This window comes from Hydractinia symbiolongicarpus, chromosome 8 (genome assembly GCF_029227915.1).
Source record: "Hydractinia symbiolongicarpus strain clone_291-10 chromosome 8, HSymV2.1, whole genome shotgun sequence".
NCBI lineage: Eukaryota > Metazoa > Cnidaria > Hydrozoa > Anthoathecata > Hydractiniidae > Hydractinia > Hydractinia symbiolongicarpus.
The window spans coordinates 12,925,814-12,997,902 of NC_079882.1; the positions used below are offsets into that span (position 1 = coordinate 12,925,814).

The 72,089-nt window shown below is 33.8% G+C and overlaps 4 protein-coding genes across 6 annotated transcripts; 3 read left to right on the forward strand and 1 right to left on the reverse strand.

The window, feature by feature from the left end:
* The first annotated feature begins 405 nt into the window (after positions 1 to 405).
* Positions 406 to 4,979, forward strand: LOC130654061 (probable rhodanese domain-containing dual specificity protein phosphatase). The gene is made up of 2 exons (XM_057456580.1): positions 406 to 603; positions 2,034 to 4,979. Exons 1-2 carry the CDS (start codon positions 474 to 476, stop codon positions 3,014 to 3,016), a joined length of 1,113 nt encoding a protein of 370 aa, XP_057312563.1. The 5' UTR covers positions 406 to 473; the 3' UTR covers positions 3,017 to 4,979.
* A 1,578-nt stretch (positions 4,980 to 6,557) lies between these two features.
* Positions 6,558 to 24,836, forward strand: LOC130654059 (rho GTPase-activating protein 1-like). The gene is made up of 12 exons (XM_057456576.1): positions 6,558 to 6,741; positions 7,675 to 7,857; positions 9,308 to 9,395; positions 9,658 to 9,789; positions 10,168 to 10,254; positions 12,031 to 12,129; positions 12,534 to 12,638; positions 12,958 to 13,028; positions 13,112 to 13,189; positions 22,867 to 22,992; positions 23,251 to 23,357; positions 23,982 to 24,836. Exons 1-12 carry the CDS (start codon positions 6,627 to 6,629, stop codon positions 24,159 to 24,161), a joined length of 1,371 nt encoding a protein of 456 aa, XP_057312559.1. The 5' UTR covers positions 6,558 to 6,626; the 3' UTR covers positions 24,162 to 24,836.
* Positions 24,837 to 25,748: 912 nt separating this feature from the next.
* On the reverse strand, positions 25,749 to 30,007 carry LOC130654064 (zinc finger protein 593-like). Its single transcript, XM_057456583.1, has 3 exons — positions 29,501 to 30,007; positions 26,552 to 26,614; positions 25,749 to 26,470 (listed from the first exon to the last, which is right to left on the reverse strand). The coding sequence occupies exons 1-3, from the start codon at positions 29,695 to 29,697 to the stop codon at positions 26,269 to 26,271; spliced, it is 462 nt and encodes a 153-aa protein (XP_057312566.1). The 5' UTR covers positions 29,698 to 30,007; the 3' UTR covers positions 25,749 to 26,268.
* Positions 30,008 to 30,831: 824 nt separating this feature from the next.
* Positions 30,832 to 46,795, forward strand: LOC130654062 (KH domain-containing, RNA-binding, signal transduction-associated protein 2-like). 3 transcript variants are annotated; one of them, XM_057456582.1, is made up of 11 exons: positions 30,832 to 31,032; positions 32,808 to 33,007; positions 33,250 to 33,366; positions 33,450 to 33,596; positions 37,209 to 37,413; positions 37,497 to 37,579; positions 37,698 to 37,756; positions 37,894 to 37,940; positions 39,390 to 39,472; positions 42,093 to 42,128; positions 42,658 to 46,795. In XM_057456582.1, the coding sequence occupies exons 1-10, from the start codon at positions 30,942 to 30,944 to the stop codon at positions 42,093 to 42,095; spliced, it is 1,035 nt and encodes a 344-aa protein (XP_057312565.1). In that variant the 5' UTR covers positions 30,832 to 30,941; the 3' UTR covers positions 42,096 to 42,128; positions 42,658 to 46,795. The 3 variants fall into 3 exon arrangements, 2 of the variants coding, with proteins under 2 accessions (XP_057312565.1, XP_057312564.1); XR_008984335.1 differs by having other exon boundaries at positions 30,833 to 31,032; positions 39,390 to 41,237; XM_057456581.1 differs by lacking the exons at positions 42,093 to 42,128; positions 42,658 to 46,795 and having other exon boundaries at positions 38,257 to 39,431.
* The last annotated feature ends 25,294 nt before the right edge of the window (positions 46,796 to 72,089 follow it).

The following is a 72,089-nucleotide window of genomic DNA, read 5'->3' on the forward strand; positions in this document are numbered from 1 at the left end:
CACTAGACCATAAATTGAATATTAATCATGGCAGAGTTGCCCATGTGATGGTGATAAATCCTACAACACATTCTAAACAACCTTTTTCGTGTTTGCAAAAAATTGCTCATGCGAAATGCTACTTGCCTGCCTGCTCTTTATATGGTCGCATTTGCGTCAGCAATTGGTAAATGCTGATGTAAATAAGAAAGCTGTTATATGTCTTATAGATTTCATAGTGGCTGTAGTAGAAGTGACTAAAGTGTTGGATACATTGCATGCCTTATTTGTACATAACATAGGTTGGGATGTGCGTGTACAATTTCGAACAATTCGCAACCAAGGCTTATTACAAAATCAAATAACCTTATTTTTTAAGGATCCGGTGCTCAGCCCTCAGCTTTTTGGTTAATTTACGAAATGTGTCAGATTACAACAATCATGTTTTTTTTAGAACAAAAACTAAAGTAATGTTAACTAATTAGTTGAACTTCATGGGTATTGGTGGGTCAAAAGCTAGCTGTTTATCAATTTCACCTGATAGACATAAAGCACAGGCAAAAATTAACCATGGTGAAGAAGATCTAAGTCGTCATACTGTACAGAATCTGAGTGAAGAAAGACGTAAGTAAAATACTGTGATTGCATTAAATATATTTTTTACAAGCTCGTGAGCTTGTATTAAAACGCAAATGTGTCCTACAAGAATGGAAATTTTTTACTCTCTGAGCACCGACACGGGAGTAGTCGTGTGTTCGAATCTCATCTTGGTAACTATTTTTACTTTTTTTTATCTATCTCGCTGTGAGGATGTGTTTCCAACTCGTAACTAACTAACTAACGAAATGGTCAATTGCAACGTCACAGATTTAAACTTCGTACCTAAACTCTCTAAGTACTTAGAAGCCATCTAAATGATGTTTCAGGCCAAAATTGGTATTTGTTTTCGACACAGTTCGACACTGTATAAATATTTTTTGGGGGGGGGGGAGGGAGGAGGGGGGTTTACTGAATTACAGAATTTCGAAAATTTTAAGTGGAGCTTGTGGTCTTTCTTCTTCCTGTCAGTCAGTTTACTCCAGACTGATCTAACGAAAATTGAAATTTCGAGGAATTTTCTGTTCAAGAAGATCTCACAAATCAATTTTGAAAAATAACTGCGTCCTGCATAACAAATATTATTGCCTATTCGTATAGCAAAATATGTCGTGTCTAACTTCGTAACAGAAATTACAGCTTTTTGTAAACTTTATTCGCGAGGTTGTTTACGTATATCATACGTCTTGTTCAGATTATGTTAAACCTGATTTGCTAGTCCTGATTTTCTTAGGCTGTCCTAAAAAATGGGTTTATTTTCATCTGTGACCATGTGGGTGTATTTCCGTCTGCAAGCGCACAATGTTTATGTTTCACAAAATTGATTTGTGTATCAGTGTCCACAATGGTTGGTGTTGACAGATTTACAAGAAAATGTTTAGGCTAGACCTTTCCTAACAAAGTAGGAGAAATTTAATGCAAAATGTTCTACAGACATTAAATATTTTGTTAAAATAGAAAAATGTCATTTTTTCGAAAATTATTGGTTTGCCAAATGAAGTACACCAAAATAAAATATTATTCAGTTAAGGACAATTTACTTGTTTTAAAAAATAATGGCACAAATTGTATATTGTGCCAGAGCAGATCAACCAAACCTTTTATTCAACATTTTTGTCTGATGTTGCATGACAGCAGGTAAAAACATCATATAAATATAATCCAAATTAGAAATTTTAAATTATACATGCCAGACAAAAATATAAAAATACACTTGTATTTATACGTCCTTAGCTTAAAAATACATTAGTTTATGAAATTATGTGTATTAAACTATGAAAAAAAGGTTTAGAAACATTTTTGTCTTTTGTCTTAATGCAAGAATGTTTTTCAGTCTTTTTTAGTGATGTCAGGAAATCTTGGGAAACCAGGTTCCAGTTCCTTTCATTCAGTTTTAGCTTGTGGTTTTGTGCCATAAACTAATGCAGTCTGATTACATTTTTACGTTTTATCTCTAGTCAGTGTTAGCCAACCTTCATGTACATCATTGAGGAGAGCAAGCAAGTCATCAATAAAACCTGGTCAAAGATTAAGTTTACAAAGCAGTCATGGAAAGTTCAAAGAGCTAACTTCAATATTTGATCCAGACGACCTAATATCAATACATGATTTATATAACATGTTAAATGATGGATCAATGAAGCCATATATTCATGATCCTTTTAATCTCTTACTTGTTGACACTAGAGATTTGGATGCTTTTTCGACTAACCACGTCATTACTTCAAAGCATCATAACACTGTCATGGATACTTTCACAGGTAGATTGAATAATTATTCTATGATTATTATGTATGGATGCGAATTAAAAGAAGACGGAAATTCAAAAAGGATGTCAAGCTTGCGTGAAAATGTGATGCAATATGTCGCCTGTGATGTTTTAGTTTTAAAAGAGGGCTTTGAAGTATTTCAATCTGTGTATCCATTTTTATGCACAGAGAAAAATATTGAATCGATAGCAGATAGGAAATTGCTTGTTTCGTATCCATCAGCCGTACTAGAAAATATGTTGTATCAAGGTCGTGGAGACCAAGCCACAAATGAAGGTATTGTTAATGTGTTGAAAATCACACATATAGTTAACATAACAACAGAACATAGAAATGCCTTTCCAAGTAAAATAAAGTATCTAAAACTTGTTCTGGAAGATGTTAGCGAGACAAACCTTTTCAACCATTTTTACAATACATCCGACTTCATTAATAATGCCATATCAAAAAATGGTCGGGTGTTAGTCCATTGTAATCAAGGTGTTAGTCGAAGTTCAACAATCACAATAGCTTATTTGATGCGTTTTAAAAAATGGAACCTTCAACATGCATTTAGCATACTGAAAGCTAGAAGATCGTGCACATGCCCTAATCCTGGCTTTTTAAAGCAGTTATCTGACTGGGAGGAGGAGATTTTTGGCAAACGAGAGACAAATATAGACTCATTATAATCAGGTTAATGTGCTTGATTGGGATTTTTATAATGCTGTTTATAATTTGGTTTAAAGGTTAAACATCCATAAATTTTAGATTCTTGGTGAACCAAAATTGTTCTTGAAGAGACAAGCATACATATTTATTTTTATACTATTTTTAACTTATTATTTAAGCAATGTAAATTTTGATTCAAAAATCCTGTACATTATTTTTATTAAATACTTTGTTTTTGTCATAATAAAAGGTAAAGTAATAGCTAGTATATCATTGTGATTAAACTGGCTTTCATAAATAAATTCTTAGTACCTAAAATATGATTCTTTTAAGCATAATGTTTATAAGCATATACAGGCTCAGGATTAGTATAAAAATAGGCATATGGTAAGCATATCAAGCATAGCTTTTCCACAGTTAAACCCAATTGACCATCACTGTAATATTTAGGACTACTTTGACAATTTTTCAAAGCAGCTTATTGATTTGAAGTTTTATTGAAAAAATATTTATCATATTACTTTCGCTTTCTTTTATAAACCAAAATAGCATGCCCTGTTTGGAAAAACAAGTGCTGTGACCAATATCTACCCAGGTAATTTTTCTAAACAAACACGTAAAATCTTAGCCTTTTTGCAAATTAGGATTACGCATACACAAGCCTGATTTCAAAAATTATGTATGCTTATAATAAAAAAATGTATTTCGATGTCTGAAACTTTTAGGTTTTAATTTGGTCAATATTAGGTCAGAGCAGAAATCTTATTTAAATGTAACTAAATTTAAAAACAGAAATTTATGACATTTTACAGATAGAACATGATCCAGATTTAGCAGGAAGTGACTTTTTGGATTTCCTTACATAAACAGAATGTTTTTCTTTCCACAAGTTTCTGATATTGAAGTAAGTTAAGCTTTGAATAAAGAAACTTTACAATTTTCTTACTGGACACTTTGTTTTACGTAAAATCCTCTAGCATAGTACATAAAAATTCTCAATAAAAAGATAGTAACAGTTCAACTTTTGCTCCATGCTTTCAGGGCAATTTTTTTATCACATATTATAGCTTGATTGATGCACATGGACACATCAGTAAAAAAACAAACAATATTTTTATAAAGAAATTGCATCACTACTAAAATAGAGATTGTTCAACAGATGTATATATTTATATGCATTATTTCTAGTGATTTTATAACTTATGCATATATAATTTCTCACACTTTACTATTTACAAATTTTACTTTATGTAATTTATATCTTTGGTGTACTGTTTATTTACATAAAGGAAAAGATCAACTTATGCATCTCTTTAATTAGAGAATGTTTTAGTATTTGTTAAAAGCAGCTTGTAGGTTTTACATTGTGTGTCAGCAAGGCAGAATATTTAACTATGATTTTCTATGGAAATTTGTGATAATAATTGTCTTGAGACACATTTTGCCAAGCCTTTCGTGAGTCACAACAGAAGAGTCACAACAGAACTCCCAAGCATACCAGGTTTTTGAAATTTGATATTTTGCATCATTTTTTTAAATTTTGTAAATAAAAAGTTACTACAAAGAAACAGTTGACTTCTAAACTTTCTGACGCTGCTAAATGTCACTGAAGTCTAGTGAGTCCAGGAAATAAGCACAACTGATACTGATGGTATAAAGATCTTCTTGATACAAGACATCAGCATGGGCATTACGCTTATTATGTAACACTTCCAGAAGGATGAGAAAAACTTGTAAAAAAAAACAGACTGGCATTAGGTTGAAGTTTTTTTTAATTTTGTTACAGATTGACTTTTGTTAATATTTTATTGTTTTGCCAAGATTTGCTTTATATTCTATTCTTTAATGCTTTCCTAATTTTTTAAAGTATTCACGACAACTAGTGATTTATCCTTTTATAATAACTTAGCATTCAATGCAGTCTGCTGTATTCTTAGAATATTGTATGAAAACCTGTGCAATTTTATATCAGCTTGTGCACTATGTGGGTGCTGTTTTCTATTGTTAAAAAAAGTTATAAGTGTGTGTGTGTGTGTGCCTGATATTAACATAATCTCCAACTTAATGCTTGGTAATACCTGAAATAATAATGTGACTCAAGACACGCCCCAGCATGTTTTATTAAAAATATTACAGCTAATTATGGTTTGAATAGTTTGTATGCAGCATCAACCAGCAGCAACTCTGGAAAAGTGGCAGCATGCTGAGAAAAGGTCACTTGTCAGAAAATTGGCATGGGACACTTTGAGTATTTATGTTATCTCATACAGGACATGTCCCTCCTTAATTCTATTTCTTTTTATAATCTCAAAAACATTGAGAACTTTAACCAGACTTCAAGAACTTTACAGAAACCATGAACCTTTATCCTTCTTATATCAACTAACTTATTTTTTAAAACATGTTGTGATTATTATTTACGTTTTATGACTTCTGGTGAGCATAAGTTCTGTGGACCTAAATAATATTAGCAAGCAGAATCTCTCAGCAGAATCACTCTAAAAGCTCATCAAATATTGCATAAACGTTTTTTTACAACTTCAATTCTAATCTTTTTAATTCTAACCCCTGAAAAACACTGTCATATTGTCATTGACTGGAATGGCAACTTGTCTACTGTGTTAGTACAGGTTTACGGTTTGCTTATTTTTCATACTTTTTGAAGTACCACACTTTTTACTTTTTAAATATTTTTTTCTACTTGTCCAATCTGATCTAAGTTTTGTATTGACATGTTTTTTTTGAACATGATTTTTGAAGTGTACAAACAATTTTAATCAAAAACAAAAATGTATAGTTGACTATAGTGTTGTTGTCACTTTTGTTTTGCTTCGATACAAAATTTGACGTCTACTGATATGTATAATTATGCTGTTAATGTTTCTTTCCTTTTAAATATTTGCCAAATCCAGTTAGGCAGTATGTATTCTTTATCATACAATATTAGAATATTTCGCTTATATATTAATATTTTGACCATATGAAAAAATTCAGTTTTATAATTTTAAGTCTTTTATACAAAGAAAGTTTCAAAGGGAAAATATTATTGCATGTGTTAAGTCTTCATTTTGTAAACAATCCTAAAGTGGATTCAAACTAAAAAATCGGCAAAAGTTTAAAACCTGGTATAAACATATTCCAATTCTTATTTTATATATTCTGTTTGAAAAAGCAAAGGTTCCTCATTGATTCTTAGTAAAGTATCACGGTAACATATAATAATATGTTTTGATACTTTCTTTTTTTCCTGTTTTCAATCTTAATTTTATCTGTGTAATGTTTCATTCATTGTAATGGTATATCCATGCTGCTGCAACGTTATTCTAGTTATTTGATAGCTGAACCTTTTAGCTAATGTGTTTATCTTTATTGGCTTGATATTTAGGTTTGCTTTTGTTTTTATTTATAAATACCTACAAAAATGCTTTTTGTGTATCTTTCTAATGTGTTATACATCAGATGGTATTTAAACACAGAATAGTCATTTATAAAGTTTGAACTGATTTAGTCAAAATGATGATTATTTCTAAATTTTAAAATTCTGCTTAAAATTTTTGTGTCATTCAAATTTTCAAAAATAGATATCTATAAATATACATACACAAACTAAAAAATCGGGAAAGCAAGAAAATGGATTATAGAGATGGTGATAATAGAAGAAGTGGTATGATTTTGAATGAAGATTTTAATGTCTTTGAAGACCAAAAAGATGCTGATGATGAATTAACAAGGGTTGCTTTAGCAGGTAAGACATATATATTAAGTTTTGGATGTCAGGGGAAAGTTTTCCACTAGACTGAGATAGTTGTTTCTGAAATCATTTTGTATTTAACTTAATGGGCATCACACCAAAATTACTACTTTTTTTCTTCACATTCTAATTGTGTTTACAGGAACTAAAAATCTACTTTTGAAGACGTCATCATTTTAGAAAAAAGAATAATAATTTAGGTTTTTGTGTTAAAAACTATTTAAAATGACATTGTAATGCTTTTTTTTGGGTAAAAAACTATTTAAAATGACATTGTAATGATTTTTTGTGTTTAAAAAAGGTTTTCTGAATAAACGTAAAAATAAAGTTATAATAATAATGATTCAAGTAATTCTATATTTGAAAACCATGTTTCAGAAGTTTTGTAAGCCACTTAGAAAGAGTAGTCAGATATTTTAACAGCTACACAGTCGTGTCTCCGTTGTAAGGAGGACAATTATTGATATATAAATACAAAAGCAAGGGTAAGTTTTGCATGTAAGTAGCTACTTCTTGTTAATAACAAATAAAAAGATAACTGTTAGATAACTGTGTTATAATATTTACTTTTTAAAATATATTATAAGTTTGTTGTGTGCTTTTTTAAAGTATATATGTTTATGATATTTAAACAGTAGGTAGAACTGTGAATTTAATTATGACAAAGAAGAGTTTAAACAAAATAATAGATCACAAATGATAACACATATGTCTGGTAAGGGTTTTCTTTGTAACCAAGTTTCTTTTATGTTTACTGTAACAAGTGAAAGATTTGGCAGTTTTGTTTTCTGTCCATATTTTTAAAGTTGATTTTCTATCAACTTTTAACTTTCACAACCCTTTGTGACTAAGTATCGCATATAACAGTCATTTTGGAGATACTTTGGTTAAAGATCACAATTGGCACTTTATGTCTGTCTTGTTTAGAAATAGAAAGTGACACTCCTAAGTCACCTCCTCCAAGACCTCCACCACCACGTCCAGTAATCCCACCAAGAACTAGTAGCCGCCAACATTCAGAGGAGCCTCCTGTAAACGGACCACTTACCATGGAGCAGTTGCGGCAAGCATATGAAGATATTGCAAAATATAAGATTTTTCAGCTTGCAGGTAAGGTACATTTTTTGTAAGTGCTTCCCTTCAGGGAAGCACAAACGAGTGAACAAGATAAAAATGAAAATTGTATTGTAGCTCATTTTTTCCCTTATAATCCCTTAGCTAGCTAAACCTGTACATGATAATTAAACAAAAGGTGTCAAACTTAGCATTTTATGTCTCTGGTTTCGTCATGTTAGTGTCTCTTGATGTACGCAACAATATTTTTATTTGATGTTTGTGACTAAAAAGCTTCTAGCAAATAAAAATGATTTATAATTAATCTCAATTTGATATGTAAGTTTCTTCCATGGAATGCAATTTTATGATTTATACAATAAATGTTAATATCTAGAGTTTATTTTCAATGCTTGTATTTTGGTGATATCTTTCTCTAATTTCTTAAATTAATGGCACATTCCGCACTGTTTTTACGATTATTATACATACTTCCTTTTACACGAAATTTTAAGAGCTTTACACTTCCACAAACCCACTTGCGATATGCATTGTAGACTAAATCTACCTGCCCTTTAACAATGGAAGTAGGGATTCACAAATGTAGCATTTACATACACTTGTGTTTAATCAATGCATTACAGTATACGAATTAAATTGCTTGAAAAATGTCCCTGGGAATCAATCAAGATGTTTAAATACATATTTTCACGCTGTTTTATTGTTCCTACTGAGCTTATACATGTTTTTTATTGTTCTTCACTCATGGCATAACCTTTTTAATCTCAAATCTCCTCAATTTTTTATAAAAATACTTATAAAAAAGTTAAAAATTCTCATCAAAATTCCTTAAATTTCCTCAGATACTGAATTGGTCAGAAGAATTTTTTTAAAAATTTTTTTGCCGGTACTTTATCATTTGGACCTTAATACCCTGGTCAAGAAAATGCATAGGATCATGTACTACTATCATGTGGACCTAAATACCCTTATCAAAGAAATGTTTAGATCATGTACTTTTATAATGTGGACCTCAATACCCTGTTCAAAATGTATAGGACCGTCTGCCTTTGATGAACAGTTAAAGAGATATTGATTGAAGGTTTTTTTGATGACGTAATCAACACATCTATTCAAAATGGGTTGGTTGACCTAACTTTACGAAATTGGACTCATTTTTGTTCCTAGTGACTTGTGCAGAAGATCACATCAGTTGTTTCCATCTGTTATTTGGCCTCAAAAATATAAAGCGCTGCGATGCTTATTTAAAACTAGATTTCAGCCTAATATAACAGATGACATCTTACTTTTGTTTGCAAAGTGGTTTTTTAATACTCATTTATTTCTTCAGTTAAAAACAAAGCCCTGTGTACTGATGTTATTAACATATCTCCAGTACGATACAAATCTCCACAGAGATATGTCTTTACAACCATGGAGGTTTTATGGACTGTATAAAATGACATTTGCTAATATTAGGTCGTTTCTATACTTCAATTTTGTTAAGGGGATGATTTAACTGGACGCCCTGTCATAGCTTTCAGTGCGTGTCGTCTTCCTGTCAGAAGTCTTATAGACCATCAAGAGCTGCTAAGGTATTAGTTTAAATTGGTGATATCCTCTATGCTTTCAGTTGCTTTTCTTAGGCGTGTGTGTGTGAAATTGAATAAGTAATGTGTAACTATTTGTGTTTAACTAAAGCCTTCTTTGAAACTTTCTCAGGCTGCGGTATTAAATATTTTATATGGCTATAAGTTATAAAAGGAAAAGTCACTGCTATACAATGTTCGGAGAAAGTCTAAAGCATTTATGGCTGAACTTTACAATTATTTACTAATATTTTGTATTACTTTTTAGTTTTTTGAAAGAAATGTTGGAACAGTATGTGGAAAGTGACTACACTTTAGTATATTTCCATTATGGATTGAATAGCCAAAATAAGCCATCTTTAAAATGGCTTCTACAGATTTATCGCGAACTAGATAGAAAGTAAGTTTCTTTTTACTTCTGGTTGATTTAACCTCATAGTTGACAATGCTAACCGTTTAAGGCGCCTTTTTTACATTTGTTTTTTATTTTATGTGCATCTTTTCCCCTAAAATTTCAAAATAATGAGAATTATGAAGTGTGCGCATAACTACTTTGAATGGCTACTTTTGTCTTTCCGCAAGTTTTTAATTTTTGATTTTGTTGTACCCAGGATTTTCATTGTATCTGTGTGCTGATGAAATATGGCAAAAATTTAGTCGTTAAAGGTATTTTGTAATAAAAGAATCTGAAGTAATTAAAACCATCATTGCAAGTATCCTTGACTTGTTTTTTAATGCTGTACAAGTTGTTAACAGAGACTATACTTCCTTTTTTTAGGTACAAAAAGAATTTAAAAGCATTATTCATTGTCCATCCAAGTAACTTCATTAAAATAGTATACAGTATGTTTCGTCCCTTTATAAGGTAGGATATTTATTTAAAAATACATTTTGCTTTTAGTCTTTGATTTCAATAGGAGTTGTAAATTTTAATGGATTGTAGGTTAAGGAAAAGAATACACTTTTTTTAAAAACATTAGAGCTTACCTTTCTTAGCTAACGTCAAAGTTTTTCCAAAATTGAATTGTGAATTTTTGTCACAAAATGTAAACTGATTGATTTGTCACAAAATCATTTTTATAAGAAAATAAGTCTTTTCTTGCAATACAGTATGGAAATTTCCCTCGTCTTATGGTTATGTTAGCATAGCAACTCAGAATACCTTAATACAAACATAGATGTACAATTTCTAAGAAGTGATATAAGTCAGGCTTACTACCGTAATGATCCGATTAAGCGCCCATTATATTTTAGGGGACCCCTCGAAGAGCCCAGGTAATATCCTCAAAGTTCAATAAGCGACCAGCACTTATTAAGTGCCCCCTCTAATAAGCGGCCACCTGATAAAAGGGGGCGCTTAATTGAAAACTACCTTGAGAAACTAGACGCTTTTTGAAAATTTAAATTTCCTATATTGAGAACCCTAGAAAGATTAAAGTTTATTTTGTTACATCTTTTGTTCAGTTTTATTTTTTTAGATAAAAAAAAAAGAAAATTGAAAATTACCGTTGTCTTTAATTTGTACAAAATTAGGAAAATATTATAAGCGCCCAACAAATGCCCCCCCCCCCCCCTCTATTAAGCACCCATGCAAAAAATCATTCAGTTCGGATCATTACGGTATTCTGGATGTAATAGTACTATGAGTTTTTGTTGCAAGTGTGACAAATAGCACACCCAAAACGTCCTGGGCAAGCGATTGCCAACCATAGTTTTAAAACATCCAAAATTTTTCCTTTCTTTGTTTATTTGAAACATGTTACCTATTATTAAAGTGCTGAAGCAGAGTTACTAGCTAACTAAACAAGAATACCTTCATTTGAGCGCATTTTCACCAGACCAAGCTTCGATAATTTTTTTTGAGTGAGCAATCCCGAAATATAAAAATTACGAAAAAAGTTTCAAAACGCCAAAATGCACAGAGGTTGCTGTTTTGGCGTGGGGAACTGGTGTAGTAGAAGTATAGTCATTAATTAAACATTGTGTCTACTTGTGGAACAAACAATATTTATATGTAAATTAAAGGTTACCTGCGAAAAATCAAGTTGAGCAAATATGAAAGATCTTTGACAGTTTTTTTATATTTTTGAAAAATTTTTATCCGTTATGGAGATATTTGTCTTAAAATTTGTGCCAATTATGCGAACTTATGATGTCATGTGTTAGCATTGAGCATAATTATGGTAACTAAATATTGAAATTTGTGTAAAATGTTTAAAACGCGTCACAGTGAACGACTAGAAAACATTTTTAACTCTACATGGCTTGTCAAAAGTGTTATATACAGAAAACTGAATGGTGACTAATAATGACATCGTTACAGATAGACCAAAAAAATCCTTACTTAACAAAGTATTTCGTTATTGTCGAAGATTCTTTTAAATTTTTTATTTTTGTCCAAAAGACTACCATGCCAGATCTTCAAGTGATGTTTTTAATCCTGACAAGGCGATTATACTTTGCTAAGAAATGTAATGATCATACACACCAGGAATAAATGTTTTTGTTCTATTGTAAAAAAAATTACTAACAGAAGCCTATTCAGATTGATCCTGACAACTGACTCAGATAAAGAATTAAGCGAAAGATACCAACATGAATAGCAACAGAATTAACGTTTTTTGTTGGGTTTCTTTTTCAGCAAAAAATTCGGTCGGAAAATTAATAACATTAACAGATTAGATGAATTAGCACCTCATATCAGACTTGATCAGTTGGACATACCGAAAGAAGTTCGAGAGTAGGTGGAAGCAGCACCCATATGTAAAATGAGTGTATTTTCTTTTTGTATTTCTGTTTCAAATTGCTGGAATAAACAGTGTAATAATGTCTTCGAGAAATGCAACATAACTCACTAGTACCAATTAAAGATAAGCTACAATCAGCTACGATTTCCATGTGTTAATTCAACAATCTGTGAACATTATTTCAACATTTTTTCAATGTATTCTGTGTTATTGGTTGAATTCAATTAGTCTTTGTGCGTAAATCACCTTAGAGCTAACATTTTCATACAAGATGTAGGACCTTTTAAATTTAAGTTTAAATCACTTTGATTAGATATCGCCAAATGCGCTAATCGACAGAAAATGAAACAACACAGTTTACGAGTTCTAATTTTTTAAAATTTAACTTGTTTTTTAGCCATGATGAAAGAATTGCAACTAAACTAAAACCAACACCAGTTTCGATATTTCACACAAAATTAGAAAAACCAAAGACGCAGCAATTCGGAGTCAGTCTAAAAGAGTAAGTCGTTTCGGTTGTATTTTTCCATTTCTTTGTTACTTCTAGGTTAAACCACTAGAGCCTGGCCTTTAGATAAAAGTTTATGGGATCCTACAATGAGGGAACACTAAAAAGAGGTTGCCTATGCTTGCGAATCAAAAATTTGTAAATCAGTTTATTAATTTAAGCTAATTTGCTTGATAATTTACCCTCTGCATTACTTCACGTATTAAAATATCAGATTTGGGTGGGTGCAAAAAAAGACAAAAATGGTTTTTTTTCAGTATCCCCTGAAATAGGACATATTTTAGCTTTAATTTATTGCTAATGATGTTTTTAGTTTAAAGGAAAAATCTGGTGATTCTATCCCAATAGTCGTTCATTCAAGTGTGTCATTCATTGTAGAGAGTGGTAGGTAATAATATGTTTGAGGAGATTCTTCAGTGTATTATCTTTCAGATTTTTAACTTGTGTTTTACTGTTCTACCTACTAGCACTGGACGTTGAAGGGATATTTCGTAGATCTGCACAAGCAATGTTAGTAAATCAAACAGTTGAAAAGTTTAATAATGGTGAGTAGAACAATGTATTTCAGAATTATTTTGGTATCATCTCACAACACTAAAAGATTATAATTGAATCTACCAGAATGCATGGACAATGATTAGTAGAAGAATTATATTTCATTTTAAACTGTTTGCACAACTGGTATGAGAAATATTTTGTATGAAAATCTTGAAGATTGAATTAGTATGAATTTTCAATTTTAGAATTATACACAGTTTGTTAACTCTCTCACGCACATTTATGTTTTTTACTAAGGGGTCAGATTAAAAATTAGGAAAAGTCTGGATGAGTTGATTAAATCACTTTCATAAATACTTTCAACACACTACTTTTTTATGTATGTAGTCTCGTTCTGTCTGTCTATACACTTGTACCAAATTTTCGCGAATTGCTCATATATTCAAAGCCAGGATTTAAAAAAAAATTTTTGAGGAAACTAACAAATACCACATTAAATAAACTACACTAAGCAGAGTAAACCACAACTACTGCTGGCTAACACGAGCGAAAGAGGAACCGTGGAGCGAGACCGTGACTAAAAAGCCCAACGCACAAAGTGAAGATTGGAGCCCAGGCCCGTGAAACTGAAATGGCAACCACAGCTACGTGCTACCGTACTAACGCCAGTCCATGTCGTTTAGCATTTAATTAAAGTTAAGTAAACTTAGCTACCTTTTATTGCTGACAACGAGCAGGGAAAAACAACAATAAAAACTGCAAGTTTGGCGGATATGAGGAGTTTTGAAGAATGTGTGTGAACTGTATATAATTGCCACAGAGGTCAACAAAGCCCACAAACTGTCTAGGACAGTTTCTCATAAATGTGGTACGGTCAACAAGGACCACAGAAACAAACTGTCGATAGGTCATGAATATCAAAACATTACTTAAGAATACAAGCATGAGTTTAAAACACACAACACACCCCCAAATTTCACCACACCACGAAACTTGACAAACTATAACAAAAATGAAGATATGTTTTGGTACCGCTTACGAGCGCCACCAAACTAGACAAACTATAACAAAAATGAAGGTGTATGATGGTTCAACCCACGAGTGGGCGGCCCAGTGGTGCATAGACCGAGAAAAGCCAATTACCTGTGCATCATCAAGATGTAGATAGCGTCTATAGGCATCACTGGACCACCTGCCTAAAATCTGAATAGTGCTGTCAGGTACCCCTGCTGACTTTGCCGCAGAGGAACCACCCATGCAGAAAGAATGGGTATTAATGTGTGAAATATATGGCAAACACTAAGCCAGGAGGTTAACTATATCCTGACAAGTCAAAATTTAAAGTCAAGGTAGGTGAATAGTGACCACCCTAGGCCTGGATGACAGCTAAGAACTGCGTTTCAGTTTTATACGACTGGATATGAACCAGCATGACTGTCTGCGGAAAATTAGATATCCCCGACCAATAAGTCAGTGGATGGGTCGAAGCGAAGATTGAATTGATAGGTTATTCAGAGCAGCGCAACAAGCTAAAGAAGGCCAAAGAGGTAGCAGCTTTGAAAGGTAGACGTTCAGAGATTGTAGCTTGTAGAAATTGAATACGGTAATGAATTAAACACAAATTCTGGTACGTAATTGGATGTCTGCGCGGCCAAGTGAGACGAGCACCTTGCGCTCTTTTGATTCCCCGTAGGGTGTAAAACAATCGAGTATTTGAGCATAGTTGCCGGTCATAATGGAGTGCAATCCTGAGATGTAAACGTAAATGGTAGTGTGAGATACGCTTTGTGCCAAACTAGAAATATAGCGAATTAGAATATCCTCATTCAACGGCCAGTGGAGTACGTGGACCTAGTGGTGGAAGTCAAAGCTTGAGATTGAAAGTACTGTGAGACTATACTAAGATGGTCCAGTTGGTTGGTGCGACTGGTGTGGGTGACTCGTCTGCAGACTGAAGGCGTTGTTTGAATTGACGAACCTATAACCGAGAGAGAAGATCAGCTGCAATATTAGTGTGTCTAGGAATATGTTGAAGCAAAATATTAATGTTCAACCGCACCGTGAATAAAAATGAATGACGAATTAACGACATTATGTGTTTATTCCGCAATGTGCCTTAACGCCACACATGGACTATGTACACGTCCGTGTAAATGATAAGATAATCTGTAGATTGCGCCATTTGTGACCCCACATCCTAACCGTTGCTACAATTGCGAAAAGCTCTAATATATTAATATGAAACGAATGATATGCCGTGGGTCACGGAGCACAAAACCAACTATTGCGAAAGACAGCACTAACCCTACCCACGATGCATCCGTAAAGAGGATAAGTGAAGCAGCTGTGAATGTGTCACCTTGTATAAAACAGAAAATCCAACCATCATTGAATGTCTAAGCGTGCCTGCCCGTTTAATGTCATATGATGATTAAGTGATGCAACTGTGGTAGACAAATCAATCAATCTTTGAAGGAACATTTTGCCTGGCTTTACCACTTTGGCAGCGAAAGATAATGAGCCAATCACGGAAAGCAATTCTCGTTTAGTGCACTTCTTCCTACCAGACCAAGCCAATAAAGCTTCGTGTAACTCCCTGTACTTTTCCACTGACAAGCAAATGATCTGTTGCTGAGAGTCAATCTCAATGCCCAGGTAGGTTAAAGTTTGTGATGGTCCTGTGGTTTTGTCCTCTGCAATAGGGACACCTAATTTACTGCACATTGACCGAATGGATTCCATGTAACTATTTACTTCTGCTACAGACCTCCCACAAAGGAAGAAATCCTCTAAGTAATAGATCACAAATGGAATAGCAAGCATGGTGAGGAAGATCCAACATAAAAAATCTGCAAAACAATTAAACAAGAAGAGTGAGGAGCGGTGGCCAAATAGCAAACAAGTGTCCACAAAATAATAACCCTCCCAACATTAGCCTAAACCCTGCAAACAGTAGCCTAATAAACCTCATTGAGTTGCTTTAACAGGGCAAAGGCGAAAAGGATGCTTGATATCGATTTTGGCTTAGAATGCTGTGGGACATTGTCAAAAGTGAAATATCGCACCGAAAATTCTTCTTTGCGTATGCCTTCATTAATAGCATTGCCTCTAGGTGAGGAGAGGTCTAAAATTATCCTGTAAGAACCGTCCTTTTTTGGTACTGCACCTAAAGGTAAACAATGTATAGGTGTAATTGGAGGACTTGGAAAAGATCTGGAGGTGTGGCCTCGCGCTAATTCTTTAGCAATTGCGTTCCACACTATTCGAGAATTTGAGCGTGCAGATATTAGATTACGTGGTCGGGTAGCCCTACATGGGCCATGAAAGCCAATGCTAAATCCGGAAGACAAACCAGATACAATTAAGGTTACTGTAAAGGAAACAATTTTTTTTTAGGTTTTTTTGCATAAAATTCATGACATACAGAAAAAAAATTCTCTTTCCAATGATATATTTTATATTCTATGAAAATATTTGGAACATCCCTTTTTTCTGGAAAAAGCCTTTTTAGAGGTGATATATCCTTCACACCTTTGAAAGAATATGTGCAAAATGAGTTGAGCATATTTTTTGTAAACATTATGCATAGTATGAAACTCCCGTATAAAAATATGCATAATAATATTTTTTAGATAGTTTACTTTCACTATCGAATTAAAAAAAAGTCTAAGTTAAGGAATATACATATGAGCTGTCTCTTGTAAACCTGACTTCTGTCTATTAATAATTCTGAACGCGTGCACGCATATTCAGCATATTTCTGCATACTCAGTTCACACATTTTTATGACACGAAAATCTTTAAAAACAAATGTCTCGTTAGTAAATTTTCGCATACATGCCTTTACGTTTGTGGTCTCTTTTTCCGAAAGCTTCCTATTGGCTCATTAAAATTTTCGGTAATGAAAAGCTGAATGAATTATGCACAAAAGGTTCTCGGATTTTTTTTGTATAAATTACTGATTAGCGAATTATGACGACAGAAAGAAAAAAAATATGCATTTTATTGAATGATTATATATAATTACAAATAATTTCATAACGACGTTATTAGAAAAAAAACCGGGAACCTTTTTGAATTTAATTTATGCTGAATATAAAAGTGCGAAATCGAGAAGTCTGCGACCACGTCATTTTAAAATGTACAGTGGAAAAAAATTGGTGTGTGTTTATTTCATTATATTTTCTTTTTGGAAAATTACCATCTCAAGAAAATAACACCATCAAAAAAGTCTTTCATCAAGCATTTAGAAACAAAAAAAAATAAGATAAAATATATTGATATATATGATAAATATATGATAAAGTGTTGATATATTATACCTGTTTCTCTGAGACTACTCATCAAGTGAGTTTTTTCCTTTACAATAACCTTAATAAAACTAAAGACTAACAAGAGTGTTCCCTTAACAATCATTTAAAAAGAGCATCATTGACAGGACATTGGCAAGAAGCAGGTAGTGGAGTTGGTTTATTATTTACGGACAACGGAGTATTGTGAGGCAGGATGGGAGTCACCGCAGTGTTTATATTGGTGTGCAAAGCGACATTGTCGACCTGTCCAACTGCACTTTTATCAGCCCTACTTAGGGTCTGTGTGGCTCGAAAAGGCTGTGGGGAATGAAAGCGCGGTAAGGCGCGAAAAGGCTTGGGGAGGGGGGGGGGGGAGGGCTGCCCACTATATGCGAAGTTTGAAGGCGCTGATTCTTTCCCAGCTGCTAACTCAGTACGAAGGGGGCAACTTAATGCAAGATGTCCATAATTCCGGCACCGAAAAGACATGACCTGCAGTGGGGCACTCCGGAAAGATCGTCATCTACACGGTTCCATGACAAACCAGAATCCGAAGCCATTTGGTACACTGCGAGGCGAAGTCACACATGACGGACTGATAGTGCAAAAGCTCGGCTGCGCGATGTAAAAAGAAAAAAGTGAAGCACCAGATAAAATTATTCCATGCTAACATCTGAGATGAGAAGTCACTAATCGGTTTGATTGCTTGGGCACTAATGCAACTGACGGGCTAGACCCACCTAGAACCTTCAGACGAGTGTAAAGAAAAAATGATTTTATATTTATTTGTTTATTTTTTCGTGAAATCAGGGCAAAATATACTAAACTTTTTAATTATGAATTTTTTTAAAAAAATTCCATCTGGATCTCTGTTTATTTTGTTTGTTTATGTTTACCCACTAATAACGCTGTGATGATCTTTATAACACTCTTTCTGTATCATACTAAAAAGGTGTTATTTCGCAAATGAATATAACTTTCAAAAAAAGAAATTGAAGAATTTCATAAGGGGGGGAAAGCGCCCGGAATGGAATTTTGATTTCATCTGGGTTGACTTGTACGAGGCATTTCCCATTGTTCAGCCTTATGTTTTCGATCCACCACTGTAATTCCTGCTTTGCTGCAGGGTTGAGATTTATCATGGATTGGTATGACATGCCCTTGCCTAATGACCATACGTGCTGTCTCTGCATATTTCGGTAATGTAAGGGAGCTGTAACATAAAAATCAATGCGTCTCGACTCATTAATACATCTTCTAATGTTTTTCCTAGGACCAGGAAATCGTCCAGATACACTATAACCCTGATGTTTATTTTCCGTAAAATAGATTTGGGAATTTTCAACACCTTGGTGAAGATACGGGGAGCTGGGCCTAACCCGAAGCATAGGCAGATGAATTCGTACAAGTTCCCTGACCATCTGAAACGTTGAAATTTCCTGGAATTTTTGTTCAGAGAGTCGCAAAGATAGGCATTTTTCAGATCTAACTTGCATTGGTAATCGCCTGGTTGCATGATCTCTTTCAAAAGGTATAAACCTTCCATTTTAAAGTGCACGTATGGCACATAAAAATTCAGATCCTTCAGGTTTATGACAGGTCTGTTTCCCCCAGACTTTTTTTCTACCAGGAATAACGGGCTTACAAATTGTCCCCTTGTATTGACAGCCTCCTGAATCGCTCCCTTTAATAGTAGCTGATTGACTTCCTCCTGCACTAATTTCTGTTGATCCAGAGAAAACCACGGAGCATGTTTCTCTTTGTTTTGTTGTGGTAAAGTTTGATTCAGAGGTATGCTATATCCCCGGACCACATCCAAAATGTTTTGGTCTTTTGTTATCCTTTCCCAATTTTTTAAAAAATATTTTAACCTCCCTCCTATTGCATTTCTGTTTATCCCCACTGATATATCGAATAGATTTTTTATCAATGGATGTAAATTTGTAAGTGTATAAAAGAAGTGACTCTCTCTTTTTGGAAACAAATGAGATAAATCGCTCACCTCTCTGTGTTGGAGGACGATAGTTATCTTTTCTGATGTTGTTGTTGGTGTATCATCTGGACCTAGAAGAGAAATTTGATCTGTAGAAATGTCCCGGTTGGTTAGAATCACTAGACCCGGGGTTCCTTTGAAAGGGTTGCTGTTGCTGTTGAAACGCATTGTCACTTTGTCGCAACAGTTTTGTTGAAGCGTTGAGGTGTTTTTCGAAAGTTTTCCCAAACAAGGCGCTACTCTGTGACAAGGTCTCATTAATGTCTTCCAACACGGACTTCACCTTCTTAGATTTTTTGTATAATGACTGCAATACATTAAATTGACGTAAGGCCCTGGAAGCTTGTCCCAAGCAGAGTAATACACTGTTCTATTTTACTAAGTGTATCTGGCAGAACCAGTTTACTCTCCTCTGTATTGTCCCTTCCACTGTCAATTTCGGCCCAGACACTAGTTAGTGGACCCAGGACGTTCAACACCTTTTGCTGGCAGTTATTGGGGCCCTTGTCCTGCTTGATCACATGCTCCAATCCCCTTCCAAAAAGGATATTCTCATGTAGGAATCCAGTTTTTGGGTTCCATGATGTTTTCGGGGACTGGGGATTCCGCTAAAATTGAATCCTTCAGAACCTCGTTATCCACGTGTGATGTCAAAGCATCATTGACATAGTTTTTCATATCTTTGGGAAGCTTCCAATGTTTCCCCTCATTTTCTGGCCTGAATCGGTCATATCTTGGTTTTTATTATTTGGTTCCTCAGAATCTGAATCCTCAGAGTCGTCGGAAGATGATGAGCTACTGGATGACGAGGATGAGCTTGATAAGCTCGAAGAGCTGGTGAAGAAGAACGAGATCTCTTTTTCTTTTTCTTGCTGTTCCTCTTCTTCCTTTTCTTTGATTTTCCACGATTTTTAGAAAGAACCTCGCCCTCCTTATCCCTCTTACGGCTATGCCCACCACTTTTTTCCAAGTTTACACTCTTTTTTGTACCTGGACTCACGCCCTTCTTAGTTGTAGGACTCACGTCCTCTTTTCTTGTTGTTCTCACATCCCGTTTTTCTTGGTCACCGATATTCTCGCCGTCAATACTCAAGGCATTACTCATAGTAGAGGGAGTATTGAAAAGATAAATATAGATATAGATATACCAAATATAAGAAGCTGCAAAAATACACGTCCGGTTTGTCGAGCGAGCAGATTTGAAAATGCCATTATAGGTCTGGTACCGAGCGTAAAAATGCTGAGTAGATTTGCAAATACGAATCTGTAGATCTTATGAAGATTTCACGAAATGAAATTGCGCAATGAAGTAACAATTATCTTTGTTTTTATTTTATTTCCCTCTGAGAATTGTCACAATAAAACATCTTATAACCATGGAAAGTCATCTCATTTACAAAATGTCAAACTATCGTCACAATCCTTATTTGAATTTGAAAAAAAGACTCACCTTCCTAATTAATCGAATTCGACTTGTCGAAATTATATTGAGCATTAAAATAAAATCGAAACTTAGTGGGTGGCAAGGTAATGATATCCGATCCAATTAATCGAATTCGATTTATCGAAATTATATTGAACATAAGTATAAAACTGAACAGATTTTTGATAATTTCCTTTCGATAAAATGTCTTTTTAGAGAGTAAAGACAAAGTTGAACTCGCTGCTGTTACAGTTAAGCTTTGGGGAGACGATGCGATTTTTTTATCTGCATGCAATGCGATTTTGTTGCATTGCACGCGGAGGAAAAAATCGCATCGTGAAGCCGGGTAAAATGATGGGATTTTTTCGTGCAATGCGACTAAATTCGTCAAGAAATTGTTGGACGAAATCAAATCGATTTGATTTCTTGCAACATTTTTTTGAATGTTGCAGACAACATCCATCAAGGTTTCAGGTTGTTGCTTCGTATCCCATGGTTTGCAACATTTTTTGGCTGCATGATGATATCTACCAATCAGAATACGGTATTTTCGCCAATCATTTTCTGGATAATGCTGAATAATAATAACGGAAAGTTCATAGTTCAAGAATTGTTGTTGTTGTGTGGAAGAAAAGTTAAAAATGAACAAGCAAGAGAAACATCGAGAAAATCCAGTACTGTGGAAAAATGACGATCCAGATCACAGCAATACCCAGAAAAGATCATCTCCCCAAAGCTTTAGTGAGTGAAGAAAGTGATAACTTTGTTGCATATAAATTGTTGTACAGGTGGCGGGACGAGAGCGACTTTTTGACGTTGCAATGCAACAAAATCGCATTGCATGCGGATAAGAAAATCGCATTGTCTCCCCAAAGGTTTATTGTTACAACAACTAAAAATTAGGAAAACGTTAGAAACGGAGTGTGTTATTTGTTACTTTTCTGTTAATAAGCTTCATTCACTGATAAAAATCTGTTGCAGTTTTTCATTTCGAAGAAAATAATTGGTCGTTGTTTTGTGTGACAAATCCAAAAAGATGAACATCAGTTCATCCTGACTATTTGGTGCAAGCAAACTTTTGACAACTTCTCTGCAAAGGATATAAATCTTTTTATCTGATAGAAGTTATTTTAGTCCCCCTTTTCCCAAAAAAACAGCAGTTGAGTGTCAAGCCCCTCATGGAAAAATTTCGCAAAACAGGACAACGGTTTTTTGTTGCATGGCGAAAAAAGGCACTCTGATCAGAGCACTATTTTGTGTAGCTAGCTAGCTTAATAGCTAGTGAAAGTCAGCACCAATCAAAAAAACTATTTTGACAGGTTTGTTCAAAACTTTATGACTAAAAATAGGTCAGGCCCCCATAGGTTGATTCTAATTCACGGTGAAAGCCTCACGGGATAACCTAGAGCCAAGACTGGCTAACACAGGTCAGGTCAACATAGGTTGATCCAATTTGCGTTATGAGAAAACAAGGCGGAATATTTCGATCTTAACATTCTGGGTAAATTCGACACAATTCGATTTCGATCCTCGGCATTTTTTTTACTAGGTCGCGTGACAGGGTTGACTTAGTCCAAATCCGCGTCTGCATTCTATATCAAGATTTGTACTTTTTTATACTACTTTTATGCTCTCATTACACTGATTCATTACCAAAACGACGTCAAAACTTGAAATCAGCGAAACTTTAAAACTGTGCTTAAAATCACATCAAAAATAATTAGTTTTGATTTCTGTTGACGGAGTTAACTTTAAGTGTGCATCTTTTAGAAGTTATTTCTATGGTGAATTATTATCTTTCATTATGAACGAGGTTGGAAAAAATAATCGTCTCTACAACAAAATAATTACAGTGCATTTATGCAGAGTCTTTTTCCCAACTGGGATAGACATTTTATTCTGTTGTTAAATAATCAGTACTTTTATAAAAGTGACTAATTCATGTTGTGTGTGAATATAAAATGGATAACACTTCCCGTGCATGTCGAAGTAAAACAATTTTATTTATACTTGCAGGTGAAAAAGTTGAATTTACAGTAGATGATGTACATCTCGCTCCTGCCATCTTGAAAAAGTTTCTTCGCGAGCTACCAGAACCTTTACTTACGTTTAAATTGTACGATAAAGTTATGGATGCATGTTGTAAGTATGAAGTAAATTACCGCGCGCATGTAGAAGAAGCGAACACCATCGCGTTGATTCATTTTCGGAATAAACTTAAAGCAAGCTGACTCAGTTAGTAGGTTTGGAGAACGCAAAGGAATTGAAATTTCGCTCTTAAACTACTTCTTTAGAAGGCGAGTTGAAATTTTTGAATATCTTCGACACGCGCTTAGTAAAGAAATGCATAAAATTCCATAGTTGTACCTTTGTCAGCAATTATTATTTCGCATGATTTAGCACTGCCGGAAGAGGAGCGGTTGAAATTCACTCAGCATATGTTTAATAATGAGCTACCGGAAGAGAATCGTACAGTGCTTATATATTTACTGCAGTTTTTACAAAAGGTAAAATTTTCAGTCTGCCATAAATGCTTGTATATTTTTCGTAATGTTTTTTTGAAAAAGGGTTGTCTTTTTGAAAAATGTGTTTGGTAACATTTTACGTCGTTCGCGTACGTAATATCTCGAAGTTTTATTTTTTTCAATCGGTGATAATATCTACCCGCGAAAATAAGTACCATTAGGCATGTTAAATTCGCTTTTTTTACATTCCTTTTAAATTATGTTAATCAAAACAATTTAAGATCTGCTAGCGGTGACGCTGACAGTGTTTTACATCCGGCACTGAGTGTTTGTTTATTCTTAAGTAGTTTCCAACGTTAGTTGGTATCGGTGTCCTGATGCTTCTAAGCGCACGCCAGTGTGTACTGATTATGCGTAGGTAAACGCATGCGCAGTTAGACGCATGTGCAGTTAGATTTGAACTTAGGAAGAGAACGAGTTTGAAATAATTTAATCGGATTTGAAACACTCAGGAAAAATCAAAACCGCTAGCGTTATGAATTCTCAAAAAAACAATAACAGTTTTTTCAAGTAACTGAGGCGAATAAAATTATACTGTTCGTATGAAAAAAAATTATTGCGAATAATCTTCAATTACAAATTACAAATCTTCCCGTCATTTTTTAGGTCGTGGATCATTCGTCAGCAAACAGAATGACATCAGGGAGCCTAGCAATAGTGTTTGGACCAAACGTTCTTTGGTCCATGAGCGAGGCGTCAACACTGACATCAATGTCAAAAATTAATTCTTACACAAAGTATGTTATTGACAATGGAAGCTTAATATTTGACGAATCTTTTGCCTAGCTGTAGTATACCTATTAAAGTTACTGGCATACCAAATGGGCTTTTCCACCCTGACAATATAATACTATGCTGTTCAACTGTTGAACTCCGTTTTAATACTGCTATCAACCGATATGCGTGAAATTTGTTAATTTTCGCCACTAGTCAAAACGAGGAGTTATACTTTAATAAAATAATACCCGTATACGTCTCTTCGTTTTATTAAAATTAGTTGTTTGCCCGTAAAAAATCCACGGGTTCGCCCGTCCTTTTTATACCGCATTGCGTGCGTCTCGCTACCTGCGCAGCTAAGCTACCATTTTGCGTTACAGACAGAAGGACGGACGTATACGGGTATTATAAAATAGATGCAAAACACATGCGCACTATGGTTAGCCCATCGTTAGTGAGAACAAAGCTTAACTGTTTAAAAAATGCTCCCCGATGTGACCCTTTCACAAGATATAAATTTATTTCCAGTCATCAACTGTTCACCTTTTGAATGAATGCGCGTTACCGACAAAATTAATATTATGACTTATTCCAGCAAACTTTTTTTGCAATAAATTTTATGGTAATTTGTATATAAATTTTTGGGTCTAACAATACATTATCAGAGAAAATATAAACATATTTTCCAATGTCTTTCACTCCTAATTTGCTTTGCACACTGTGAATTACTGTTTAAATCCCCTGAATGGAATTCAATATCGGGCAACAAATTTGATTTGGCATACTGTAAATGTCAGAATAATCACCGAAAGGGCATTTTCGGAAGAAAATACAAAATGAAACTTATCATTACGTATCATGAGGTTGACACCTAATGACGAGATGAACGTCAGCAATAAGGAACTTAAGAAAAAACTTAACGAAACCATCTTTTTGCATAATTGATAATGACTATGTTGATTATGATATGTGAAAAAAATGTGCTTCGTTCGCAAAAGAAAAGGTGTGCTTATTTAAAGCAATACAGTAATTATTTTTTTCGCTCTTTTGGAGAAGTTTTGGATAGCTTTTCTGTGCTCGATAAGTGGAACCCCGCATAAGTGGAACTTTCAGTATATGGAATCATTTTCCCGGTCCCTTGAATTTACCTTAATCAAACTCTTAATTCCTCCGGATACTTTTTGAATATACTTCGAATTTCTAAAAAAATTAAATTCGCGAAATTACATCCGCGCGAAATTTGTCTGTTTAAGGTAATAGAGGACGCGTTTAATAGGAGTGACGGTGAACGAAGTTTTGTTGATAGTAAGAAACTTTCACGAATAAACTTTTACGAATCAATAATTTTCAAGATTTTCGTAATAATCTATTTTCCTAAATTACGAAAAATATCATTAGAAATTTACAACTCATATCATACATATCCTATTAACAGGCAATTTAAAACTGATCAATCGTGGGCTACTTAAAATATCCTTTAGAATCAGTAAAGCCATAATTAATGAGTTATTTTTTTCCGGTGACAAACAGGTTTAAAGAAAATTTATGCTTGTAAATGAAGATTTTTGTACTCGACGTTAATATATTGTGTTAAAAATTCTATAACAATTCATGTTAACCCTGTTAGAAAAACTTGTGAAAAGAAAGAAGACAACCTGGCTTAAATCTATAATCTTTCTGTATAAAGTTACTATATATACAATCATATCTCATTTTTGTGCCAATTGGAATCTGTATTACTTGATTGACTGTCTTTCCAACCCAAATTTTTACATCGGCAAAAATTGACGTGATCTCAAACATTTGTAGATCGCGAAGGTTGTGTTGTTACCGAAGTTCAATATATCCTCTTATATAGTGGAAATAAAAAGAAGGTGTCAACAATAGACCACGAATATTTTTTAGAGAATCCACTATTAGATCTACTTCATTAAGGATAAAAAATGCGTAAAATTTCATAATCACAGGCTTTCGCGCAGTAAAATTTCTCCCAAAGCTTCAAATTTCTGATTTAAAGTTCTGATCCCATAATAGTACGACACGAGTCTCAAATTTTGTCCCCGGGTTTGAGCGTTGGAAGTATAACACGAGTTCTAACCTAAGGTTTTCCAAGGTGCTGCACAATACTTGGTATCTTTCCGCATAAAATTTTTAAGTCCCCTTTAAAATTTTACTTTCATCCAATAGTTAGGCTATCCATAACACTGGCTGTATTAGTAACAGTTGAGGCAGGAGATAGAACATCCATGTTGTTTGTGTTTTTGGCATCATGCTCAGACTGATTGATCGATGGTTTAATTTTCACAGTGTATGAACCCATTCCAGCAGCAAGTTCAGCTTCTGCTTGTGAGTATGGTGCTTCTTTCATTGATCTCATCCTGAAATTGAAAAACAACAAGTATAGTTGTATTACTTCGTTGTTGTAATGGTGACGAGGTTCTGTAAGAAATGCGTTTTACCTTTTTTTATGGCTTTTCGTTTTCTTGTGGTCAATCAAAGTTTTTTCATTGATGAAGTAACGTCTAAATATGTAAAACTAACTCAATTTTCTTACAGTTAGAATTAGTTTATTTGTTCAGTATAATTAACAAATGCAACAAGATTATTTGAAGTCAAAATCAAAAAACTAATTAACGATCAGCTTCACTTTTAAAATAGATTGACAAAAACCTGCACCACTTTGTTTGCAGGATTCCTCATGCACATTTCCTACAGGCCTTTTCAGGAGAGGCCTGCAATAGCATGCGCACACCTCCACACACACGCAAAATGGCTTAGGCGTGCTATTGATAGCACCTGCAAAATGACAAATTTTATAAGAAGGTAACCAGTGCAGCACACCCAAAAACACACCTAAAATACTTGAGGCGTGCTTTTTGGCACACACGTATTAAAATTTTCCTGAAAAGGCCTGTTTCCATAAGCTGATTTGGACATCAAATTCATTAACAAAATTGATCTAAGGATGCACGGTTTTATTTGTTTTGATTTTATGTTAAAAAATCACTTTGCAGTAAAGAAGGAACAGCTTCTACTTTCTTGAAGTGAAAAATATCACTGTGAAATTTTCACCAATCAGAACACAATCATTCGTGTTTTTTGCAGCTAATTAGGCATTGTCAACAATTAGCTTTGTTTTTCAACCGAAAGTGGCTGTTCTTGTTATATTTAGTTACCTTAAGGGAAGAAATTACAGCCATGAATTAACAATTTTTAATTCCGCAATCTTTTCTTGGGCTAATTTTCTCCCTTAAGGTATAATTTTATTTTACACTTTTTTCTCACAGCAATGATTCATCATTGAGAAAAAGATGACACTTGCACCTAAGGAAACATAGAAATATCTTTTGTTGTAGATTTCACCTTTTTGAATTTCCGCGCCCAAAGGCGTAGGAAATTCTTTAAAACCGTCGTTTTTTTCTTTCGGATCATTTTTTGAGAAAAAGATCGACCCTGGGATTTCACGTTGGTCCGTCACAGATGTAAACTTCGTACCCAAGCTCCTTAACTACTCGGAAGTCTAGTATTGACGCTTCAGGCCAAAATTGGTATTTGTTTTCGACAAAATTTGGCACAGTTAACAAAAAAAGTATGCTGAACATAATGGTGACATAATAATTTTGATTTTTGTGACCTAAATGTCATTTTAGGCCAAAATTGGTCCAAAAATTAGAACTACTTTATTTTCAACAAAATTTGGAACAGTTAACAAATAAAGTACGCTGAACATGATGGTGACATCAAAATTTTGATTTCATCTTACCTAAATGTCATTTTAGGCCAAAGTTGGTCTAAAAATTAAAACTACTTTATTCTTGACAAATTTTGGCACAATTAACAAAAAAAGTATGGTGAACATGATGGTGACATCAAAATTTTGATTTTTGTCACCTAAATGCCATTTTAGGCCAAAATTGGTCCAAAAATTAAAACCACTTCATTTTCGGATAAATCTGGCACAGTTAACAAATAAAGTATGCTGAAAATGATGATGGTACAAAAGTTTGATTTTTTGTCACCTAAATGTCATTTCAGGCCAAAATTTATCTAAAAATTAAAACTGCTTTATTTTCGGCAAAAATTGACACAGTTAATAAAAAAAAGTATGCTGAAAATGATGGTCACATCAAAATTTTGATTTTTTGTCAACTAATGCCGTTTAAGACCATAAACGTTTCAATCGCAAGACTTTCAACCATGAATGATAGGCTGTATTTTTTGTTAGCAATTTCTTTTAAAATGTGAGTTTATTATGACACGTTTCGTTTTGTTTGCATTTGTTGTAAGATATAATGTCACTGGTGTGCTTTATCTTCAGAGGTTCATGCACCAAACCCCTTCGAATGTTTGGCACAATAACACAACGAATTAGCAGGTTTTCATCAAATATTTTGGTAGCGCGCGGAAATTCTTAGAGCCCCCAGGGCTTCTTGTTTTCATTAAAAAAGATTGCTACAATTACAATTAGCCTTTGTTAGCTGGTACAACTTTTACCAGCTGTTACCGGTTAATATCATTTCTCCCTTTAACTGGTAAAGCATGTTAAAATTTTGTTTTTTAACCATCCCCTTTCTACAATAAAAAAGAGGTCACCACTAGAAAATTTAGTCTATACGTAAAAATATGGACCATGTCATTTTTCTCAAATGTTGAAGTTTAATGTTTTCCTTACCACCCCAATTAAATTCACTATTATTCACTACATCCCTCTTGTAAATTTTTGGGCGTTCATACTTAAGTTGAAACAAGAAAAGTCAATTTGACATTTTTTTTGAAAATCCGCCAACCCATGCTGAAACATCAGTACATGTTAACTGCACATTGATGTAACTGTATTTCCCGCGTTGTAACATTCAAATGTTTACATTATTTGGTTCCGTTAAGGGGGAAGGGAGGCTTGGGCACAGCTTTAGCTGGTCTTCAAACAAAAAAAAATCAGAATGAAGATGATGCAACCATAAAGGAAGCATAGAAATTTTTTTTACTGTAGATTTTTATTTTTTCTCTAAGCAATTCTCAAAAGTTAAATTGTCACAGAAGAAATTTCGAAGTCTAAACACACCAACGAATATATAATTGTCAAATTAACATTTCTATTGGCACGGGGCCGTTGACAAATGATTTCCTTCTCTTTTATTGGCATATGACTAACTAATACTTGACACCTCCCCTCAACAACTGATTTTTATTGTTGATTAACACTATGGTTGCTGTTCATCTGGAAATATAGAGCTATATCACATATTCTGTTTCGACTTAGTGGAAAAATATTAAATTATCTGCTTTAAATTTTTTTTATCAGCCCTCTGCTTGGAGTATGGACGTATCATAAGAAATTTATTTTGTATATATATATATATAAAACAATCTATCAAACAATTACACAATCATGGCAAAATTATACTTACGCACAGTACAAGCAGTAATGCTGACCCTCCCCAGGCAAATCTGGATCAATCTTTTGATGCAAATATAAATCAATTTTTTCAGGTTTTGTGTCGTCATGAATTTGATCGATATCCTTCGTCTTCCGTCGTGTTCTAAACTTTTTTTTAAAATCCTTGATATTTTTGTGAGTTCGTTTTTTTCGTTGTGGTTTCCCCATAATAATACTTTGCTTTCAATATATATAAATGTCAATATCTATATAGCAAAGTTTTCTTGCCACTGCCTCTCTGGCTCAGAACCTCGCGTTGTTTTTACGCAAGAAGTAAATAAGCAAATAAATTTTTCAGTCTGATCAAATTGAGTATCAATGCGAGTACGAAAATACTAATCTCTACGAGGCGCGAAATGTGAGGCGGGAGATTATTTCTCTGCTCTGCTGAAAGTAGTCGCTATATGAAAAGTAGAATCCATTCCGACTTTTCATATAGAAAAAATACAACCAATTAATTGCAGGGGGGGCTGGGGGGCTTCCTCCCCCCACTTTTTTGCTAAGTAATATTTTTTTATTTTCTGCTTATAAGTGTCTCTATCACTGCATGAAAATTGATGTTATCCCCAGAGAACCTGCAGGGCATCTCACTAAATAATGCGATTTTTTATGCAGTGACGCATACCAACGAAATCAGTATGTCACAAGCAGGGCCGAAACAGCCGTTTTATGTGTTTTAGGACTCTAAATATGCGTTGGCTTCCAGAGGCTTCACCCCTGGATCCCACCAGAAGGGGCTTACAACGCCTCCTGGGCCCCTGCTGTATCGGCAACTCGCTTCGATCGTTGACTGTGACTCAAATCTCAAAATCTCCCACTATGCCTAAGCATCCCCCCACTTTGGAAATTCTGGCGCCGCCACTGAATTAATCGTAACAAGACGACGTCGTGAAACGAAACCGTAATTCACTTTTGTGCTTATAACAAAAACTAAAACTTTAAAAACTGTAAAGCATTCTGATGTTTGTTATTTTATGCCAACCATTCGCAGAAATAATAAAAAGTTGAAGAAACCTATCAGAAACCTTAAAAAACATTTTTTGATTGTGTACATCGCTGCATCACTTTTATTAAAATGTAAAGTTTATCTGTTTTAACTTTTTATATCCTTACTTTTTTCTTATTTGCACACTAAATGTAACACCACAAATGCTTTAAAATTATGCGCCTTTTCTAGTGGAGAATAAAAATATTGCTGCTAAAAAATCGCTTCGAAAAAAATCGGCCCGCCTCTACATTTTATTCCTCGTGGAGATTCGGCTTAAGTTTTAGTATCATGCGCCAGCATAAAATAGAATAGCCTTATTCCCACCTTCTGCATACGAAGTCAGTTGCTCGCGCTGCCTCTCCAAACATCTCAAGTGCGTTCTTCTGTATCTATTATTTCGAAAATAGATACGTTTTAATACAATATGTCTGAAGCATATTTACAAGAACTACTGGAGGAAAAAGATCTTCTTGATCCAAATACCTTTGTTCATTCAATTCGGCTTTTGGAGGATGGTATGTGATAAAATTTAGCTAGCTATCGCAAGCAACTACCTATACTATATATACCTGGTTCTCCGTCCCAGCGAACTGATATGAAAACTTAAATTTTCAATTCAGCTAACAAGTTTTATGTTGCTTTTTTATTTTCTACTGTCTTGTTAAATTCTTTTAGCTAAGTAAAAGGTTTAAGTGACCCACCTAAATGATGTTCAAGTTAAAGATCAAAAGGTCAAGGACATAGGCCACCATCAAAAATATGTTATGTTCGCATCCGGAAGACCTTGTAAAAATGAGTTAGTTGGTCGGGCATATTTTCCCCCAAGATTTTCAGATAGGAGCAAATAAATTCATTCCAAGGGCAGAAAAACAGTATAGCGTCATTCAACATCGTTTGAAGACCCCTTTTTGCCATCTTGTAAACTGTCAGTAGCCACAGGAGTACCCTAAAGGAATTAATTTTCATGGGAATTAATTTTTGTGAGTTTTTGTCAATTTTTCATTTCCGAACTGTTCAAGACTATTTCCACCTGCCAGAGGGAATTGGAGCTCGCTGAAAAAAAGAGGCTAGTACTCAAACTGATAGTTGATTGGACACATCAACATTAACAAAGAGATTTTGAAAAAGGTGTCCACAAAAGAAACTTTAACAGACACCCCTGTAGTGTCTTGGAATTTCATTTAATCAAGTTGTAGTAAAGCAGCATGTTATATTTCCGAAACAAAACAAGTGAACAAGATGGAGGTCATGTTGAACTTGCTCTGGCTTAAAGCATGGCTTCGTGGAAGCAAAGTGGACATTGCTTCAAACACCAGGACCCCTAATGTAACTATTAAAATAAAAAATGAGGTTTAAAATATAGTTTTTTCTCTGTTGTTTGAGTCAGATAATGTGGGCTGGGGACGATGTCGGACCTGTATCACACTATTATTGTCGATCACCTAAAATTACTAAAACATGGCAGCATGAAATTGCCGCACCAGTGAATTCTTGTGAGACAAATTTCTCTTCTTTCTGTAAACAATGACTGTAAGTAAATCCTAAAAATATATTCGTGAAAATATGAAATTGGTCATGCTATTTAAAAGTTGGTAAAATGTTAAACACAAAAGACTGGGAATACTAAAGGAGCTATGATAAAAGGAACAAATTTTATCATATTGAAACAATATCAACCGTAACATATGATAACCAAACTCTATCTTTCTTTTATAAGAACCCAATGTAAGTTACAGGCCCTTACTTATTTCCAATATGGAAAGAAATCTTGCAAACAAGGCATACTTGTATTAATGCAAGGTTTATGGCCAATTATGTCTCTTAAAGATACTAATTGATTGATGTGTTAAAAATTGTATTTTAAGATGTTTACCTTATTTACTCTATTCCTGCTGCAGAATTAGTGATTCAAATTTGAAAGTGAAGGCAAGTTTACTAGAGAGCAACATTATTTTTTTAAGCATTGCAATTGGGTTTGTATTTTTTTCACCAAAAAAACCCAGCAAGTTGTGATGTGTAAAAAGCATGATATATTTAGGACAAATCTGTTTCATGAATGAAAAACGCATTTTTTTATTAAAATTATAACTTGTATGCATTTAAAAACACTACTTGATAGAATTGAATTGATAGAAATTGCATCCTGCTTGTAGCATTATTGCAGAGGTTGGGTTAATTTTCAACCTGTGCCAAAAAACAGGTTACTAGAAAGGTGGAAAAAGTAGAGATGCAGGAGTAGTAGAGATACAGGACTAATAGAGTAAATACTATAATACGATATTTTTTATAGAGGTTCTTCGAGTAACTGCTAAGAATGATGAAAACAGGGATTACACTACAGCTGGAGGATCAAGAACAGAAGACACACCAAATGGTGATTCTCCATCTAGTAAAAAACCACGTTATCGTACATATCAAGGAGCAGTTGTCACCGAGGAAATTGTAAAACTCAGTGAAAAAGTCGTTGTTCCAGTCAAGGAGTATCCAAAGGTGCGTTTTCAGTGGGGTTTTTTTATTAAGCATTTATTAAACTTCAGTATTAGTTAAAATTAGTTGTATTAGTTGTATAAGGTCTATGAGCCTTTTAGAATAATATAGTATATAGGGAAATGTACAAATAATGCTCAAAATTAATTTTTAATTTTCCTATTGCTAAGTTTCTTTTGGTTGAGAATTCTTGTAATAAAATGTATATGATGTAAGCTTTAGTCCTTTCATTTGATCTGTTGTAGTTTAATTTTGTTGGCAAGTTACTCGGCCCACGCGGTAACACATTAAAGCGACTTCAAGCTGCCACACAAACAAGAATGTCAGTTCTTGGCAGAGGTTCAACAAGGGACAAAGAAAAGGTAACTTTTTAGTACGCAACAACTTCAGGAGCAAAGGTTATTACTAAAGTTTTTTATTTTTTATTTTATAATATTTTTTGCAGGAAGAAGAATTGCGAAACTCAGATGATTCTAAATATGAGCATTTAAAGGAGCCCTTACATGTGCTTATAGAAGTTGAAGCACCCAAAAGTGATGCTCATGCACGATTGGCAGCTGCATTAGCTGAAATTAAGAAATACATGGTTCCTGTAAGTGTGAATACACCTTAAACAATTTGATTTTTGTTTAGCGTCTGTCAACAGCGAGTGTTGCATGTATGAAATACAAGCCTATCAATGAGAAAATAACACCCTAGCAATAAATTGCTTGCCCAAGCTTACAATAATTTAAACTGTGTGAGCAATTTTAGTAAATAAAATAAGTTTATGACTGCATATTTTATCACAATGTTTTTTCTATCATTTTATTCTATCTTCTTTATATATTTTAGTTATTTTTTACTGTAAGGCTAATTTAATAAGTTGTTTTATGGGCCCGACCGACCCTAATTTTCACGAAAACAAAAAAATAATAATATCAAGCAAAAAAATTTTAAAGAAAAAAACATGAAAAAAACAAAAATTTTCTCATCCCATCTCGTGAAAATATAATGAGCATAGAAGATATCAATGATGTTATTTTTTGTTGGTTGAATGTCAATCTACAATTATACTAAACAAGGTGAATCAATAATGTTTCTTTATGACCACCATTGGTGAGGCAACTGGAAGTTGGTTCTTTGTTTATGGTAATTTGTTGCGATAAAGTTGCGTGGCTAAACAGAAGTTTAAATTTTTATGTGATTTATAATAAAAGTTAGCTACTTTTGCTAAAATAGTTATAATACAAGTGAAAAACAAGACAGATTATTGTCGTAACACCCTACATCGTTATGATTAGTATATATGTTTAAAATTACGCTAGCTAAACTGTACAACAGCAAGAGTTTGGTCCAAGATAGAATGCGCTTGTCGTAACACCCCCTCCGTTATGAATTTAAAAAAAATGATTTTAACCCTGGGAAAGACTTGAAATATTCTCAACTAAACAACCATAGTCTGAAAAAGAATTTGCACTTAAATTTAGATTTTTCTATAAAATGGCACAAAAAACATTGTTTGTTTTATTATTTTAAGTAGGAGAAGAATAACTTGCTGTGTAAGTTTCAAAACAGCGCAAGCATAACTTGCTGTATATATTTTAAAAACAATACAAGTATATTCTGTACAACTTTTAAAACAACACAAGAATAATTCTTGCTGTATAACTTTCAAAACAACACAAGAAAAATTCTTGCGGCATAACTTTTAAAAACAAGTTTTTGATCATGCAAGTATTTTTATCTTTTCACCTTGAGAACTAGTTACATATTTTTTAGTGAGACAAATTATTATTCGAAAATACATAGAAAAAATTGTTGTCGTAACGCCCTCCTCCCTTGTTATTTTTTATTATTTTTGTTGTTGTTCCGACCATACATTCTCGATAAAATTATTTTCATTTTGCCAACCGACCATAAGTTACTATCGACTTCGCCCGTAGAACAACTAATTAAATTGGAATCGCCTAAATAATAAGAAACTAGTGCGAAACCCGTGGATAGATCCACAGGTTCGCCTGTCCTTTAGGTCTCGGTACTGCGGTTACCATTTTGCATGGCAGAAAGACACATACAAATATTATAATATAGACTAGTTTTTAACCCATGGAAAAATCCACAGGTTTGTCCGTCCTTTAAATATCGTATTTCATGTTTCCGGTAACAGGACGCGGCTTTCGCAGACAGACAGACGACAGCTATTGTTAAAGAGATATAACATTGATTACCATGTGAGATGAAATAATATTGCTCAGCTCAATAAATTGCTCAGCTAGTTCCTTATCTCTCAGAATTTGGCGAGTCTTTGTGTTAACAAGAGCAATCTCTCTCCCTTTATTGATAAGCCTGGAGTTAAGCTTAAAGGAGAAAACGATTAACAAGAAGTTGTGCTTAAAATGGTCAATGTATTTGTGAGCTTTCGCTCTCAAGATATGTGTCGATTATGACTTTCTGTTCGGTAAAATACTAACTTTGACGTAGGTCTCCAGCGGTAAACAAACACATTTTGAATAAACAAAGCAAGGGAATGCTAAACTGTGTCCCCTGTGATTGTCTAAGAGTAATTTTTCATGATGGTTTTAAATATCTTTATCAGAATTAAATAATCTTTCACCGTTATTTTTCTTGTGTTATTTTTGTATCAAAACATCAGAAAAGACAGCAGGTGCTTCATTTAATTTGCTAGACTTTAAAACCAAACATTAAATGATTATACACAATAAGTGTACTGGGAGTGATTTTGTGATAGAAAAACAAAACAGTCTTAAAGTTTTTCTTTGTTTACCTACTTTTGCATGTTTTTAAATTCTTAAAAATTGTTTTTTCTGTGATGATCTTTTTCTACTAAAATTTAGCTTGTCTCTTCATCCCTTAAACCTTGTGATAAATTATATTCTCTCTTGGAAAAATGAACAAAATATGAACGAACCAAGTTAGGTTTTGTTTGATGAAGACAGCAACTGTTATGTAATCATTGTTTCTTTGGGACAAAATTTGGACATGAAAAGAAGGAAAATTTTTTTTGCTATGTTGCATAAGGGATATGTAAAAACAATTTTATTACAAAACACATATGTAAGTATTTTTGTCAGTTCTCCTGTAAAGTCTTTGTGTATATATGCATGTTTTTTTTATAATAAAATCTTTTTTGGACCTGAACCTCAATTTTCTTAGCAAAATGCCTCCATTATAGGCTGAAATTTTTCTATATTTTTTCCTAAGTTTATTTCTCTGATTTCTTTGAAAATATCTTATAATAATACGGAGACTGTGTCTGTTTGTAACAGGCAAAGTGGATAAGTTCATTTTCCTTTGATATAGCCGAAAAATTAATGTCTCAAATGTTAAATTTTCTGACGTTACAGGGCGACGTAAATAACGCTACTTTAACGTCAATATGTTATATTAAGGTAATGAAGCTATTACAGTGCATTTAAAACTTTGAGGTCAAGTAACTTGGAGACAAGGTGGTGAAGTCAATGAATTTCCCCGCGTGGGTAACTAGGGACCACCTGGGACCAATTTGGGTAATCTTCCCAAACCTGCGTCCCCAAATCAGTTTCGGAACAGATGGGTTGATGACCGTTTGTCAAAAGTACATGGTCCTATACATTTTTTTATCAGTGTTTCAAGATCTATACGATAAAGGCAAGAGGTGTACAAATTACTAAAAAAAAATTTTTGGTTTTTGACGGGCCATTGCTGAAGTCAGCAATATTTTTAAACCCTTACATCTCATTAACCGCTCATCAAAAACATATAATCCCATACATTATTTTGATCAGCGTTTCGACCTCTACACATCACAATCAAAGAATAAACTAATTCTCACTATTTTTGTTAGGATATGCACTGCTGACGTCAGCAAAACATCTAAAACAACTTTCTTTTTTTTGACCTTTTCCATAACTGGATTTCTCCATGGGCTTTATCGACTGGTAACTACAATATTTTACCAACAGCGGTAAATAACATTTTGATTGGAGAAAAAAATCTTTGTTAGGATGTATATATATTTGACTGGAAAAAAGAAACTTGATTTTGTTGTGTTTAGAAACTATGGTGATATAACTGTAAATATCAAGATCATCAAAAATTGGATCTTAACATGCTGAAGCCGGGGTTATTGAGGGTCATTATCTTGTAAAAAATTTTCTTGTAAAAAAACCTGTGTATTATTGCAGAAAACTTCAATTTGAAGTACAGTTAGTCTCTCTGATAGGAAAATGATGAAATCAGACAGGAACAAATGAGAGAAATGGCATTACTTAACAGTTATGAAAAACATCCTGATGGGTCAGGAATAGCAGCAACTTCTGTTATTGGAAGAGGTCGTGGCGCCCCAGCACCTATTATAAGAGTTGGTATACCTCCACCAGGTGCAATTATTTTGAATGGACAACAACCAATGGCAATAAGAGGAAGAGGTATTTTTCAAACATATGGCAACATTTTTAAAGAAAGTATTTTGGATTTGGTTCACAATAATATTATTACATTCAAACTTTAGTACCAAGAGTTATTGCACGAGGAAGACCAGGTATTCGTCATATTGCTTTACCACGGCATGCTGCACCAGCTCCAGACCCTTACGTGAGTGCATAATATTTTATGCTTGTATATTATATTTTACTGTTTAAGTAGGACAAAATTTTATTGAAGATATGTATATTGGTAATAAAAATTATTATGTTTATTTATTATGTTACAGGCTTATGATGCATATGATACAACTTATGAAGCTGCATATGAAGGATATCCAGAAACTGGGTGAGTAGCGTATCTACAAGTCAAAATGTTTACAAACCAGTCGTCACATCAAAATTAGAGGCCTCATAAGTCCATTTTTCACGACTGACAAAGAAGTGTTTTAAAAACTGCTGACATTGCTGTTTTTTTACTTATAGTGAAGCTGTGTATTATGAGTACCAAGAGGAGTACCCACCAAGTAGTAGTAAGTATAAATAAGTGATCTGTACACAAGCTCCTCTGGCAACATAAATATTTATATACAATAGATTTACAACATATAATTGAATGTGTTTAAAGTTTACATTTACTTTTCTATCAAATTATGTGCAACTTTCTTTGTGGTACTGTCTCTTTCATTATTATGCTCTCACTTTTACATTTATATTCTCATTTTCATTTCTTTCGACATGTTACTCAATCTTATTTGTTCGTTATGTAAGAAATATATAAATTTAATTTCATTACACCTTAATCATTTTTTTTCTAATCACAATGTTATATTTCTAATTTTTTAATAGCTTCAAGAGTGGAATCGTCTGCGAATAAAGTAGGGAGAGTAAGTCCTCAAAAGCATGGCTCTAGACGCAGTTACCACGAGGCATCTTACCCTTATTAAAACAAGTATACTTTAACCGATAATCATGTTAAAGATCTCCTGGAAAGGAACTTAAAATTTAATCCTGTAGCAGGATAAGTATTCATTAAACAAACTTGAAGGAAATATATTTGTTTAACAGTGTTGGGTAGCTTTTTTATTTTTGTAAACTTCGCATGTTAATCTTCTGACTAAAGAGAACTAACTTGAAGCGTTTAAATTGTGTGTTGGTGTAGTAAAGAGGTTAAACATTACAGGGTGGCCGCTACTGCTGAAAACTTCTTGGATTTAAATGTATTTCTGGAAAATTGCAAAAAAGGAAAACTACTTAAACATTTTCTTGTTTTTACTTCTTTGCCACTGAGCTTTTTTGCTATGTATTTTAAAGGTCAGAAAACTTTAAAATGTTACTTTTTGGATATTAGTGGCCACCCTGCTTAAAACTAACTTGCATAAATCTCCTTGTGAAATTATCTACAACAATGATAAACTCCTAGTTATAACAGTAAAACTTAAAACCAAAAGCTTGTTCTTCGTTTAACCTTTTAACAAATCTTTAATATTTTAAACGTTGTTAGTAGTTTATATTTTTGCCATTCATCGAGTGGAACTGATTAGCCATATTTTTTAACCATTTATATTAAAGTGCTAAACTATTATTTTTTTTCATTTATTATATACATGATGGTTGTTCATTATTATGTTCGTGTTTGAGCATGTAAACATGTTTTCAGTTATATACATGTTTTGTAATCATATTTGTGTTGTTTTTTTTTCGGTTTTGCTGAAAACCCAGAGAGTGCTCATGCCATGTGAGGGATTATAATTCTGAACGTTTTTTCATGTTATGCTGTTCCGGAAGATTTAATTTGTAGTTCGTTCATATATAATAAAACTACTATTAAATGTTAATGTTTATAGACTCCCTTAAGAAGTAGAGAGAAATAACTTCTCAGTCGTCAGTCTTAGAATCAGCCTTAACGTTGGCATAGTGCTGGCGGCGAATGTGTGACGTTCAACAGACTCAGTTATAGCTATATTTTTTTTTGTTTTTAGGTACTGGAAGACGTGGTGAAAAAAGAGCTAGTATCGGTGGTGGTTACAACCCCAAGAAGTACAGAAGTGATCCTTACTCAGAGGTATCTTATCCTTCCCAGGAATCTGATCATTACCGATCGGCATCGATGCGTTAACCGTGCAATAAACTTCGTAAATTTAATGTTTGTGTTCCCTCATAATCGTAATCGGCTGATAATTAGCTGTAAAGTCGACTAGTAGTTTATAACTGCTGTGCAATTAAAGTAACTAATTACAGCTTTTTAAAATTTTATACTAGATGCCTTAAATGTTGAGATAATGTTTGTTTTGTAAAAAAGTTGACGAGTGGTAGCTGCATTCTTTAGCATGTATGCTCCATTGTATTTTACTAACGTAAGAATGATATTTTTCACTAAAATCATTTTTATACTTCCAATTTTATATATTTACGTGTTTATGATCAAATGAAATTATATTTTAATGATATAAAACTTTTGTTTGCTATTTTTCCATTCGCTTGTAAATTTTTCCTGACGTGGTTATTTGGTTCTGCATTCTTTTTTAAATTAGTGTGATAAATGTATGGACTAAAACGTCTTTGTCCATAACATTTGATTGCAAAACTGAAACAGTATTTTAAAAAGAGACCACCTAAAGTGTAAATCCAGGAAATCGGGATATCCATTTAACAAAGAAAGCTCGGAAACATGATCTTTGCTGGTGGGATCAGAGTAGTCACAAATTTTGAAACCCTGTCAAATTTTTTTAAAAGCCTAAATTAAGTTTTCTCATACAGAAATGTTTTCCAGGCGAAAAAAGTGTATACGTTGAGTGGATATCCTCGGGGCAGACCTTATGTCTAACATTGAAATTTTTATGCTAAACTTATAAGTTAAACCTTACTAATTCTTTATTTTCTACACACTAAAGCTAAAACCGTCATTCTGCAAGTTAAAAACCGTCATTCTGCAAGCTAAAACCGTCATTCTGCAAGCTAAAACCGTCATTCTGCAAGCTAAAACCGTCATTCTGCAAGTTAAAACTGCTTTAAACAACTAAACATTAATAAGGTTTAACTTGTAAAATGAATATTTCTCTAGTTCTAATTGCTATTATTTATGAATTTGATAACCATGGTATGTTATATATCTAAACTAATTATTTTCAGTACTATTAGTCATTGTACTCATGTCATTTCTCCTTATTTTTCTAGATTTAAACCCTTCGTGGACTTGTTCCAATATTTTTCTATTAAATGGTTTTAATACACAAGTGTTGGTGTTAATTTTCTTAGTTTCATCTAAAACGACTGACTTATTTCATTAGTACAGAAATCCCTGTTTTTTTAAACGTATTAATTTTCGCGCATACTAATTTATTTGTCGCGTTTTTTTAATTTTTTTTTACAAAAACAAAACCGAAGGGCATTTTAAAGCCGTTGTTTTGCTTGTATCATTGAACGTGTGGACACGTTCATTTTTCCTTGTGTGATACACAAAAATTTTAACACATTTTTGCGAGCATTAATTTTCGTGAAGCAATGAAGTCAGCTTATTTGCGTTTTCTTAACATCAGTTTTTCAAAAGAATTTGTAGTATTTGCAAAAATGGTATCGCGAAAATTATTACATCCAAATACAATAATCATTCCGAAACTCACTATTAAATAAGGCGTATTCACTTAACCAGTAATTATATCATATCATTGTAGCTTGGTTGTTATGGTTATTTCATGTGCTTCAAACTTAAACTACACATTGTCCTTTTAAGCGTTAAATAGTTTAAATAAACAACCTCTAGATGTTTAGGTATAAGATTTATAACCAAATTGTCGCTAGCTAATATTGGTTTGTTACCTTTATAACAGGTAAGCCGTAACTCTTAAAATATTTTACTAAACCTTGTGTATAAACTTTTCTCGCGACTTTGTTTTTAAAGTCGTTTTATAAACTACCACGGTACGTTCGTAACGAATGTTGATTTAACACATCTTGAACTTTAAAATTAACTGAAATAATAAGAACCTTGCCAACTTCTTTCGTTACAACACACTACTGCAAATCATTTAAAACATAGTTTATGGAAATAACTTTTTTTTAGGTGCGTTTTTTTCATTAGGTTATGGAAACTACGTTTCTTTTTCGTTGTTGAAAATTTTTGTTTTTGTCGAACCAAATCACTCCTGCAATTTATTATTTATCATTTATTTTTTTAAACGAGTGGTCACCCTGAACACATTAAGTACAGCAAATCATACAAAAGGATTTTTAAGAAACAGCGAATAGCCTTTTTATTTTGACTGTTACTAATTTATTTAAATGATAGATTTTAAAAATCTCATTTGAAAGCACTTAAGAGGGAATGGCTCATCTAACCAATAAAAGTATTTTTAAGTGTAGGTGAAAATATGATAAATCTTTTCTAAATAAACCATAATGATATGTATAAAAAAATATCTTTCGTTGAACATTTAATAGCTGAAATTATCGTTGGCAGAAAGTTTGAATGTGTTTCAAAAGACTGTTAAACTTTCAAACTTATATTTTGTACAAAAACAACTTGGAATTTATTGCATGAAAATTACTGTTACAAAAGTGTTATAAAATTCATGTTAGAAACATAGCTATGACTTTTTGAACTGTCGATTCTACCCGTTTTCCTGGCTATCTTTAGGACTGGTTTTGGTTAAACTTTAATGACTGTATATTTATTACTTATTTAGTAATCACCCACAAAATGCTGATTGTGGTTTAAAAAGGTTAGTTCTCACTGTTGTTTTCTTTTCTTATTTTTACTCTCGCTTAAGCATATTTTTTTTCCTGCATAATTCGTGTTTCATGCGTACAGTGGTAGTTCGAAACTGTAGCATTTCTATCTCTTCCAGCTGACTGAAAGGAAGACATTGTAATGTTATTGTCGTTTTTTTGTAAGAATTCTTTGTTTTGATCTCAACGAATAAATACGATCCTGTTATGTCCTGTGTCCTGTTATGTTGTGGGACTTTTAAATAGTGCTTCCAAGAAATTCTGATAAAAATGTTTTTATAATGATTCAGTTTCTTTCTTGTGAAAGAAAGTCTGTGTCTTTGTTTCTGCATGCATGTATGTTTTTCGTAACAATTTGTCTCTGCAATATCTAAATTTATATTTATTAAGCATATAGCTAGATAACATCGGTTATATTCGAATGTTTGGAACCATAAAGCCCTTTTGTTGTTTTAAAAGCTTTTAAAAGTTATTATATCCTTTAGTTCATAACGAAACTTGATCGTTATTTTATTGTTTTAGGTAGTCAGCTGGGTATGTTGTGTAGGAATGATCGACGAAGAACTGATTGTTTTAAACCTGAATATCAGCAACCTAACTATTCTGTAGAAAATCTTCGTGGTTATTCATACCAACGAGATTTTCATGTTCCTTACAGAGACAAACGACGCAATTCTCAAAAACGTAAGGACAATGAATATCTACCTCCTCGAAAAATGACTCCGTCGAACAATGACCAAAACAGCTTTCGTAACGTTCGAATCACCATAAGTAATCCGAAAGAACGCTACAGAAGAGAACGTCGCCCTGCCGAGTTCGATGAAAACGAGCGACTATACAGCAATCACGTTTCTAACAGAGATCAGGAGTGGGGGCAGTATAAGAATTATGAAGAAAAGGTTGGCAAATGTAGATCTAGGGCTGGTAATGAGTGATACGGAGGCGAAAAGAGTGATTACAGAGACAACGAAAAGTATTATAAATATGATAAAAACAATATTCTTGGACCGGACAGTTACCGTCCGTGAGGAACGCCCTTGTGAATATACATTAACTCATCGCAATGACATGTACGATTGTTTTCGAGATGAAACAAACCAAACTAGCCGCACCTCCCGTGATTTTCGAAACGTATATGATTCCCAACAGCGATTTAAGGATGATGAGCATATTGGCAACAATTTCAGGAACAGAGCGGAAAATGTTTTCAGAGAACAGCAATCGAAAATCGTTTGCAATCGGCTTGTATGATAGAATTGATGATGGACTCGAGTTTAACGAAGAATGCTTTCATAGAAAAAGTGAAGCTTCTGTGCAACTCACAAGAAGTGATATAAGTTTAGACTGATGTGCACAGAGAGAACTCATACACTTCAAATTACGAAAAGTTTAGCAAACAAAGTTTTAATGACGCTTCAAAATTCGTAGAGGTAAAAATGCGAAAAAGAGTAACGTCAAGTAGTCACGAAGATGATGACGCAATCAATATCTGTGATGATAAACATCAGATCACTTCTCTTCATTATAGCAGTCGCACTGTTGATTATAACGGTCGCCTGGTTAGGTCTAAAGAAATATTTAAAAATGAAGATGAAGGCTATCTGAATAAGGATGTTCGTCGTAGGATTGCAACACAGTATCTTCGCAAATTTAGCGATCGGAATAACAATAGTGCATGGTACAAAAATCGAGACGAAGATAAAGAATACGCTGAGAGATTGCATGATGAGATCATGCGTTATAAAACTAATAAACCAGCACCTTCTTGATATGATGACATATGTAAAAGTGAGTTTAGGTCATGTATGGCAAATTTAAATGCAGATTATCAAATTATGTGTGATAACAATAGTGGTGGCAGAAATACATCGCCATACAAGCAAGAATTTCAGAAGCAGACTCGCCACTACCACCACGACTCTGATGAAAATTATTTTTCAAGTGAACTAGATTCGGATTACAAAGGAGTAAACCTTAATACTTGCAAAATTAATCTAAGTAACAGGTCTAGGTCAAACAACTTCAATAAATATTATGCAATTGATGAAGTTGGGTTGAATCAAATCCAAAGTCATAAACGAGAAAGGTTTAACGTGGAGTTACGGACTATCCCTAAACACTTGCCTATTTCGTACGATAAATCTATACACGTTTTCCCTTTACCTACTGAAGCAGTTATTAATGCAAAACACTGCTTTTTTGATCGGGGTTGTATCTCAAATATGGATGTTTACAAACGATTTTGATTCACTTAGTGAAAGTGGCTTACTGGTATATCCTGATCAAACGAGCTCTAAACAGTCGGCAACAGATGGGGAAAAACAAAAAAATATAGTTTCAAAGAAACCGGCAGCTAGGTATGGAGAAATGGAGACCAAAACACACACAGATACCGTTGAAACACGATGGGGAAACCGACGTTCTAGCAAGTTGTCAGATCAACATAAATATAGTAGTCCCAAGCGCAAAGATCTTGAATTTACGTCGAGCTCCGTTAGTGTGGAAGAAAAGAGTGGTGTTACAAGAAAGGGAACAGCAAATTATGAAGAGATTAAAATAAACACACGTGAAGGCCGACTTGAGAATCGACGTTGCGAGTTGCCAAATAAAAATGAATACATATATGGTGATTGCAAGCGCAAGGAACCCGGAAAATATACGTTGGGTAATGAAAGCCGCCGTATAAATTCACCATCAAGGCATATTCTTTTTCCAAAATAAACGACAAAAAATTGTCTCTCCTGTAAAAAACTTTGAACGCAAAGATATTAAACAAATCCTAATCGATGGTGGTGATGCATCTGTATCAAAATATAAAAAGGGAAAAAAAGCTGCAACGTTACTTATGTCTAAACTTCTTCCTTTGTATCAACTGTACTCTCCGGTCCAGTATGTTGTACCGTATAACGTGGCGTTAGCAAATCAAAATCCACCAGTTGTTGTGGTAAACAGGCACAGTATTCAACCAACTTCGGCTTGGGTGTCAAGGCCTAATCTCACCGGCGAAAGGTTGATGGAAACAAATGTGAAATTAATCAACCAACTAAGTCAGCCTGTAAAATGCACTTCTGCGCTTAAATTTAAAAAAGCTTCTTACCTGCAACGACAACAAGTACGAATTCTGCATCAAATACACTCATTTCCTCATCACAAACCAAGCAGAATGGTAAAAATGTAAGAAAGCCGTGGTTTGACAAAGAATGTCGTAACTTACGGAAGAAACGTCAAGAGAAGATAGCGTCACTGTATCGTGCCCAAAAATCGTCAAATTCTCAGAAAACTGAAAACATTTCTGTCATTAAAGAGAAGTTGCGACGAATAAATAGAGGTTATGTATCGCTGCTGCGTAAGAAAAAAAAAGAGTATTTCGGTCAGTTAGAAAGGGAAGGAAAACAAGAAGATATTTGTAAAAGTGTTCAGGTTCTGTTGTAAAAAAGGCAATGTTGTGTGAAAAACATGAAGAAAAAAATGAAGACGTGGAAAGTGCGCCAAAACTGTCATATGTTTGTACGAAAACGGACAGTGACAATGTGATTGTGATAAATTCATCGTGCGAAGAAGATTAAAAGTTACAGATTATACACCATAATTGATCCTTATTTTTTTTTTATTTTTTTTTTTTTTTTTGTTATACTCTATTTTAGTTAACGTTAAAAATAGCACTCGAATGTAGTGGGTATTTATTTAAAGCAAAGAAAATGACAGGTATAAAAAAAGCTTTGGGTGATCTACTTTAAGGGCACAAACGATTTCTATACAGATTATTGACGATGATGAAGAATAGAATTTTTAACTCTATAACAAATCTTGTGTTTCTATATACGTTTATTCTTATTTTTTATAAATCATTTCTAAACATAGAAATTTATTTCTTCGTGTCATTCGCCAAAATAAATCCCCGCTAAAATAAACATTTTTTTGTATTCGCCAAATTAAATCCTCGCCAAATTTTTTAAAATTTATCATTCGCCAATTTAAATCCCCGCAAAATATTCCATTTTGTTCATTCGCCAAATTAAATACTCGCCAAATTTTATCCACTTAGGTACAACGATGATGAGAGTGAACAAAGTGATCTGAGCGATTTAGGAAGAAATGTTTTTGATTTACTTGAATAAGAAAATCATTTTGAGACCTTAATATTTTTCTCGTTTCTTGTTTTTTTTTTGTTTGTTTTTTTTTTTACCAATTTTATAATTCGAATTAATACGGAATTTGCGCAATTTAATACCAAAAAAGTGTTTACCGTAATGCTTCGAATAAACGCCCCTTGTATTAAACGCCCCCCTCGAATAGACGCCCCCATTTTCAGTCATTTATTGAATAAACGCCCCCTTCTAATAGACGCTCCTTCCTCATAAGGGGGCGTTTATTGGAGGCGATAGTAAAAATACATTAAAAAATAAATAACTTATTGTTTTGCTTTTTTAATTAATGGTGTTATTATAATATTGAAATTTCATAAATACGACTATACATCGGTAAAATAAGGAAATTTTCTACAAACGCCTTTTTTCCTAAATCTTAGGTTTAAGGTTTTGGAAATTTAGTTTTTTTTGCTTTTCAAGTTCATTCTCTAAAACCTGTGAATATCTTTTATTTTTCTGTTGTGAAGATAAACTTTGCCGGTACAACAAGACCAACTTCACGATGCCGTTTACCAGTTGTTTTTGCTTTTATTTTATTCCCTGGTTCTTGATTGATGAAATGATAGCATAAACTTGAAATCTCAATTGGTATGTGTCCCACTACTAGGGTATCGTTTTTGTAAAAACCAAACGCACGTTTGTCATATTCTTTTGCGTCTTTCCTTTCATCAACAGCAGCGTCAAGAATTTCTCCTATCACAGCATCCCATACTTCCTTGTAAACATGGTGACCACGAATGATACATGAAACTTCAGTCTGGATGGAATGACATGGTTTCAAATATAACAGTTGAAAAAACAGGATCGAAAGAGGTTCCAATGAAATCAACTGGACATGACAAGGTCCGCGTGTCTGTATGTCTGGTAGCTAAAGCAGATAAAGAAAGAATAAACCACCTGCACGTTTCATAATAATGCTCAATGTGATAGTTTTGCATCATAAATTTTGAATAGCGGCGCGTGTTCCTATTGTTAAAGGTATTGAAACAATGAACTATCTTTTAAACTTTCAAACTGTTGCGAGTTTTGATCGTCTTGAAATTAGATGTGCTGTAGAAGATTAGAGAGTGTTGGATAAAAACTAACTGTTTTGAAACACCAGTAGTTGATCGAACGGCACTGCACAAGTCTGTGATAAAAAAATTCCTTCCCTTAGTGATACTTATGTTGTAGAACATTTTGAGAGTAGTATGGTAATTTCCATCTGTGTGACATTTACCGTTGATTATCTATTTTGGTGCGACATTTGCTGTTGCGACATTTACCGTTGGGTTTGCGACATTTACCGGCAACGTTGCGACATTTACCGTTGATTGCGACATATCCTGGTGTAACAACTGTCATTATACAGTAGAGTCTCCATAACTCGAACCTCTATTACTCGAACGTCTCCTTAACTCGAACGAATTCGTTGGCACCGTGAAAGTTTCCTAATAAACTCTTATAAAAAAACCTCTACTACTCGAACCTCCATAACTCGAATGTTCCCTTAAGTCGAACAGATTATTTTGTCCCTTGAAGGTTTTTGACTCCATAACTCGAATTTTGTGGCATTTTGAAAAAAATTGATAAGTTTTCCTGATTATTTAACTCTTTATCATTTTCATATTTTAATGTTTACGTGTGTTGTGGGCCTTATATTGTTCGAATGCATGATTCGAATGTTTTGTTTGTGTTTCGAACGACAACGCTTTCTTCACCAATTTTCAAAAACAGAATTTCATAGCAATCTGACAATGGCGTCTGTGGCAGGGTCAAAAAGAATTAGAGCCGATAACAAGTCCTGTAAAATAAAATACAGTACCCTCAAAGAGCTTGAAAAAGGAACTGCTCCAAAGCGTTTTCTCGAAATTTGGAGAAGAAATGTTGGCTTCCCTAAAGGACTTAAATAAAAACATCAAACGAGATTATGATGATACTTGTAAACAATCAATTATAACTGATTTTTTTCGAAAAATTTGAGCAAAAAGCAACTAAAACGCTCTGTTTTTGTATTTCACCAACCCAGAACCCCCAATAAGTAAGACTACGTACTTAATATACTGTTTTTGTTCATCTGGTAGGCAGATAAGGGAAAAATTTTGAAAAAACTTGAAAACCTCTACTACTCGAACGTCTCCTTAACTCGAACGGTTTCCTTTTCCCCCTGGCCGTTCGAGTTATGGAGACTCTTCTGTATATAATATACTTGATACATTCACCTAGGTGGATGTAACAAGTATATTCAAGCCCCCGATGTTTCTTGGAATAAGCCATTCAAAGGGAAGATACAAGAATTTTATGACGATTGGCTTGCAAATGGAAAGCATGCTTCAACCAAAGCTGTAAAAATGAAACCTGTCCCTAGAAGATTAATTGTGGAATGGGTGATTAAATCATGGGAGAATATAACGAATGAAACATTGGCGAAATCAATGAAATTGTGTGGCTTAGCGTTGGCGATTGACGGTTCACAGGATGAACTGATCTCTTGTTCCAAACAAGGGAAAAAATGTGAAGCTGGTAGAGAATTACTGAAAATCAAATGTTGAATTTCGCCGATAAGGATTTAGATAAAAATCCAATTGAGATAACAGAAGATGTAGCTCATGCCTGATTTCAATATTATTAACGAAGATGACGATGAACTAGATATATTATAAAGTTGTTGTATCCTTAAAAACTGCAAAGAAGAAAAAAGTGTAAAAAATTTAATAAACACCCCCTCTTTTAAACGCCCCCCTAAAATTTCAAAAAATTTAATAAACGCCCCGGGCGTTTATTCGAAGCATTACGGTACACAACGCGAAATTAATTTTGTACCATTTTAATGATTGGCTTTTAAATTTTCGCATAAATTTGATATTTTTTCCTTAGTCAGCACTGTTTCCAGGTCATGATTAAAATGGCGCATGAAACCGTGCAATGTAGAATCGGTCGATGTATTGAAAATGATTCAGAGTTTGTTTTGATATACCGCAGGAAAAGACAGAAACATATATCAATCCTGTGTTATATACGAAGGAGTGTGCTCGTTAGGCGAGAATTACATTGGCTCCGTAATGCAGAAATCCGCTGGAGAGAGCATGAATCGATGAAAGGAAAGTCAGAGCCAACCATGCATGTTGTTGGATATAGTGGTCACTCGTTTACGTGAAAAATAATTTTAATAGTGCCTCGGGGTTTTCTTAAAAGAAAAAATCTTGAAGCATATTTTATACGGATACAGAACCCAACTTTAAATAAACAATTAGACTCGAACGTATTAACACTTTTTCATAATGGCATAACTTAAAAAAAAAGTATTATTTTATGACAAATAAATTTTACTACGAAATCCCCTAGACGATCTTTTAATTATGTAATTTTTGTATATTATAAACACGTTTTAAGTTTTTATACCTGATGATGCAAGTATACTTACAAAAAAAACTTTAAAAAACAATTAATACTGCTATTTGATAACTTTTCCGGTACTGTTCACAAAACAGAAACGGTTACCAATAAGTCAAATCTCGAAAGTTACAGTTCCTCATTCTATTTTACCTGAATTAAAAATCAGCTAAAATATGATACTCTCCATTCAATTCGTAGTCGCAAAGTCTTTATATCAAATGTCCTTACTCCGTTGGCACAAAAATCGCGTAAATGAATGTGTAACGATAGCATTCTAGTTCTGTTTGTACAAAATCCTTTAATACAGGCTTTACACGAAGGTTTATTCAGTGTATTGACTAATAATGAAGCTGCTCAAGTCTTCTATAATTCTAGCAAGTATTGAATTCAGCTGGCATTCCAACTATCTATTTCACTTTCGTAAAGTTTAATGAATCAAGTTCACCTTTACGGAAGGTTGCTACCACGTGACTCGGAGCTACAAGTTCAACACTAAGGCGTTATTAAGGCATGTAATCTGTAGTATTCTCTGAAAATGGTTGAGAAAATTGTGTCGGCAGTTTCGAAGTAGATTTTACATCATATTTAGTGAATTGATGTAGGCGTGTTTTCTTGTTATTGTTCTGCTTCTAATTTAGCAGTTCAACTGTAATCTCTGTGTAAAACACATTTACATGTTAACAGGCCATACTCTAGTCCTAGCTGTTGATTTGGTGAATTCATCCACACACATACTTTGTTCCTCTTTTTCTTTCTTGCATGCCAAGAAAAAGTTCAGTGTGCCAAAATTTTTAGCTAGCTCGATCAAAAAGATGAAGCCAGTCGATCTCATTTCGCATTATCCATACATGTTTACACGGTACTAGGTATATGGATATATATAGTTTTTAACGATGCTACAAATGATAAATCTAAGAAGAATAGGACAATCATTATTCAAATTTTTTATAGCAATATAAGAGACAAATTCGTTTAAAAACGATACAAAGTAAATGTGTAACAAACGTATTTAAAACTTAGTATAAATGCTAAACTAAATACAATGTGCAAAGTATTAGAAAGTCAAGTTATGAGCAATACTGCGTAGGTATTTCATGATACGACGATTGGGGTAGTCATCTACGATATGCAAAATTCTGGCGTTATTGTCAAGATATCGTCTTCGTCGAGGTGGAGCAGGATGTCCCCTAAGATGTTGAAGTATTGAAACACGAACAATAGCCTCCTACTTTTTTAATGCAGCCAAGAATTTCCAGAAATTCGGGTGACAGGATGTTAAATGTCCCTGGAAGCTTCGGTGCCATCCCTCAGCGCTGTTTGTTCTCGGTAATTCTTCTTCAGTTCTATGGAACATGTTCCAAAGATCGGTGCTAAACATAGGCGGTCGACGAGGTGCATTGTGCCTGTATGTGTCTTTAAAATACTCCAGAAGATCATCTGCATCCCCATTGAAGTTGTTACGAATTTCGTCGCATAGCTCATCATAATTATTGATGACGTCATTTGGTGGTACAAATGCGAGCGCACAAATCATTCGAAGGTGAAGTGAAAATTCGTCATCTTTTTTATACCGTAATTGCATCCCTAGCCTTCGTATATGTTTCCTTACATTTGAGCAGAGATGGTAAAAACAACCTTTAACATATATCTGCTGGTTCACGGTACGAATTGCATTAATCGCACTTCGCTCTCGAAGTCCAACAATACTTCTTCTAGGCCGTTAACTTGAATTTGGTTGAAAAGTTCTTGAAAAAATCTTGTGTATGTTGCTTCTGTTTTATTTGGAAGTAACGCAAATAGAGTCGGAAAGATTCTGCCACTTCGCTGAGCATGTACAGTATACAACTGAAAAAATATTTCAGGGCACGCTTTAAAAGTTCCATCAGCGTACCAAAGTTCTGACTCAGACAGCAACTGCAACCCTTGCCGTGAAGCGAATATGAATAATCGATTGACATCTCCCACTCCACTATCGTATAAAATAAATTGCTATCCATTCTTTTTTTCTTAAAAGTTAGAAGAAAGTATTGATGCATTAACAAGAAGTGGAGGTAAACCTCTTTCTTGGCGGTTTGCACGAATATTTCTGCGCATCGTCTCCATTGATGGCAAGTTAACAGCAACCATTGAGGCATAAAGTGACCGCGGGTCATAAATCCCAAACAACTAACGCCTAAGTGATGAAACTTAGTACATGTGTAGAATGTGTTGATACATACTCATTCCAGGTAAAGAAATATTTTTATGAGCTCACGGGAAACAGAAATGACATCACATATACCTAAGATAGGTCATTGTTCCCATTCTCAAATATGCTTTAATTTCATGTTACTGATGTTAGAACCTGTTCTTGGTAGACCTGTGCACCAAAAAAGTATTTCCTGTAAATGTAATGATAAGATCTTTTGCTTGATTCTAACCAGTGACTTATGCCTTTAGCTCACTGAGCTCAGCCTGACTTAACAACTCAGCTCAGCTTAGTGAATCGTAATTTATTAGTTCACAAAAAATATCAGGGTCTTAAGTAGTGGATTAACAGTGAAAAACATTTTAATATTTAGCCGACTAGTAACTTCAGTGATCCAAGAATGTGAACCTGTTTCCTAGCCTAGTTAACTAAGCTTTCTTTTTCGAGTTGATAAAATGAGTTTCTCTCAAACAAAAGCTTAGACGCGAACGAATGACTCAGCGGAAACCCCGAGTTTAAATTGCTAATCGCTTCGAAGACCATTTTAATTTATCTGTGAGTTGTTTACCAAGCTTGGCCACATCTTACTATGATAAAAACTTTATAGTTTACTAATGTTTGTTAGGATGAGTGAAACCACTCGCTGAAATATTCGGATGAAAAGGGCTTTCCCCGACGTGGACCACGTGAGCAAAGAACAATAGAAATAGCCAATAAAAAGCGCGGCCAGATTTTGGCCGCAGAAAAATCGTTTGAGACCCAGCGTAACTACTCCGATTTCCCGGCGGTAGGAAAAATTACGCTGGGTCTCCTGGCTACTTGTTTGCTCACCTGTTGCAACAAAGTAACAAAGATTCTAATAACATGAAAACATAATTATTATTAAGTTTTTAAATAAATTAAAAAATAAAATAGAATAAGAATAATAGTCGTAATTATACTAAATCAAATTAATCACGTGAGTAAAAACAGTAAAAGACAACGAAATAACATTAGACAATAGCAAGAAATTAATTTACCGTCTAGGAATCTCATTGATTGTTTATAACGATACAATTTAAATTCTGCTGTCAACACTCTTTTTTTAATTTTTGCATCTATTCATCACACGAATTGAGATAAGAAAAAAAGAGAGAAAGTCAATGTTCTGTAAAATAGCATTCACCTTTATCTCAGCATACACACTGCTAGTTATAAATCAAATATCGTGACCATCTCCCTGTACAAAATAAATATTGTCTGAAGAATGGTTGTCTGCCATGAAAAGTGTCTTAAACCACAGTGTCTTAAACCACAGTGATACTTACTTCTGACTTCGCAAAATTTTAAATGACCCAAACTAAATTTTCTTTTCTTATTTTTTAACGATTTACCATCTTTAAATCTCATCCATTCGACCTGCTATTTATCAACTACTTAGCGTGATAAGTGTGCAAGAGATTAGCACACTCACTGATTGCTGCTGCTTCAAGGCTAATTCCACCAGTGTGATCCTCGGTTGGTCGCAAAAGAAGACAATTATTTTGTAGAACTTATCCTATATTTTGTCGAACGTTTTAACTATTCGTCTCCCATTTTCGAAATAAAACCAAAAAAAGTAGCTACATGATAGAAAAACGAATATATTTATAAAATGTTCTTTATAAAACCTCAAAAAGGTTTTCTTTACAAGTTCTCTACTTGCACCTTATGAAATTCAAAAAAAAAAAAAAAAATGATGTCAAGTTAACGTTATTTCATGAAAAAAGAAGAATTTGAAATTGCTCAGGACTAACATAAACTAAAAGATAAAGTTTAAAAATCCATGTCCTTGGTTTCCACTGTTAACTAACGTAAAATATTCTTATTATTTTCTATCCGATCGCCTAACATATGCCCTGTCTTTACCAGTATTTAAATTGATGCTCAAAGTTTAATTACGACTTGTTTTTATGCTGCATCTAATCATGAAGCTTTTTGCTATCACCTCATTAGTTCGATTTAGTATTATTACGAGTAGTATATCAGATAACATTTCGTTTGCAAGATAACTGAGATAACCAGTGAGTAAAAGTAGCTTACTGATAATCCACTACTCAAGCCACCCATTTTTTTCAATAGGTACAACATTGAGTCAAGATATATAAGCCACTCTTTTGAACCAAATATACGTTTCATTGCGTGATTAAGAATGAGTAATCTGTTATTTGCATCACCAATATGTTTTTTTCTACACATTTTCAAAAAAAATTAAATATAATGAGATTATGTAAGTCTAATTCGAAAGAAATTGAAAAAACAGTTAGCTAATTAGTCATGTCAAGAAAATTTACATCATTGGAATAGATGAAACAGCACCTTGAAAAAATGCTAATCAACTCTAAAAATTCGATGATGTAGCAGACGATACGAAATGAAATTGATTTTGCCTTTCCGGAGTTACGGGTAAGCTACTAAAAAATTGGCATGCTACACTTTTTTCTAGCACGCAAGAAAGCAAAGAAAATAATAATAATAATAACATAAATAACGTATGTGGACTAATTGAGCAAATCAAAACCCAATACTTCTACATTTCTTAAGAACTTAATTTTAGAAAATAGAAGATTAAAATAACAGATAACTTTAACAAAATCGTCCATAGGTGATTTATATTTTTCTGCTTTGACAGTTCCAGGCAGTACGTATCTTTATAACACAAAACAATATGGAAAACGTCATACTCAGTATGGCACGTACCAAAAATACTTCAGTGACAAAATTTTCAACTGTTTGATTTGAACTACCTTATCCACATTTTTCTCTCGTTTTTTAGTAAAAATTTTACTTTAGAGGTAGCTAAGACAAAACTTCCCTTAGAGCTAAGCTATGGCCTGTTAACATGCAAATAAATGTGTTTTACACAGAGATTACATTCGAACTGGTAAATTAGAAGTAGGACAATTACAAGGAAACACGCCTACATCAATTTATAATATAAGATCTACATCAAAGATACCGACATAATTATCTCAACCATTTTCGGAAAATACTATGACGTCTAAATGTTTCACTTCTATCTCCTAGTCACATGATAACAATTTCCAAGCTACCTAAACATAATTCATTAGATATACCAAAGAAAATAAGTAGCTAGTTAAAATTTAATACTGTCCAGGATTATTTGGTATGACGTCAAGGTTAGCGTGTTAAAGGAGCTGCGCAAACAGCATTCGAGTGGCATTATTTGTTATACATTTATTTCGCATGAGGCTTCCATATAAAAGGCATCTAAGAATAATGATTTAGAGTATTTTTCTTCAGGCAAGACATAAAAGAGGGACTGTGATTTTTGAGACATTCCTTATTGATATCCTTTTCCTGTGGCCAGGCATTATGTGTCCTCCCCTTCAGCCTCTTTTGTTGATATAAGATTTTTTTACATAAGAGACTTCGAATATTTTAATTCGATTCGTAGTAATTAAACGATACTACTATTCTTTGGATTTTGTTCATTCTTTATAGAAAAAAGGTCTCGTCATCCTTAGGCATTTTTGTAACATTAATTTCTTGACAAATATTTTAGTCGCTTAATTATTCGTTGAACAGAATGTGGCTTATTGTGATTCTAGTAAAAGTGATCGTAAAAGGAATGTTTTAAAATGCATGTGCAGGTAGCCAATCAAAACTAATTATTTAGTAGCCATGGCAGTAAGAAAAAGGATAAAAACTCAAAGCACATAATTTTCTCTTCGTCTACACAAGCGCACAACAGTGACAGGCAAGTTTTAAAAGACTTAGATAATGAGAACAGGTAAATACAGAGTGAGATTTTACACACCTTTTTTTAGTTTATCTTAAAGCCTTTCAAGAAAATAATTGGGCTTCAAAGTGGGAAAATTTGAGAACGGTCAAAAAAAAAGTTGAAAGTGTATCCTCAAAATGTACGTTGTTTAGAATGAAGAACTTAGTATTTTCTAACCAAATTTCATCTTATATTTTAGTTAACTATAGAGTTTATTTGTTGGTTCTTATCCTGACGGCATTTTTCAAGAACAAGAACGCTGAAGTTAAGATATATAGAAGAGGTGATGTATGGCCAACAAACCATAAAAAAGGATTCAGATGCGGAAGTCTATGCGAAGGTGATTACGAAATCTGTGCAGGCGTGGCGCGCGAAATTGTTCAAAAGTTTCGTTGTCTTCAAACAAAAACATCTTGTCGGCAGAATTGCCTGATCCGTAAAGTTTTACTTAAGAAATTACGAACTAAAGAGTGAATTATCGTGGTTAAATTAATGCGAATGTTGTATTTTTTCCTTTCTTTTAATAAATAATAATATTGAGAAACTGTAGGATTAATATGACCATATTACATTCCGAAAAAATATGTATAACAAATCTGCAATCGAAATCTACTGTGAGACATTTCATTTTATACATTTCACTACAGATTTCTTAAAATTGTGAAAATAAAACATCCGCCAAAGGGTAGTTTAGCTCTCCCCACTATTTAACATGGGGGATAAGATTTCGGCAAAATGTTTATCCGGAAATATCTCGTGATGTTACGCACACTATATAGACGTTCTAATGTAGATTTTATAGTTCGTCTGAAGTGATTACTTTAACACTAAGAACAACAAGAAGCCCTGCGGCTTGAAGATTTCCGTCATTCGCCTGAAAGATATTGAAATTTGAAGTGGACCTTGAAAACGGAGAATTATGGGGTAAACAAACATTATTATTGTAACTAACCTGCAATGTTAAAATACAACTCAAATAAAAAATAGAAATAATTTTTTTTTACATAGCTATATGAAGCATTTTAAAATGACAGTAAAAACTTTAACTAGACATTTTTAAAACTGATCAGGAGAATTCTGAAAATTCCAGAATACAAATCTTGTTATGTATAAACTTGACGATTCGAATATAATAACTTTTGAACGAGCTCAATTTGAATGAAGGAAATAGTTCATTATTAATTAATTCAGCAATAAATACATATAAGCAATTAAATATTTCAGTATTTAGGCCTTCAGAATTTACTCTCCTGTTTAAGATTTGTTTAAATGCTGATGGTGCATGGTTTGATAACAGCTGATCTGAAGAAGAAAGTACGCCTTAAAAATGAGAAACAAGAATACAAGTTTGCCATAAACTGAATTATCACCAGGTTGTTTAATTATTGCCTTCTTAACCTCTCTTTGCATTTTTGATTTGAAAAGGGAATTTATTTAAAAGATACAAATCAATGCCATGTGATGCACAAGGTATATTATATATATAAATATATGTATATAAATTTGATCAAGCTGGTTTTTTATATACTTGTTAAACAAGTACCATATTAAGCAGGCGATCCATGATTTTGAGGCCTGTGTACAATACAGGATTTATTTTGTCAAAATCGATTTATCGAATTCAACAAATTTGATTGTTTGTTATCCTTTTTCGATTTGAATTTGTATTTCCTTAAAAATCTGTCTTGTTAAGATAAGAAATAATGATAAGAAATTTGTATTTCTTTTCGGAGAGTCTGATTGGTTGCATTTTTTTGAAACTACTTCTGAAATCTCAAATTGATAAATTGAATTCAACAAGTTGAAACAAAAAAGGGTAAACATACAATAAAATTGCGGATTGGATAAATTGATGGTCCTTTTCGTGAGATTTTTAAAAATCAAGTTTTTTCTAAGAAATATTAAAAATTTATTATGTGATACTTTGGGAAAGACAGATTTTTAAGGAAATTAGGCACTCAAGGAGAACTGATAATTAGCCAGTAAGTAACAGAGTAGATAGCCGTTTTCAATGGCGCCGTAGCTTAGTGGTTATAACCCTGGCACTATCATATTGCAATATGATACGTCTATAATAATGGTTACGTCTCCATATTAATAAACCCGTATTCTGGCAAAATGGTACCAGAGCAACGCCTGCGCAGATTTCGTAATCACCTTCGCATAGACTTCCGCATCTGAATCCTTTTTTATGGTTTGTTGGCCATGCATCACCTCTTCTATATATCTTAACTTCAGCGTTCTTGTTCTTGAAAAATGCTGTCAGGATAAGAACCAACAGATAAACTCTATAATCAACTAAAATATAAGATGAAATTCGGTTAGAAAATACTAAGTTCTTCATTCTAAACAATGTACATTTTGAGGATACACTTTCATGCAACAACATCTTTGACCGTTCTCAAATTTTCCCACTTTGAAACCTAAATATTTTCTTGAAAGGCTTCAAGATAAACCAAAATGAAGAAGATTTAATCTGTTTTTTCCTGTTCTCATATTATGAACGTTAGCGGATGCTAGTGTTGTGTTACTATTATGTATATACGAGGAGAAAATCGTGTACTTTGAGTTTTTATCACATTTCTTGTTGCTTTGGCGACTAAATAGTTAGTTTTGATTCCATTCCATTCAACAAATAATTTTGGGAGATATTTGTCAAGAAACATGCTTAGGATGACGAGACCTATTTTTTGTCAGGGAAGAAATATATCCCATAATATGTATCTTCTGTCGCTGAATCTATATAGGCCCGTATACGTCCGTCCGTCCGTCACGCAAAATGGTAGCTTAGCTGCGACGGGCGAACCCGTGGATTTTTCCACGAGCTAACGACTAGTTAAATAAAAACAATCGGAATTCTATTATGTGTAATCTCATTTCAACAAAAGCGACTGTTGTGGAGTACACTTCTTTGTGGAACATATAATGACGAAAAATTACTCATCAATCGAATTTGGAGGTTTTCCGCTTTTTATCCTTGTCCACAGTTTAGGGAAATCTTATCAAAAAATAAAATCTTGAAAATCATAGTTCTTTTGTTCTATTTTGTTTGTAGAAAAGAAACCTTAACCATGATTCCTAGATGCCGTGTGTTTAAAAATAAAGCCTTTCGTAATGTTCATGGTATATTGAATGTTGCTATCACGTGTCTCGGAGCTAGAAGTTCAATATTAAGCGTCATTAAGGAACGTAATCTGTAGTATTCTCTGAAGATGGTTGAGAAAATTGTGTCGGCAGTTTTGAAGTAGATTTACATCATATTTAGTGAACTGATGTAGGCGTGTTTCCTTGTTATTGTCCTACTTCTAATTTAAGAGTTCGAATGTAATCTCTGTGTAAAACACATTTATTTGCATGTTAAAAGGTCATACCCTGGCCCTCTTAAGGTTATCATTTAAAATCCAAGTGTATACTAGTCAGGGCACTTATAGAGGCTTTATTGGTCCTTATGTCGATAGATTAAAAATAAAAAATAATTGAAAGTCAATTTATATTATAACACGAGTATACGTCTGTCTGTTACGAAAATAATAAGTCGCACACAATGCGGTATAAAAAGGAAGGGCAAACCCGTGGATTTTTTCAGGGACACTCACTAGCTATTGTGTTAATCAATAATGACGCTGATCAAGTCTTCATAATCTCAGCCAATATTAAATTGGCGATTTCTATTAAAGATGGAAGTGAACAAAATGGGTATGACAACCCAAACTACCAAACTAGGTACACATCCTGTTAATTCCAGAATGCGTGTGTTATTTTTTTCTTTTTTAAATTTAGCTAGCTTTTTAAAGTACATTTATCAGTTTATATTACATGATAATTGAATCTTTTAAAAGTGTTAGAAGCATAACCTATGAAATGACTGAATTTGTTTTAAGATTGCTGCATTGTGTTATAAAGTAACTACAGCATTGTCATTTCCTGGTTTTAAGTTCTCTCCAATTCTCCAGGGAGAAAAAGAAAAATCAAGTACGGAATTTTTTGTCAAAGCTATTGCTGTTTCAAATTTCTTACATTTCAAAACTGGATTAATTCTGGAAGTGTTGGCTTTTTATTTATTGATTCTGTCCGCACAGAAATATATATTTTTCTTCTTCCTGACGATACATGGCAGGAAAAATACAGCAAATTTGTTTTAAGCTTACCCGAAGTCCTAAAAAAGCAAGAATGTTGACACAAATTCAAGTGGATTTTTAGACATACTTAGTCATAAATCTTTATTCAATCTATTCCAATGATGCAAAGACTACATCAAACCAAAATTACGTTGACTGTCTATTTGTTTTAAATTAGACATCCGATTAAATAACTATCTTCAAATTATTTCTTATATGCATGTTTACATAAAACCACACACTGATGATGCAAATTATAGACTACAAAATATAAGTATTTTCTCATTTCAGCACAACTCCTTGACTTTTTATCCAAGAAAGACCTTGACGGGTACAAGAAAATATCCTAAACAATGGACAAGCTATCTTTATTGCTCGTTAATTCGAACTTTTGTGTATCAATAAATAAAATCTTATGGGAAAATAAAAAAAAACGTTTTCATTTTTGTTGCATCAATGGAGGCAAAATTTCTTTCAATTTATCAATTAAATTGGAATTTCCAATAAAATGAAGTTTACAAGGAATTTGGAGGCCTTGCCCATCGTCTAGGTTCACTCTTTGCGCAAACAAAAAAGCAAACAATGTTAAAAGATTTTTATAAAAAGTTGTAATAAAGTTTTATTAGCATAAAACCTACGTTTATTAAAATTCTTGTTTTTTCTGAACTTCTGATAATCCGAACATACGTTAATTCGAAAAAAATAATTTTGTCCCTTGCGTGTTCGAATTAACGGACGTCTACTGTAGTTATTTTTCGAGCCTTAAGGCGGGGAGAATGAAAACTTGCTAAAAAAACATATGGCTATGAAAAGTTTATGTCATATTGTACGAATACGATAACTAGTTTCTGATTAGTGACAACACATTTTAAAAAATGATTCTAAATGAAACGAAATGGAATTATCTGTGGTATAGAACCCGTGATAATAAATGCGAAAAGTTGATAATGGGGTTAACTGTAGCTAGGGATAAGTGATTTTACAAAATTCAAGTATAATTTTATCCAATCGAAAATAAAATTTTGTACCTAAAATGCGTCTGGTTGGTTGGGGAATGAAATGGATAATTAAAACCCTTGTAAAACTAGAGAAAAAAAGGGGTAGCTACCTACGTCCAGTTGGCTAACTATTAACACAACTAAAACTTTGCTTTTCTGGTAGCTAGCTAGCTTTACCTATTCTAACTATAGCTGAGCTAGCTTCTTGGTGACTAGACAAAGACATGTGCAGATCAGCTAAAAAACACCAGCTAGCTAATCAAAATACAATAATTCTTAACTTATATCAAGTATACTATAATATAAACTACTCCGGAGTTCCCACCAGCAAGCCAACCCTAAAAGAAATTCCCCACAGGCACAGCCAAAGGACAAGATTTGTACAACAAGAATTCAAAATGCTTTTGGTCATAGCCCAAAGCTTTGGCCAAGGAATGTTGAATACTAGAAGATCGTGAAGGTCAGATTATTTACAATCTGTACTCTTATAGTCAATCTTAATATATTATATATAATTATAAACGTTACAAGTGACAAGAAAATAGCTAGCTAAACAGCAAAACAAAGTTCTCCGTTTCTCAGACTGATATAGTACAGGCGATTGTGCGTAGTATAATCGAGTTTCAATTTATTGAAACATAAAAATTTTTGAAAATCTCTCAGTTGACAAGTCGGCTCGTTGCATCTGATATCTTGAGACAATCAACATCCACTTTTATCAACCTTCGTTTTGTATTTATTGATCCTCGAATACAGAGTATTGCTGAACGCAGTAAACAAAATGATAATTTCGTCCGAAGCCAGTTTATAACGGTACTTTGTTCTAGATTTCTTTTTTCCGCTACTTTATGCGACAGAGTGGAGATAAAATGTTCTGTCTCTCGACTGGATCCCCCATATGGTGTGAAAATCAGAGGTGTAAATGATCCGTGTTCTACTTCTAGCACTCTTTGTCCATATGCACGTTTCTTGATGTTTTCATTCGATTTGAATGCATTAGGCAGTTTCTGATTGAGGTATGTCAAAGCTAATGGGTTAAATACCCTTACGTCAAGAAATGCTCGTTGACCTCGTTGCCAGAATCCTCTAAAGCTAATGAGGAGTTTGCAGAATTGCTTAATTTTTCTCCAGTCAGCTGTTGTAAATGCGGTTCTTCGTGACGTTGATGAATATAGCCACCCATGACACATGACATAGCATGGTCAATCGTAAAGCGTTTTCCACAGAGACAAATTGTTGGTAGGAACTTCAAATCCCACCGATATCTCATTCGTATGGCATCATAAAACTCTCTTTTGTTGAGTGCATAATTCTCAGATTTTATTGGGAGTGCTGAAAACCAGCTTGAAGCACCTTTCATTGTCGCGAAATCATTTGCTCGTAATTGGTCATTCGTCATGCGTTGGCGAATTTCTTTCAGTTTCTCGTTACGCAACATTTGTTTCTGTTTAAGGATTTTGCTTTTGATATTATTGTGTAACTGTTTGTCAAATTTATTAGACGTTTGCTGTAGTTTAATTCTTTCTGCTAGTTGTTTTGTCATTTCAACAGAATTTTCATGTTCTCTCTTTGATGATTCGACTAATATCACAATTCCCATACCACCATAGCGAATTGGTAAACTCAGTAATATTCTCTCGTTTTCATTACATTTATGTCCCTCTGTCAATGCTGGGATCAATGTATTGTCGATAAAATCGTCCAGTACTTTGATATACTTGCTCACATCTCCAAGTGTCCGGATAAAATAGTTAAATTTGTGTTGAAATCCACTTATGTAAGCAGCATAGGCAGCGTGTGGTTGAAAAAGAGCAATTTTAGCTAACTTCTTTATCTGAACAATCCATTCATTTACCAACCCAATGATGTACTCTTCTTTCTCATCTCGTGTACCTATAAAGCTGCCAAGATATTTATTTCCATCTGTAGTGATGTTTATCTCCGTGTCACTGAAGACTTCATCAGCTACTAATTTATGTTCATCTGTACTCTTATTAGTTGTAAACGAAACGAAGCTTTCCTATTGGCTTCTCAGGTAATAACAATGACAGGGTCCGCGCAAATATTTGAGACTAAAGCATAAATATCACAACCCTGTGCATCCAGCCTAGCTGGGCTGTTTCTCTCTGTATCCTCTCAAGGCGAATTTAAAGATTCTGCCTTGCGTGTAGTTAGGGGCGGATCTAGGGTTAGGCAGCCTAGGCAATTGCTTAAGTCTAATTTCGTGACATAGAAATAAAAATTTTCTATATAGATAGAATAATCTATAAAAAAACTAAATTTTTATAAATTTATTTTTGGCATCCGCCGATTTCGACTATCACGATGCGCGGCGTGCGTGTTTTATTTTACTCAAAAAAGCAAACACAGGGCGATCTTAGGCAAAATGTCTATTCGCCTAAAACATCCGCGGGTTTTAAAGTTCCGAAAATGAATGAAAATCACAGTGGAAGAAAAAAACGCCTAAAACGTCCGCGGGTTTTCAAGTTCCAATAAATTAAATTCTGGAATGTGAAGAAAAAAGGCCTAAAACGTCCGTGGGTTTTAAGTTAAAACGCCTAAAACGTCCGTGGTTTCATGTTTAAACGCCTAAAACGACCACGGGTATGGTTACATATGAAGCGGGGGGCGGGTCGATAATGCATAATCCAATTTCGTTTCAATTTATTGTGCGACCACCATTTCTAGAAATCGTGGTCCAAGACTTTTGCGACGGCGCTTTCTAGAAATAGTGGTGGAAAATCGCGACCCCTCTTTTAGAAAGCGGCATCCAAACACGGCGGTGCTTCTTAGAATTAGGTGTCAGAATAATTTTTTCGGCCGCGCGTTCTAGAAAGCAGCACCAAGAGTTCTTTAGGGAAAACGCATTCTACAAAGCATCGGTGCAAATAGTGTCCGCCGACGCGTGCTAGAATGCGTCGGCGCTCAGAATAAAATTTAGTATTTGCCACGAATTTTCGTTTCATTTGAGAACAACAACAACTTTGCTACCAGGGCTATTTATTTGTCAGAAGTGATGACAAATGATATAAAAGCGGTGGGCCCTGATTATATATTCGAATAATATTTGACTGTCATACATAAGTCTGCCTGCCCCGACTATGTTCGTTCTATAATAAGTGAGAAATAATATTACACTGTCGTATATACACTGGCCTGCCCTGATTCTGTTCCTTTTATAAGTGCCAAATAATATATTTTGAGTAATAAGCCGGCCTGTCCTGATTATGTTGCCCTGATTATGTATTTTCTGCCCTGTTCTTAACTGGGGCAAACTGCCGTACTTAATCAGACCAATGTAGGCTTCGTGTATCCGTTTATGCAACTGTGTATCTTTGTTTCTGTTTAGGAGAGAAAACATTCTTGTAAGATAACTAAGGGACAGCTCTTTCATGAACGCAGAGTCCAAGCTAAATGTTAATAGATCTGCAGATCCCCTTTTCTCCCCTAAACATCAAAATCAGAAAAGGTAATCTTTGAATGTTGTTAGTTCTTGAAATCATAAGCACTCGGCCATGTGTCCCTGTTAAGCAGGTAGACACTACAAGTTTAAAAAACTTTCTGTTCTCTAAGAAATCGATGTATACAGTATGAGATATACTTAAACATCAAAGGATTCTACCTAGTCCCACTGCCAAATTTATACGTTAGCATATACTTTTTTATTGTGATTGTCCCTAAGAACTTTGACTTTGTGGGAACTTTTAAACAGTGGATGTTAAATGTTTTGATGTTATTTTTCTAATTTCTAACTTTTTTCTGGCTTAATAAACTGCCTTACTGTTGTGGGAGTTTCATAACATTAAAATTAATTCTTAATAGAAATTGGTGCAAAACTACACCAGTAACCCTAATACTAAACTGTATTAACTTCATGAAGAGGTGATTACTATATACTCTTTGTAGACGTTTATTATATGTTGCTATCTTACACAGTCTAACTGCAAAGCTTTCATACTTTTATATGCTGGTTTTCTTTGTGCATTTGCAGGTTGTTAACACAGACTATAATTTTTCAAACAATATTTCTACGTTGCACTACTGTTGACTATCTATTCCTAAAATTGTCTTGTAATGTAATTTTTTGTTGTAATGTTAGTTATTAGACTTATTGCATATTTTGAAATAAAGCAACTCCCCAACTTATTACTTGTACTCGTATTATGTGCGTAAAACGTAAAAAGATGCTTAGACGAGGATACTTAGTACCAGTGTTTTAACAAGGATAAAGTGGTAAAACTACGGGCTTACTGTTATTTGTTTGACTATAAAGAAACTTTCGTTTCTAACCTAGGAAGGATTTTTAATAATTAAAAACCTTACTTTTGGGAAAATTTTAGCTCCTTTTACAGCAAAAACACAAAACGGCCGATTTACCTCGTACAACACCACAACCCTTGACATTACTTTGCCAAAAAATCTATCAAATTTTGCCTAACCAGAAAAAAATCCTAGATCCGCCCCTGGTAGCGTCGGCGGAAATCAATAAATATTTCAAATCTCAAAAAATATTTCAAATTCATTTTTTTAAATCCAAAAATGTATTTCAAATCAAAATATAGTTTTAAGGACTTTCTTATGAAGCAGACCAAGACAGTGAGATTGGTATTTAAAATCAACAGGGTCATAAAATTTTATTCAGCAGCCGTGCTGCAGTGCAATTCGCCTCTCCTTTAAAGGTGGGCGCTAATTTCGAGTTGGCGGTTAATCATGCACTGGGTGCTTAATCAGTTATTCACGGCAAACTGTGCTGGGGTCTGAGACATCATTTAAGAATGCACATTTTGCGGCTTTTAATTTTAGCAATTGGTGTAAAAACATTATAAAAAACTTTTAAGAGAGAGGGGTTGTTTTGTGATGTCGAGGTGATAATGGCTATAGCAGCAGGACTTTTCTTTCTAATAAAAGTTAACGATCTCTCATATTTTGGGTGGTTTAGCATAACTTTTCACTTGCTGAAACAGAGTCTTCTTTTGGTTTTCTACTGCTGTTTTATAATTTGTTTTTCTGTTTGCCACAGTGGATGCAAAAACATCATGTTTGGTTAGAAACCCTCCACCTTACATTGTGATGAAGAGCACTTGATTTAATTTTTTTTTTCAAATATGTTTTTCGATTTAAAATATATTTTGGGATTTGAAATATACTTTTCAATTTAAAACATATTTTCGCATTTGAAATACATTTTTCAATCTAAAAATATTTCCGAGTTTGTAATATTTCTTGACTTTTATTTTTTTGGATTTGAAATATTTATCCTGGTTTCCGTACGACACGCTCAGTTCTTGCGCTATTTTATTTTTTGTTGTTTCCACGAGTTGTTGAATTCCACTAAATTGATTCATCACAACGTTTAAACATGGGCTTAAAGTGAGAATTTTTATTTTTACAAGATATAAATAATTTAGAACACGTTTCAATTTTAATAGAAGTCTGCGTTGAGATGTTAATGCATGAAAAACACATCGTAAATAGGAGAATATGTTTTGTAAAGAATATGTAACCCCAAAAAAATTTTTTGGGGGGTTAATTTTTAATTGATAATTTTGTATAAGCTAATGCTTTGTTTAGAACATGGAGGTAGCGTTTTGTGTTGGCTTAATGTAATACTGCATTATTCGTATAATGCCAGTTTACTGTGACATGACATACACTTTATGTCTTCTGGGAAAAAAAACAGAGCCGCGAAGTTGAATATGTTTAAAAATCATTCAATGCAGTAGAAAGATTATAAATAGGGAAAATTTCAACTAAAATTGTTAAAGTTAAATCTCCAGAAATTAAATCAGATGTAATTTAAAAGTCAGTCATATTCCGTCCACTGGTGCAAAATGTTGTTTCAATTAATATCGAATTTTAAAAATGTACTGGAAGCAGAATGTAATAGGATCTTGTTGATAAAGACACTAAACTTACTTCCCTGGTTTGGTTTATTGTGTATTGCATGTTCAGGTGACAGTCACTCCTTTTTTTAAACATCAACTTGTAATTTCAGGTTTTAGAGCTATTTGTGTTACTATTGTGTAGATTTTGAAAAAGATTTATTGAAATAATGTTAAGGAATATACCAATCTCGTTTCAAGGGCTTCTTTTTTATGTGGCTGGCGCGAATTTTTTTCGGTGACTATCGAATTTTACACTTTGTGTACACAAACACAAGCAAAGCAGATTAAATTATTTTTGTTCCCAAGAATAGAATGTCATTACTTCAGCTGTTGTTTTAAATTCAGCAGTTAAGGTTGAAAGCATCATCGTCCCCAGGGACTTTTGCATTTTTGACATCGAGACCAGCGGCGAAAAAAACCCTGGTACAGGCTGGTGAGTTCTGTGATGCGATTGGATTACATCCAACATAGATAATTCATTTATGCGTCATAATATATGCAACGATTTACTATAAAGATGGCGGATTTTGTTACGAAAATAATGAAACAGAAAAATTTTCACAAATATTGACCAAAAAACGGTGAGCCAAACAGTAAATATTTTAATGAAAAATGTTATTTGGGCTTCCATTTTTCATTGTTGACATTTTAAATGAGAATAAAGTTTTCTTTTTTAAGCTTTGCAAAAAACATGACTTTTCGGCAATTGAAGTGGGTGAGAAAAGACTAGCTAGCTATCTTCTAACATGTATGTATATAGGCAAGAGCGTAATAAACCATTACTGAATAAAAATAAGTTCTGTTTTTTATTTAGTTAGCTAGCAGACGCATCACACTTGTGTAAAATTTAGCCACAAAAGTTACAGCTAACTAAAAAATGTCACATTCCGAAGCAAAATTCGGGTCTAAAAACACACAAAAAAGGGTTTACTGCTAAAATGAAATTATCCACAAGTATATTTTGCTTAAGATCCTAAAAACGTACTAACCAAAGAAAAAGTTTATGTAACTACCAAAAACACGTTTAAGTAATAAACAAGTAGATTAATCACTAACTTCTTGGGTAAGACATTAGATTGCTAAGGCCTTTCTTGATCACAAGTTTCTCAGGTGGTTGTTTTTAGCACTTATAATTATTTTACCAAACGCAGTTCTGGAAATGTGAAGTAGACCTTTCGCGTGTTCATTAGTAGGAAATTTATCATGTCAAAGCACATTATATTGCTGTTTAAACACAGTATGTATGGCTTCTGGAATATTTTTTGCTATGATTCTACTGTAAAAGTTGCTAACTGAGGAAAGCATCGTAGCGTACATATAAGGACCGAAGCTAAATTGACCCTAGGTTGTCTTCTTGTATTAGTATATCTCCCAACAAAATCAGCTTTACCACATTTTGTCGGTAAATAATGTTTAAGATTTCATCACTATAAAATATAGTTTCAGGTTGAACAAATAATAACTTGGTTTGAAATAAAACTTTCGAAAGTCAAGCGTTGAAAATCATAAACAACCAAACGACATCGTCTTCGCCAGATGCATGTAAAAACGAGGACTCGATCAAGTTGCTTTTACTAGCTGCACAAATTGTAACAACGAGACAAACTCATTAATTATTTTTAGTAACCAGTATACTGGTCATAAAAAGCAGCCTTTACCAGGGTCTTGTTTAGTCCTCAAGTAAGCGCTAGCAGCTTTGACATAGGCAGCAAACCCTGTGGACGAGGATGGGTTTAAAGATTTCTTTCCATGTGGACAAAGACATGGAAATTGCGTAAGCAGAAATATATGAACCTCCATGTGTTGGTGCAATCAGTTCTGCAGAAATTGAATGTTTTTTAGCAGATGGAATTATAAAATTTAAATAACGCCGAGAATTTATTGAAACTTTTTTTGGGTGGTGAAAACTATCCATGATAATTTAACATCCTTTAACAAACCAAAGTCTGTGGCTAAAATAGTGAAGAAATTTGTGATGCAGTTGCAAAATAACAATGTTAACAATGCAGTCAAATTGTTGAGCAACAAGAAGACATTTCAACCAATCCTTTGCAATAATACATACTTTTAAGTGTATGTATGTGGAAAGAATATAAGCTCCTATCCTAGCTAAAATTGAATTCGATGAAGAATCAGTCATTCGATACTATTACCGTTGTGGTTTTCAATACAAAGAAATTCTTTTACACCTTGAGAAGCGCCATGCGTATTTTATAAGTAGAAGTACGTTGCTTCGTAAGCTCAAATCATATGGATTACAAAGACGACATTCTTTACAAAATGACAATTACACACACTTAGCTAATCGAGTAAAGGAAATTGAAAGTGGTGCCGGGTCATATGGAGGCTATCGAGCAGTGTGGCATACTCTGCAATTAGAAGGTTGGCAAGTTCCAAGAAACATCGTTGCCAGTATTTTAAAAGATGTAGATCCTGAAGGAACTGATTTCAGGAAAGCTAGGCGGTTAAAAAGAAGAAAACATGCAATCCTGGTCCAAACTATGCCTGGCATATTGACGGGTATGACAAAGCAAAGCCGTGGGGATTTTTAATACATGGAGCCATTGACGGATTCAATAGGAGGATGTTGTGGCTTAGAGTGAGCAGATCTTACAAATCACCAAGTGCTATTGCAAGCATGTACTTAATATGTGTGAAAAATGTTGCGCTGTTGAATTGGTAACAGATTTAGGCACCGAAAATGCAATTGTTTCCGCAATGCAGTCAATTTTTCGAGACAACCCTGATGCCCATAGGTATATTCCGTCACCAAGAAATCAAAGAATAGAATGGTGGTGGTCTTACTTGAGAAAAACTAGACTTATATGGTGGCATAACTTTTTCAATGATCTAGAGTCTGAGGGTACATTGGATTTAAGCGACGAACTAAACAAGGAATGCTTATGGTATTCTTTTCTGGGATTATACAACAAGAACTCGACGATGTGAAGGAACATTGGAACACGCACTATATCCGCAAATCAAGGTTTGATTGTGTCTCAGCCTGGCCAGATTCGATTTTTAATATACCTGGAAGTTACAGAGTACAAAAATGAAACTTGAAGTAGAAGAAAACAAAATTTTGACGCAATGGAAGAAACAAACGATTCCGAAGATGAAAACGAAGTCACTGAGTATTTCGATTATGTAACTGCAGAGCTTAAAATCGATGCCTCAAAAACTTGGGATGAAGGCTTGAGCGTTTACCACACGCTTTTGAAGATTGCGCGTCAAGGGACATAAAAAATATATACCAGATTTTGCGGATAACATAAATTTCTATCAAATGATATAAACTAACAAAAAAGAAAAAATATCAACAGAAGTATATATAAATATAAATAACTTTTAGAAATGTTAAGGTATATATCTAAATATCATGTTCTTGCAAATGACTGTCCTTTACAGAAACCTATGTACAGAGTTCTACGAAAACTTTCAGGACTTTTCACGTGAGCGACTGGAAGAGTTATTGACCAACTACATGAGTGAACAACAAACAACGTTTGTTGGAAAATCATTAGAGAATGCACCATCAACTATCCCTTTCTCTTCAGCGAGATGGACCATCAACCTTTTGTTCATAATTTTGTATTTCTGTGTTTCTCGACTCCATACAGTGAAAATACGAGAAAGTGACGCAGTTAATCTTATAACAAAAAACATTTGAGATGACTTGTCAACATTGCCTTTAACTTTAGCAAGCACATCAGTTAGAGATATTTCTGGGAGGATCGGAACCAGAACTAGGAGATTCGGTATCATGATTTGTGATTGAATTATGATTTTCAGGGACAGTTGTAACAGTTGGTCTGGCAACAACAGTTGATTCTGACGAAACAGTAGATTCACTAAGTTGTAAAATATCTGTAGAAGGAGAAATGGGAGAATTATTGTTTTTCCATACTTTTAATCTTTTAATTTCGGGCTCATTGTTGTCACTTGTGCGATAACCGTTGCCAAGATCATTGAAATCATCTTCATTATTATTTTCATTTACATCCTCATCACTCAGTTCCTCCATTTGTTCTTTGATTCTTAAGACTTTACTTTCACAAAGAAATAATGTCATTCTTTTGTAATCTTTTTGTAACTCATCTTGATATTTATATAGCACAAAAGAGCTCTTCTGATCCAGGTATGGTGACAATTTCCTTGCCACTTTCGTACAGCAGATTATAGTAAGTTTGGTAGTGATCGTCATACAAATCTGGGTGGAACTGCTTCCATTTGTTTTCCGCACGGATTTTTATTTCATCTGCAGTTGACAGTTTCGACACACGAAATAAAATTTTCTTCCCTCTTTTAACCATTAATCTCGATTCCTTTTCTCTCCACTCCATTAAACCAATTATGATGTTACCTTTCTTTCAGAATGCTCTTTGTTTTTTTATTCCAAGCTACTTCTTTTTTAGTGTAACCAGTCCACAGTTTGGGTTTTTCCTTTCGACAGTCAGAGAATGATTGTAGATGGCCTATGTAGAACAGAGAAATATATGTCAACATAATGATATGTATAGCTAGCACACTCATAGCTAGCACAATATTGTCTTTTCTTATTTTTTTTTCTTATAGAACAGGATAGATTATCAGATTATTTTTTGGAAAGCCAGCTCTTGTAATTCGGTTCTTTTAGCCAGTCGTCTAAAAATTTTGATTTCCTTGGCATTATTATATCTTAGTAATCTCTTTAGTTCTAAACAGAAATAAAAAGTAAACTATAGGAAACTTAATTGTTAGGTAAGGTCAAGTGAAATATAATATAGATATACCATGGTAGATAAATACTAAAACAATGATAAAACTAGAAATCAACCAAGAAAGCTTAAAAAAAGAATTTGATGATGCTTAAAAATTAAATATGCAGTCTTCAAACTAAATTCCAGGACATTCCAGTACAATCTCTAAAAAGAAGGAAAGTCCAGGGCATTCAGGGACATTCCAGGACAAAAACTAAATACCAGGATATTCCAGGACATTTCATGAAAACACCATGAAAACACCATGAAAATGATCATCAGAAGGACTATTACTGTTTTCTCTCGAAACAGTTTCATTATCCACTAAATCATCCAAACAGATTTAAAAAAGAAGGAAAACAGTTTTCTCACTTACCTTTTCCACAACCGGAGCAATATTTCGATTTATGAGGTATTTGCGCACCACAATGGTTGCAGAACATATCCCATCAAAGTGGTAGGTCTGAGTCACAAAGTGTGGTCATAAAACGTAAACAAAACGCACATTGAATTCTTTTTTTTTTTTAACAAATTAACTTTTTTTTATTAACATTAACTTTGTTATACATAAATTAGGTTGTTATCTCACATATAAAATACTAGATGTTTTTTTTTTGTTTTCTTACTCCATCACTCTTGATGAATTGTCGCGTTGTTAGCGAGTTCAAATTCTTCTATGTTATTGTCCGCATTTCTCGGTGATCTTGATCCTCGAATGCATCTCAATGCTGGTCTTATGA

Bases quoted from the DNA above. Each gene is read 5' to 3' on its own strand.
- LOC130654061 (XM_057456580.1), top strand. From the start codon at position 474: ATGGGTATTGGTGGGTCAAAAGCTAGCTGTTTATCAATTTCACCTGAT. The intron at 604-2,033 runs GTAAGTAAAATA...TTTTATCTCTAG, and splicing joins GAATCTGAGTGAAGAAAGAC to TCAGTGTTAGCCAACCTTCA.
- LOC130654059 (XM_057456576.1), top strand. From the start codon at position 6,627: ATGGATTATAGAGATGGTGATAATAGAAGAAGTGGTATGATTTTGAAT. The intron at 6,742-7,674 runs GTAAGACATATA...TGTCTTGTTTAG, and splicing joins AACAAGGGTTGCTTTAGCAG to AAATAGAAAGTGACACTCCT. The intron at 9,396-9,657 runs GTATTAGTTTAA...ATTACTTTTTAG, and splicing joins GACCATCAAGAGCTGCTAAG to TTTTTTGAAAGAAATGTTGG.
- LOC130654064 (XM_057456583.1), bottom strand. From the start codon at position 29,697: ATGGGGAAACCACAACGAAAAAAACGAACTCACAAAAATATCAAGGAT. The intron at 26,615-29,500 runs GTAAGTATAATT...TTACATATTTAG, and splicing joins CATTACTGCTTGTACTGTGC to ACGTTACTTCATCAATGAAA. The intron at 26,471-26,551 runs GTAAAACGCATT...TTTCAATTTCAG, and splicing joins ACGAAAAGCCATAAAAAAAG to GATGAGATCAATGAAAGAAG.
- LOC130654062 (XM_057456581.1), top strand. From the start codon at position 30,942: ATGTCTGAAGCATATTTACAAGAACTACTGGAGGAAAAAGATCTTCTT. The intron at 37,414-37,496 runs GTATTTTTCAAA...TTCAAACTTTAG, and splicing joins AATGGCAATAAGAGGAAGAG to TACCAAGAGTTATTGCACGA. The intron at 37,941-38,256 runs GTAAGTATAAAT...ATTTTTTAATAG, and splicing joins GGAGTACCCACCAAGTAGTA to CTTCAAGAGTGGAATCGTCT.